Raw genomic sequence first — 67,500 nt, forward strand, 5'->3', positions numbered from 1 at the left:
TCTGTTTATTCTCATCTGTTTATTCTCATCTGTTTATTCTCATCTGTTTATTCTGATCTGTTTATTCTCATCTGTTTATTCTGATCTGTTTATTCTCATCTGTTTATTCTCATCTATTAAATTCAGTTCAGTTTTGATCAGTGATGATGAAGATTACAGCCACCCTCCTCATCCTCTCCTCTGTACTTCATGTCAAAGCGATCCCAGGAAGTAAGTACATTATATTTATGTTAATATAATATATACATGTATATCTACTTTTTATAATCTACTGTTATTATATAAAATTAAATATGAAAAATGCACAATACAAACAAATGGTGAACACACACACACACACACACACACACACACACACACACACACACACACACACACACACACACACACACACACACACACACACACACACACACACACACACACACACACACACACACACACACACACACACACACACACACCTTTTACTACCTGTATATACAGTATTGGATCTTGAATGTTGGTCCAAATACATAAACATTAAAACAGATGTTAGGAACTGTAGTTGTGACATCATGAAATAAATCATTCTGCATGAATTACTTTCATAATAAAATACAAAACAATAAAAACATTTGAATCTGTTTCAGTGAATAAAACGTTTGACAGGAAGTTACTTTTAATATCCAACCTTTCACTTCATATAAGAACCAAACATGCAGTGGTGTAAAGTAACTAATTACATTTACTCAGGTACTGTACTCAAGTAAAATTTTGAGGTACTTATTTATACTTTATCTTTACTGGAGTATTTCCAATTTCCAGTACTTTTACTTCTACTCCACTACATCTCACAGGCAAATATTGTACTTTTAGTCCACCACAATTATTTGAAAACTTTAGTTACTAGTTACTTTGCAGCTATAAATTATAACATTATAAAAAATACATTAACCACTTTAGCCCTATTTTATACCTAGGCTATTTGAGAGCTTGTAGATCTGCTACTTTCAAACATTATAGTAGCCTACTTTTACTTTTGGTACTTTAAATACATTTTTATATACTTTTGTACTTTTACTCAAGTAAATATTGAATTCCGGACTTTTACTTGTAACAGAGTACTTCTAAATTGCAGTATTGATACTTTTACTTAAGTAAAACATTTGAGTACTTTTTCCAACACTGCAAACATGGTTGTTTAACATGATGATTATGTGTTATTGTCACTGTGAAGAAGTTTGTTGTTGAATTTAATGTCATCTTTGTTTTATTTCCAGTGTTCCATGAGGACATTTATGTCCTTGGCTGTTCAGACCCAGTTAAAGACCCATATAAAGAGTACATGTTTGCACTGGATGGTGAAGTGGTGGCGTACGCAGACTTCAACAAAGGGAAGGTGGTGGATACTCAGCCTCCGTTTGTAGATCATATGCCCTTCAAAGGGTTTTATGAAACAGCTTTGAATGAGCAGGCGCTCTGCAAACTCAACCTGGACACCATTCGCACTGCCTTGAAGAAACCACCAGTGAAAGGTACATGAATACTATGAACACAATAGTTATGAACTAAAACGGTTGAATATATTTAACATTAATAAAAATGTTTAAACATGTATATTAAGCATTTAAATGAAATGAAATATTCTCTAAATAATATGTATTTCTAGTAAACATGAATATGTGCTCAAGGTGCTTTATTTTTATTTTATTTAACAAATCTATGCATTAGTATGTTCTTATATTGTACTTTTAGTATTGTACTTTTACTCCACACAATTATTTGAAAACTTTAGTTACTAGTTACTTTGTAGATTTTGATTATTATTACAAAACATACAGTAACCACTTCAGCCCTATAGGCCATTTGAAAATAGCCGATCTGCAAGCTCACAATGTGTCACTAATCACGATTTGATGCATTGTGAGCTTGTAGATCTGCTATTTTCAAAAGATTTGTATACATTTCAAGACTTGAAATGGGACATTTTGTATAATGAGTATTTTGACTTTTTGTACTCGTAGATCTGCTGTGTGGGGGGGGGGGGGGGGGGGGGGGGGGACCCCCCCCAAAATAATCCTATTTGAACTGGAGACCCCCCAAAATTGTAATATTGATTGACCTGGTATCCTATAGTTTCTTTGAGGCTCTTCATTGTTCTCTCTACTCTCTATATGTGACTATTTACCTTGTTTGCTGACTAGAGTCACTGATGGGAAAAATACTCAAATGTTTTACTTAAGTAAAATAATCAATGCTGCAATCTAGAAGTACTCTGTTACAAGTAAAAGTCCTGAATTCAAGAATGACTTGAGTAAAAGTACAAAAGTATTTGCAAAATTTACTTAAAGTACCAAAAGTACTAAAATGTTTGAAAATAGCAGCTCTACAAGCTCATAGCGCGGCACTCGGTGCCGCGCTATGAGCTTGTAGATCTGCTATTTTCAAATAGCCTATATATAGTAGTTATAAAAAAAAGGTGTTATCCTGGAAATACATGATGGGGTCTGACAGACAGACAGACAGACAGACAGACAGACAGACAGACAGACAGACAACTGGACACATAGAGAAACAAAACTTAACTGGTAGCTCAATCTCATTGTATTTAAGATGTTCAATATACATTCAAAACATTTTAATGCTATATTTCACATCCTGAACCTATTGTAGACTTTATGTAGTGACATATTTGGCCGATGGGGGGCAGTTAGCCTAGTGTTGATATTATACAGATGATAATAACACTGAACATTATTGACATTTTTAATTGTCTATTTCCAGATGGATATGTGTTCTATGCGGCTCACCGCTGTGTGTTTAACTCCAGTGAGCTGAAGGACATACAGTACATACAGTCATTGAATTTCGATGGTGATGAGTTCCTCAGGTGGGACAGAAGAGTAGATCAGTTTGTTGGATACACTGAGCTTGGTGTGAAGAACGCAGAGCGCGCCAATAAAGATCCTACACAACTGGCTTACTGGAGAGCATACCGAGAGGCATTCTGCAAACCCAACATTGAGATGGACTACTCCTCTGTTCTGAACAAGAGAGGTGAGCTGATCTCAGAGCAGCACTCAACACTCATCACCTCATAAACTATAACATGAAATCACATGCTTCTATTCAGAGATGATTAATGGTGTTAATATTGATCTGATAATGATTATAAAACATTACTTAATCTGCTGACAAACATTTCAGATCCTCTTAACCCATTAAGATCTGAAGAAGCATCTGTGTCACATTTTGATTTGAGCTAAAAAGCATTACTTTACACTTTGGCTATTAAAAAATAGCAGATCTACAAGCTCATAGCGCGGCACCGAGTGCCGCTCTATGAGCTTGTAGATCTGCTATTTTTAAATATTATTTAATTAGTTATTTTCAAGCTAACATTTTTAACTCAAATCTTTGCTTCTGGGGGTCCCTGGAACAAAGTATTTTGAGATGGGCGTCGGCATTTTGGGTGGTCCTTTACATGAAAAAGTTTGAGAACTACTGATAAAGCAACAATAGTTTTTCAGAAAACTGGATTTAGAAGACATTTGTACAATCGGCCTCAGGTCTTAATGGTTTAAACACTTAAAGGGATAGTTCACCCCAAAAATGACTTATTTTCTACACCCCATGAAGCCTTGAATTCATGGAGATTTTTTAGTTTTTGTCGCATTCCTGAGACAATAATTTGATTGATTAATTTGGAAAGATGCTAATGTCTCTGGTAGGAGACTCAAGAGAGACTCTTTGAGTCTCCTATTGGAGAGACCGCCGGTCATCAAATTATTGGCTTAGGAATGCGACAAAAACTAAAATAATCTAGTTCTAGTTCAAGGCTAGGTCAAGTGCTACAGTCTGCAGATTATGGTGGTAGATTGGGAGTGAGTCTGCAGCTCTAACTGCAATGGGGAGTTTGTTCCACCGTTTGGGAGCCAGAAGGGAGACGAGTCTAGGACGTGAGGAATGTTGTCCAGGGTGTTTTAGAGAAGGGAGAAGAGTCTAGGACGTGTGGAGCGTTGTCCAGGGTGTTCTAGAGAAGGGAGAAGAGTCTAGGATATGAGGAGCGTTGTCCAGGGTGTTTTAGAGAAGGGAGAAGAGTCTAGGATGTGTGGAGCGTTGTCCAGGGTGTTTTAGAGAAGGGAGAAGAGTCTAGGACGTGAGGAGCGTTGTCCAGGGTGTTTTAGAGAAGATTCTGACAGCTTCCCTGTGTTAGCTGATCTGAGTGAGCGGGAGGGGTTGTAAGCCTGTTGAAGCTTTGTAGATCATTTGGATCTCATTTGGATAATATACAATTATTAATGATAATGACATGTTCAAATGACTGGTATATATTAAGGGTAATAATAATAATAATAAGGGTAATAATAATAATAATAATAATAATAATAATAATAATAATAATAATCATCATCTTTTTTAGGAGTGGAGCCCAAAGTGAGACTGAAGTCAGAGACTCCCCCTCGTCGTGGTGAACACACTCACATGCTGAGGTGCAGCAGCTACGACTTCTATCCTAAAGTGATCCTGGTGACCTGGTGGATAGGTCAAGAACCTTTGACCTCTGGTCTCTCCTCTACCGATGAGCTGTCTGATGGAGACTGGTACTACCAGTACCACTCCTACCTGGAGTACACACCCAGGTACACACCTAACAGACACCTATACATAGAAATACACACCTAATAGACACCTCTACTGGTACTACCAGTACCACTCCTACCTGGAGTACACACCCAGGTACACACCTAACAGACACCTATAGAAATACACAACTAATAGACACCTCTACCTGTACTACCAGTGTGTGTGTGTGTGTGTGTGTGTGTGTGTGTGTGTGTGTGTGTGTGTGTGTGTGTGTGTGTGTGTGTGTGTGTGTGTGTGTGTGTGTGTGTGTGTGTGTGTATTACAGATCAGGAGAGAAGATCACATGCATGGTGGAACATCCCAGCCTGACCGCGCCTATCAAGATGGACTGGGGTCAGTTACTGTAATCTAGTGTAATCTACTGTCAAAATAGCAGATATAAAAGCTCATAGCGCGGCACAGAGTGCCGCACTATGAGCTTGTAGATCTGCTATTTTAGAAAAAATGTGAACATTTGTGCAAATCTTTGAATATATATATTTTGAAAGCAAACATTTGTAACTGTCAAATGTCTCTCAACATATGTCTTAATTTTTCTGAAAAAAAGTATCAGTGGTGCTCAAACTTTTTCTTGTCAAGGACCCCCAAATTGTTTTGGGCCGCTGATCCCCATCAAAATATGTTGTTCAAGAAGAAAATGTTTGAGTTAAAAATGTTGTTTAAAAAATAAAATATGTAAATTATATTCAAACATTTGCACAAATGTTCAAGATTTTTAAAAAATAGCAGATCTACAAGCTCATAGCGCGGCACTCTGTGTCGTGCTATGAGCTTATTGATTTGATGAAAACAGATTAAAGACCAGATTGATTTGATAAAAACAGATATAAGACCAGATTGATTTGATAAAAACAGATAAAAGACCAGATTGATTTGATAAAAGCAGATCAAAGAGTCATCATGGTTTTATCAATGTGAAAACAAGACAGTTTTATAAGACAGAACAAGCGCTGATGTTCTTTTTTTACAAACTGCCTCACAGTTCTGAGTCTATGACTCTGTCCCAAGATACTTTCTGCACATTCCACAGCCTGGTTTATAATCATAATAGTAAAAGGTTGATTCATGTCTTCTAAAATCTATCATCATATCCTTTGTTTTGGATGTATTTAGCTCTAAGAAGGACATGTCACATCAGGTGACAAACTCCTCAAGGACTGGACCAATAGGGTTGGACTCATTATTACTGAACAGACTCACAATGACTGTGTCGTCTGTTTATTGTTTATTGTGTTTGGTTGTTGTAGCTTATTGTCAGATGACTCCATGTCAGCGTCTGTGAAGAACAAGGTGTTTTAATATACTGTAATAATATGAAATAATTTGATATGATATAATATGAGATATAATATTTGTATTGTCAGATTTCTCCATGCCAGAGTCAGTGAAGAACAAGGTGGCCATGGGAGCATCAGGTCTGGTTCTGGGTCTGGTCTTGTTCCTGTCTGGATTCATCTACTTCCAGTGGAAGAAACGAGGTGATTAACATGTTAAATTAACATGTTTCATTAATTAATCTAGTACCAGTGGAAGAAATGAGGTCAAATCAACAGAGGATCACATGACATATGGAACCCTCAGAGAAATGCAAACACACAAACAAACATACAAGTAAAGCCACAACCTAAACTGGTTTATATTGGTTTTGAACCTTAACCGGTTTAGACCAGTTTAGACGACCTAGTTAGAGGTCAAAGTGTGTTCTATGTTGTCACATTTAGCTTTAATACATCAGTGTTACATTTAGTCCTAAATATGAGTCAAATGTTCACATTAGTTCTGATGACTGAATGTTGTGTGTACATTTATGCATTTTATGGAGAAATACACACAATACAGTACATCAAATTCATTTGTTTGTGTGTTTTAACTGTCGTCTTCTTCTTCTATCAGGTCGTATTCTGGTAACGACAACCAATGATGATCTTTAGACTCCTCCCACACACCCAGGTTCACTTCCTCTTTCTTTTTACTGAACTTTTATTATTTTTGTTTATGTTTAAAAGTGTATAAAACTACAAAAAAATACACAAAACAACGTGCTTGTGTAGAAGTGAAACAACTAGCCTGGTGAACCATGCCGGTCGTGTGAATTCACATTATCATGTGTCTTCTGCTTAATTTATTATAATAATGAATCTAATAATCACATTTAATAATCAAATGATTTGTTGTATCACTGATGACAATGTGATCAGATGGGGGGGGGGGTCCTCTTGGTTGAAATAAACATTTCAATGATCTGTACCCAATGATTCAGTTCATTTAAAACACTGATCATTCCATCACTAGCAGGATCAAAGACAGAACCTTGTGGTCCAAAGGAGAGTGTTCTACCAACTGAGCTGCCCTTCCTACTAAGATACACTATTGACAAAGTATTGGTCAAATGTTGAATTGACTGAGTTGTTTCTACTTTGATGGTTACTGTAGTTGCAGGGAGGGTGCTGGGAGGTTAGGTTTTCAAGTAGTTTATTAATAACTTGTTCATGATCTATTATCCATGTATAGTTTTAAATCATTAAATCATTAACAAAAATGTAACAAGTTATTATTGACACATTAATAATCATTTGGGAATGATTATGTGCTATTATAAGGGAAGGTTATTCTGTTAACATGTTCACACAGTTAATATATTCTGATTCTTATTGTTTTTTTGTCTTTTCACAGAACACCTGGGTGTGTTTTCAGAGAAGCAGAGAGTCATTGCTGCTCCCTAGTGGAGAGAGGAGGAAATACATGTGTGTCCATTTCAGCTTTTAAATACTCATAGCAGCAGCACAATGATGACATCATCAACCTTTTTCACTAATGTGTCCTTTAAACAATTCAAAATGCTAAATGGCTAGCGAAGGCTAACGATAATTACTGTCTTTTCCCAGTGTTACGCAAAGGTTGACGTGGTTTTGAGGTGATTTTATGGTTAGGTTTATAGACATAGTTTATGTGAGGTTAAAGGTCAGGGTTTAGGGTTAAGGTTAGGTTCATAGACATAGTTTATGTGAGGTTAAAGGTCAGGGTTTAGGCGCCACCTGGGCGACACACCAAAGGAAGAGGGAGTCCCAATTAGTGTGGGCGGTTCATCAAATTACTTTGTATAGTTTCTGTCGTCAGAAAACACAAACATAATATTTCAGTTCTACACTATATTAAAACATTAAATAAATGATCACACACACAATCAGAGTTCTTCATAACATATATAATATTAATATCCATCTGAATGGAAGTCAGTCAACCATGTTTGTGAAAAAGTTTTTTTTTTATATTTTATACTTGACCATAAGTCATTTATTATTATGTAATCATTTGTAATGTGTGATAATTAATGTGTTACGATCATCATGACATCACTATTTCCCTGTGATGGGTGGACCTGGTCCTCTAGGGTGGTTAGAGTTGATGGGTGGACCTAAACCCTCTAGGGTGGTCTGAGGTGATGGGTGGACCTGGTCCTCTAGGGTGGTCTGAGATGATGGGTGGACCTGGTCCTCTAGGGTGGTCTGAGGTGATGGGTGGACCTGGTCCTCTAGGGTGGTCTGAGGTGATTATTTATCTTTCCGTTTTTCAGCTCCACTGTTGTGTTTCTATCCGTTCCTTCCCCCCTGGGATCTGGGCCCCTGATCATGAATGGTTTGAAGTTCAGATGTTAGATTTTGGCTTTAATTTGCTTGTTTTGAATGGAATGTCACAATATCAATAAAGGAATGAGAAAACATCATTGTGCCTCATGTTCTCTTACATTTCACTGCAGGTGGGTTGCCAATTTCAGCCAATCAAGAGAGAGTGCCCATTCACAATATAGAGCTATTTAACACTGTTACTGAACAAACACTCTATAGTAATGATTACTATCACAATATAGAGCTATTTAACACTCTTACTGAATAAATACTCTATAGTAATGATTACTATCATAATATAGAGCTATTTAACACTGTTACTGAACAAACACTCTATACATGTACGGGTTGTAAATGGAGAAAGTGCCAAAACCAGAAATTCCGCCATGACGCTCGTGACAGACAAGCGTCATGTGAACCATGGCTAGCTTTTTTACATAAAGTCCCTCAGTTTGGCTGTTGCGATGTGACACTATTGTGAGTATGTACTATATAGCTATTTTATTTTTATTTATTTTTAATTGTGAAGTAGTGTTTCTTTTCCGATAATTTGTGAAACGTTTTTGGACATTTGTTGGGACATTTTAGCCTATAGTAACATGCCATACATAGGGACACCAAGTTGAAAACAGCTACAGTATGACTTTGGAAAATCCAGAAAGTTCTTCTTCACCGAATGATGACTTCCTCAAACATGGCTTTAACTATTGATGGTTTGACCTCCCCACCTCCATCACACAACCACATGCACGCACGCACGCACGCACGCACGCACGCACGCACGCACGCACGCACGCACGCACGCACGCACACACACACACACACACACACACACACACACACACACACACACACACACACACACACACACACACACACACACACACACACACACACACACACACACACACACACACACACACAGTAACAGCGGACGCCCTGTCTCTCCAGCTCTTTATCTTTAATTCATTCAAATCAGGAACTGTGTAACCACTTGATCCATATTTTATACTTTGGCTATTCAAAAATAGCAGATCTACAAGCTCAAGCTGAGCTGAGCTGAGCTGAGCTGAGCTTGTAGATCTGCTATGTTTGAAACATCTTGAACACTTGAACACAAATATTTGAATATATATATATTTTTAAAGGGAACTTTTTTTACTCAAATCTTTGCTTCTGGAAGGAAATTATAGTGCTGTTAGAATCAAAGTCTTAGAATTATAATAAATGAGTCTTTAGAAAACTGCATATTGTAGGAGATTAGAAGAGTAGACAAGGGAACCAATAAATAAATATAGAATAGAGGACCCTTTGATTTACACCTACGGCCTGGTCATCTGAGGATTTTTAGTAGCTCATTTTTGTCCTGCTATTACATAAAACTGCTTTACACTCAGCCATTCTGATCATTATAGCAATACACTAATACTTAGATGTTCATACTGTGCTCCTAGTTTAATCATTTGTATGTCTAAACGTGTTATAATATAGGTCTTGCATAGTTCATCATAATATGAGTTTGTAGTAGAACTATGTCAGTATGACCACAACTGTGCTTATCAACACGGGGCGGCAGTGGCTCAGGGGTAGAGTGGCCGGGTAGTGTGAACTGGAAAACCGCAAGGTTCCCAGTTTGATCCCGGGCTGGGGCGCTCCCCTAGAGTTAGTGTCGAAGTGTCCTTGAGCAAGACGCTGAACCCCTAATTGCTCCCGATGAGCAGGTTGGTGCCTTGCATGGTTTCCTCCGCCATCGGTGTATGAATGTGTGTGTGAATGGGTTAATGGCACAATCAATGTAAAGCGCTTCGGATAGAAGCGCTATATAAATGCACCATTTACCATTTACCATTTAACATGAGATGAGATCGTATCGTTTGTAGCTCAGAGACCATCCAGGGCCTGGTACAGACAGATCAGACAGTAGGCACAGAGTACAGCTATCTGCTCCCAAGATAATAAGTTAATATAATAAGGGAGGATATTCATTCCACAGGTGGACTCCTGAGAACCCAAATCATCCCACAGCCCGTGAGAGAGCGAGGGAGGGGGCCGTCAGCCCATCCCCTACGATGGATCAATAGCGACTCTTTCTGATAACTTTTTATTATAATGTGTGAGATATAAAGGCTCTTCGGGGAAAGCGTACAGTGTGCAGACTTCTTGACCTGTTGCTGTATATTACTTGTGCCAGGGAGAGATTTGTGCAACCAGAGCTCTGATGTACTGATGATTGGTACTGTATCATTCTGCTTGTTTGATCATTCATTCTGATTATTCATAGGTTCACTAATAATTGTAATCTTAGATTTAAGGATAGAATATAATCATTTTAAAAAGGATTATATTCCGACAATTATAAATCACCTGTGTAGGGAGTCTTATTCAAGGGTATTAACACCTCCCATTTCAACAGAATCATGAACTTGCACCGTAGTTATTTCTGATTTACTTAAACCTTATCTTTATGGTGTGAAGGTACAGGAGTTAAAATAACAGGATCCTTATTACAACATATTTTGAGATGGACAAATTCATATAGGCCTAATTTTGAGAGTCCTTGCATGAAAAAGTTCCACTGATATATAGCAACAATATTTTGTTTAAGAAAACTGCTAGGATTTAGAAGACATTTGTAGAATCGGTCTCAGGTCTTAATGGGTTAATAAATAGAAGGGGGGAAAAAATAATAATGTTATACAATCAGGAGCCAGACAATCTTTCATCTGAGAGAGAGAGAGAGAGAGAGAGAGAGAGAGAGAGAGAGAGAGAGAGAGAGAGAGAGAGAGAGAGAGAGATAGAGAGAGAGAGAGAGAGAGAGAGAGAGAGACAGACACAGACAGACAGACAGAGAATTGCGGTTAGTCAGTGTCAGACAGGCTGATATGTGCGTTCCACCTCTTGAACTTGTATTCATTAGACACTATTGTAACCATTATGACAAATGAAATTGCGGGAGTAGGACGGAGGCCCTACGTCCTCCCGGAGGGGGCTCCTAACTGGCTCAGTTGTGTCAGTAGGAAACAACAGCAGAGACAACACACAGTGTGTTTTTATTTTACCTGACTCAATTACTGTACTTAAGTACCCTTTCGAGGTATTTTTACTTTACTGGAGTATTTCCAGTTTTCAATACTTGTACTTTTACTTTTACATTATTAAACATACATTAACCTCTTCAGCCATATACGTAGGCTATTTGAAAATAGCCGATCTACAAGCTCACGTGTCAAGGTGCGACGCATTGTGAGCTTGTAGATCTGCTATTTTCAAAAGATTTTTATACAATGTGTATTGAAAGCTTGTGAAATGGGGCATTCTGCATAATGACTACATTTACTTTTGTATATAAAAGCAATTTTGATTACCAGACTTGTAACAGAGTGTTTCTACATTGCAGTATTGATACTTTTACTTAAGTAAAACATGTGAGTACTTTTTCCACCACTTATCAGTGAATATACAGCCTGGCAACAGGCAGCCTCCTCCACTCATCAGCTCTCAGGAGACATGTGTAATCCAGACAGAGCAGATAGTAATCACATCCTTTACTCTCTCTAGAGTTATAGACCTGTGAGGGTCCATCTGGACGCTGACCTCCTGAGCGTCTTAACCCTTTAAGACCAGGAAGGGAACGCTTGTGTGTCATTTTAAGATTTCTTTGGCTATTAAAAAATAGCAGATATACAAGCTCATAGCGCGGCACCGAGTGCCGCGCTATGAGCTTGTAGATCTGCTATTTTTTAGAACAATCTTGAACATTTGTGCAAATCTTTTATATACATTCTTTTTTCAAATCTTTGCTTCTGGGGGTCCCTGGGGAAAAAAAGGCTTTAGATGGGAGGGGGTCCGCGGAAAAATACATATTATTTTGGGGGTCATTGACATGAAAAAAGTTTGAAAACCATTGATAATATAGCAACATAAGTCAAAAATAAAATTAAAACAAACTTTGGGAATGAAAAACTGTTAGGATTTAGAAGACATTCCCCAGAAGCAAAGATTTTAATTAAAAACTTTAGCTTTAAAAAAGTATATATATTTATATTCAAACTAAAGATTTGCACACATTTTCACGATTTTTCAACAACAAAAAAATAGCAGATGTACAAGCTCGTAGCGCGGCACTCGGTGCCACGCTACGAGCTTGTATATCTGCTATTTTTATATAGCCAAAGAAATCTTAAAATGACACAGATGCGTTCCCGGTCTTAATGGGTTAAAGGAATTCCATGATGACTTTGGGCACAAATATCCACTTCTTGGACTAAAATGATGAACTGAAGTTAAAGCACGTGGTCAAAGCAAAGGTCAATTTCACTGTGACCTCATAAAACACGTTCATTAGATTCCTTCAAAGTCTTCACTGCATATCGTCACTGTCCAGAAGAAACCCTGATATCTCCATCATTTACACATTTTATGTTTTTTTCCCTCCGTATACTCATTCACTGCCAGAGTAAATAAATAAATCACCCACTGACAGACATTTTTCAACTTGTATCTTATGTGTGGATGCACCCTATGGGCTATTTTTTGAATAGCTAAAGTATAAAAGGTATAAAAAGAGGTTAAAAATATTGTGACGCTATATTAATTAATTTTGCTGGGGACCCCCTAGTACCCCCCCAAGGACCCCTGGGGGTCCCCGGGCCCCACTTTGAGAACCAATGAAATAGACCTATTTCATCCATGTGTTTTCCAGCTTCACCCAGCTGAGTGCTGCCAACAGAGGACACAACACATAGCTGGGTATGGGAAGCCTTCTGCTGTCACTTTACCCGGAATGACCCAAAGTAGAACAAAGTAGAACACATTAACCACTTTAGCCCTATGTTATACCTAGGCTATTTTATAACGTTGTGAGCTTGTAGATCTGCTATTTTCCACAAAAAAAAAAATACTTTTACTTTTGGTACTTTAAGTATATTTTGATGCCTATACTTTTGTACTTTTACTTAACTCAGTTTTGAATTACGGACTTGTACTTGTAACCGAGTATTTCTCCATTGCAGCATTGATACTTTTACTTAAGTAAAACAAATGGAGTACTTTTTCCACCACTTAAAAAAGCAGTTGGTTTATCAGTCTGGTGATCGATCTGTTTCTCTACAGTCCAATCAAACAGCTCCAGGCTGACCTTCCCAGTAGTCTGACCATCACAAACAACACATAACTGGCACTATATCTGTCACAAGGACAAACACACTGACAAGCTCAAATTAAATAAGTCAATTCACCACAGGGACACAACCCATCCAAGCGTTCAATTGCAAATTTCAACTGATTGCTCATTTGTGGGTGCATTTGTACTTTGACCTTGATCTAAACGCATGTTCATGAATTCTGGTGATCTCAAAAGTATCACCAAATGAAAGGGCATCCCCCAATTTAGTTGGAAATAATACGTTCAATGTTTTTTCTACAGTGTTTGGTTCCAAATGTAAGTTGGACTATCGGCCATTTTGACAGAGACAAACGTCCTACTACTAGGACAGAGGTGGAGGTGGAGAACTGCTACTCTACCTGTATAGATGAATCAAGCAGGTCAGATATCCTCTGTGGGCGGGTCCTACGGCTGGCCACACCCCTTCCACCATCGTACTATTCACACTCCCTGGGTTGTCAAAAACACAATCTGCACAAAGAGCAGAATAGTAAATTATTCTGTTCTCTTTCTTTGTTCTTATGAGACCTCATTGACTTATTTTCTTCTTCATAATATCTTACAACTTAACTAAGGATATAGTAGCCTACTTCAAATATAATGGAATAATGTATAGTCATGGTCAGTGTCATGCTCAATATCTTGGTCAGTATCACAACACAAATTAACACATTAATTATTTACAAATGAATAATTTAACTTTTAACTATACTATAAATTATTCTCAACCTTTTAATACATCATTTTAATATGTTCCCCTTTTAACCATTCATTTGTATCTCTAATCTATTTAATATATGTAAATTATAACCATCTCTAATGTATTTAATATATGTAAAGTATAACCATCCAGGTACTTGTAGCTAAAACAAACCATTAGTGTCAAATGGTTTTCACAAAATAAGCAAAATGACCCTTTAATGTCTCATTATGCTGCTGCCTCACTAACCAAGGCTAGCTAGCTAGCTTAGAGCTTAGCATCTTGGTTAGCATTAAACCTCTTCATAAACATCACTAAAACGATACAGTGTTGACACTAAAGTACGTTTAAAACATTAACACAACATTAACACAACCACTGGTTGTTTTTTATCAAGTATCTGGACTCAAACAAGCAAATAAAGTATGTTATGTTAGCATTAGCAACAGGCTAATGCCTAGTGGTTTCACAACAACACTAAACAGAATTCTCTTTGGTCTGTGGACTCTAATAAGAGCATGTCTCATTAGCTCTGATGTATTATGGAAATGTACAATAAATGATGATTATTCTGTGTTTTCATACCAGTAAATTATCTATAATAAATGATTATTGTGTGTTTTCATACCAGAAGTTATTCTTCACAGCAACCAAACAAAACCACCTGGCAGGAAGTGACGCTTACAGAACAGGAAGCAGTTCCTGAATATATAGAGTGTATTAAGTGTATAGACCAATTATTTGTTTACTAACATTGAGCCTGGACGCACAGGTGATTGTTTCACGCAATCAATTCCCAACCTGTTTCGGGGTGCACTGGTTTCAGCACACCCCAACCCCCTCTTGTGTGTGTTGGCTAGTGAGACGCGTCCTAACGAGACCTGATATAATGGGTTTCGTTGCGCGCATACTGGCTGCACGCAGCCAGTATGACGTCGTCTGTTAAGGGGTCTATTGCGCCCTCCAGTGGGAACAGCATGCAACTACACCTCTAAATCACACATCTTAACAAACCTTAATAGTCCATGAGCCAGACAAGATTTCATTATCGAAAGAGTGGGCAAAACCAAACCTATATTAAATTGTTCATAGGGTCAATACGAGTAAATAAATATATGATAACCTCTCCACAGGAGTAGCTTTTTCATGGTTATCACACATTTTGTTATTTTCCCCATACTACATGACAGGTGAAAAATTGACAACATTTAAAAAAGAGTGAAACTTCCTGAGTTGATTACTTACATGAAGACAATGATTTATCGTATTACAAGTTTTCTGAAATTGTACAATTTCAGAAAACTAATCTAACCAAACTTGACCAGCTGCTAGGCTGGTCTGTCCAGTGTCCAGCCATCTGACCAGCTAAGTCCAGCTGCTAAGCTGGTCTTTGATGGTCTGTCCAGTGTCCAGCCATCTGACCAGCTAAGTCTAGCTGGTAAGCTGGTCTTTGCTGGTCAGTCCACCCATTTGACCAGCAAAGACCAGCTACCAGCAGAATCCAGCTCAGTGCCCAGCTAACCAATTACACTGACACACCAGCCTGACCAGCCTGGCCAGCTTGTCCAGCCTGGTATACCATCTAAACCAGCTTAAGACCAGCCAAGACCAGCTAATACCAGCTAAAACCAGCTAAAACCAGCAACCATCATGAGCTGGTTTGTGCTGTTTTTTTCAGCAGGGTTAGAAGACTAGGATGAGTGGCTGCATGTAGATTCAAACAGACAGGCGGAGTGATATCTGTGAGGCTCCAGGCTCTAGTCTACACAGTGCAATGTTGTAGAAATTTAAGTGGAGTGATATGCTGTGTTCTAGAAAAAAAATCACACCCTGTGTGAAGTGAGTGGTGCCTTGCTTAGCTTGGCTAACATGTTCAATCAGCCAAGCTAACATGTCCAACGTTAGCTTGGCTGATGGCACTGATGTCACTTTGAAACATGAAAACAATGTTTCAAAGTGACACACCTATTTATAGGGCTCTATTTCGTCATGCGTCTCGCTAGCCAATCAAAGCACACCCTTTCAACATATTGTCACGTGTCACGTGATGCTTGACCAATGTTAGCTTGGTGGACACACGGACATACAGACATACATACATACATACATACGGACACACAGACAAAGCCAGATATAGGAGTGGTGCCCAAAGGTACAAATCTGCTCTTGGCCCTGAACGGACAGACCCACACTGGCCCACTATGGGCTAGCCCCAGCTCAGCCCCAAGTGTGGGCTGCCCACAGCAAGCCCACTGTGAGACCACAGCTGTGGGCATCACCTGGGCAAACCCGCGATGGGCCTGTGCAGGCTTGGTGCGGGCTTGGCATAGCCCTCACTGCCCACACATAGCCTGCATGGGCCCCAAAGGGGCTCGCTTGCAGGGGTATATTTAAATATGCAAATTAGGCATTTAGTCCATGAGCCTGAGCCCCAAAATTGAGCCAGATATTGAATATTCCATCGTTAAAAACCTTTGACTCCAACATCTTAACAAAATGAAATAAGTATGTTGACTCTGGCTTTGTCCAATGATCCAATGTTGATTCAGGAAAGGTATGCAAATTTGGGCATATTTTCCTAATGCCTAATTTGCATATTTAAATATACGATTTCAGAAAACTTGTAATACGATTAATCATTGTCTTCATGTAAGTGATCAACTCAGGAAGTTTCATTATGATAACTCTTTTTTAAATTTTGTAATTTTTTCACCTGTCATGTACGTATGGGGAAAATAACAAAATGTGTGATAACCATGAAAAAGCTACTCCTGTGGAAAGGTTATCATATATTTATTTACTCGTATTGACCCTATGAACAATTTAATATAGGTTTGGTTTTGCCCACTCTTTCGATAATCATTGCTCAATTTTGGGGCTCTGGCTCATGGACTATATAACATCTGAAGAGCATTCATACAATGTCCTAACTAAGATGTTTGCCTGAGCGTACACTTTGCAACACAGTCTATGGATGTCTCTATCATCTGTGAGATCCTCTGTGAGAGGAAATACTGCCTGTTGTGTCCTCTTTACATCATAATGCTACTTTTCTTGGTGTTATACGTTATGTTAAAATGAATACCATACTGGGAACAAATCCTAGGAAGCTGTTGTTAGCCAGCACTATAAGGGGAAAAGATAACCAAGTCATTCACATAACATGGCTAACAACAGTATTTCCAACCAGACAGACAGTTTTATACAATACAATAATGTATAATGTCATAATTCTAGCGCCAATTTTTAAAAAGATTGAGAAAAGGGGGTGAAATATTTCAAGAAAAAACTATATTGTGCACCTCTAATTTGTATGAATTTACTCATGATATATTTAGTATAATCATGATCAGACAGACACAAAAAATCTAACATTTAAATACACTTCAGCTCACTTTGATCACTCTGCTTCAGCTCACTTTGCTCACTCTGAGCTTGTAGATCTGCCTTTTTTTATTATTATAAAAACTAGTCTAGACCATACCCGTAGGGGGATATGAGCACCCAAATTGTGCAGTTTGGCTTACGCGCTGTTATCAGGGATGGAAAGTGAGTTTATAGGTACTCTGTAGTGTGCAGTGGCGGAGTTTGCTCTGGACAAACTTTTTTTTTTACACTGGTGCCATTGCTGTCTCTCTGCTGTCTCAAGAATCAAAAATGAGGAGAACGAGGCCAGGACATGTGTGTGGTGTTTATACTGTGTGCTTATGTCATGACGTCCCCTGTCGGCAGTATTAGTTTACCTTTTATTCCAGAGAGTGGTTTAAGAGAGGAGCTTCTAGTCCTAGATCATGTGAAAACAAACTGACAACAACTGTAAATACTAGATCAACAAGTCCCTGATTAGTCCTAAACTAAGCTTTATAACCCTCCACAAGGAAGTGTAATAAGTCCACTGTTATTTGTAATTATGATAAATGAAGTGTTTGCCAGAATAGGACCAGATATGGGTAAATCTTTATATGCTGATGACGGGGCTCTTTGGAAAAGGGGTAGAGACATACAACATTTAGTAAGAAGGATTCAAGTAGGAATAAATGAAGTAGAGCAATGGGGACATAAGTGGGGGTTTAAATTCTCAATAGAAAAAACAAAAGCATTATTTTTTACCAGGAAGAAAATAGCGGCAGGCCTAAGGGTGGAAATGTATGGGGAAAGTCTTGAAAGAGTGGGTGAGTTCCGTTTCTTGGGGGTAACATTTGACTCCAGAATGACATGGGCAGAACACATCAGGAAGGTTGTAGATAAATGTAAAAAGATTTTAAATGTAATGAGGTGTATAACAGGAACGAAGTGGGGTGCTGATATGTCATCATTAAGAACCCTATATGTAGGTTTGATTCGCTCTGTGTTGGATTATGGGTGTGTAGCATTTGGTTCAGCAGCCAAAACACACTTAGGAAAGCTGGATGTAATTCAAGCACAAGCACTTAGAATATGCAGTGGAGCTGTCAGGACTTCTCCCATATGTGCAATACAGGTGGAGACAGGGGAAATGCCTTTAAAAATTAGAAGGAGGCACCTTATGAGTAATTATTGGACGCACATAAAGGGACATGATAATTCACATCCAGTTAAGGAGGTCCTCCTGGGAATATGGAGGGATCCAGAATTCCAGTTTTGGATGGGTGGGGAATAAGTTAGCGGAATGCATGGGACTTAATACAACAGAATTTAGTAAAACAGTTGTAATTCCTGAGGTGGCACCTTGGTTGCTTAAGACACCAAAGATAGACTTTCATGTGCTAGAGGTTAAAAGACAAGAAAGAGGAGAAGTTGACTTGATCTATGTTTTTAATAATCGAGTAGAGGCAGAGTACAGTGATTATGTACAAATCTACACTGATGGATCAGTAGACCCAGAGATGGAAAGAGCAGGGGCAGCCTTTGTGGTGCCGGGAGTCAAGTATACAGTTTTTAAACGTGCAACAGATAAACTTGGTGTATACACTATGGAGATATATGCAGTGCTAATGGCGTTACGATGGGTAGAGGAGGTAAAACCTGATAAAGTAGTGATATGTGTAGATTCTTCTTCGGTACTCAAAAGCCTGCAGTCATTTAGATCTAAGTGCAGAGAAGATTTGATGTATCAGGTGTTACAGACACACAATAATCTAATTCAAATGGGGATTGAAATACAATTTATGTGGGTCCCAGCACATGTTGGTATAGAAGGTAATGAAGAAGTAGATGTGTTGGCCAAGAAGGCTCTGTTAAATAATGACATCCAGCTGAATATAAGTCTTAGTAAGTCAGAGGCAAAATCAATTATATGGAAGAAAGTTGTGACAGAATGGCAACAATCATGGGAAGAAGAAGAAAAGGGAAGACAATATTTTAGATTCCACAACAGAGTGAATGCAGGAAGAAAGAGGAGAAACGGAAGTAGGAGAGAGGAGGTTATTATAACAAGACTAAAAATTGGACACAGCACATTAAATAGGACCTTGCATTTGATGGGGAAACACCCCACAGGTTGATGTGATAATTGTCAAGAGGAAGAGACTGTCGAACATGCTATGATGCATTGTAGGGTATATCAAGCCGAAAGAGAGGTCATGATTGAAGAGCTGAGGGAGGTGGGAATTGAAGAAATAACGTTTGAAAGGATAGTGGGGGCAGCAGAGGACAACTCAGGCAGAGGCACAGTGGTGAAATGTATTAAAGAAACAGGACTGTGGGATAGAATTTAGTTAATTATGGATGAACAGAAGAGGGCGGTAATGCAACTATAAGGATGCCAACCGCCACAAAACACCATAAAGAAGAAGAAGAAGAAGAAGATGTTTGCCTGAGCGTACACTTTGCAACACAGTCTATGGATGTCTCTATCATCTGTGAGATCCTCTGTGAGAGGAAATACTGCCTGTTGTGTCCTCTTTACATCATAATGCTACTTTCTTGGCGTTATACTTTATGTTAAAATGAATACCATACTGGGAACAAATCCTCAGAAGCTGTTGTAAGCCAGCACTATAGAGCACTGAAGTCTGATGCCACTGCCACTAGAGGGCACTAGTTTCACAGGTTTGTGGCTTTATTTTTTGTGTTGAAATCTTAGATTTGTGAATCTTAGATCACGTCATATAAGCACTGTGTTCCAAACATAAACACACCACCCTGGCGTTTTTGTCAGGGAGGTGGCTCTGCATTGTTTATGATATTCATTCATATTTGATACAGCCTGTTTCTGGCGAAAATGGAATGAATTATGCCTTAAAAATCTTAAGAACTACTACTTCCGGGTCTGATATCACTGTCCCTACAGCAGCCGCGTTCATGGGAAATGTAGTCTTTGGGTTGTTTGACTCGTTTCTAGTGTTTATATTGTGTTACTCTTTGGGTAAATGTGTACATTTACACCTTCAGTCGATGCTTCATATCCATATGAGTAAAATCGCCAGGGTGGCATGTTTATTTTTGGGACAAAGTTCTTTTATGAAGCGATATAAGATTCCCCAATGAGGATATCAACACAAAAAGTAAAGCCACGAACTTGCGAAAAGCGCCCTCTACTGGTAGTGACGTCAGGGCTTTGGTGCTCTATAAGGGGAAAAGATAACCAAGTCATCCTACTATCCTACTATTCTACTATCCTACTATCCTACTATATCCTACTATAATTCTAGTAACCTCTGTGCGTTTGTAGTGGAGGTGAAGCTACCCGGTTCTCCTCACTGGCTGGACCAATTGCTCTGATTTTGCACACAGCCATTGACCATTACCATCTGAACTTAACTGTGAAGCCCGTTTTTCAATTTCACCAAATCTCAGCTTCTTATTAGCGTTTTTGTGTCAAACACTGTCGCCATGGTTATGGGGCTGCCCAGCTATGGGACGAACTGCCTCCCGGGTTGCCAGATCATGTGCACATATCCCCCCACGGATGCGTCGACCGGGTATGGTCTAGTTCACATAACATGGCTAACAACAGTATTTCCAACCAGACAGACAGTTTTATACAATACAAGAATGTATAATGTCATAATTCTAGCGCCAATTTTCATAAAGATTGAGAAAAGGGGTTCTCGACCTTTTCAGGCCCAAAATAATCATATATGAACTGCATGGGGACCCCCCAAAAAAATTATATTTGAACTGGGGACCCCACACCCTGAAAAAGACTTAGAATTGTAGGAGTTGGGGTGTTACATTTAGTTTGCCTCAGTTCCCACAGATAAATAGATCTACATGCTCTAAAAGAGCTTGTAGATCGGCTATTTAAAAAAAAAAAATGTTGCCTCTTTGTCTTCTGTTTTTTTTTTGTATTAAAAAGGTCTTAAAAGTCCTTAACATGTTCTCTTCACTGTCATCTTCACAAACTCATGTGGGGGCCCCCCTGGGGGACCCGACCCACAGGTTGAGAACCACTGGCCTACACCACAGGTCAAAGGTGATGAGCATCAATGCATTCACATGAACACATTTCTCTCCGTCAGTATATATTACACTGACACCATGATATGAACACAAAGTATCATCAATCATGGAACACCTAACAAGGATATACAGAAATATCTAAATACATCCATACAGTCAGTCATTTGATTACAATCAGCAACACCTGCAATCATAGAACAGTGATTGGCTGGACAGTGACTCACTCTCATGATACGGCCCAACCATCTGTGAATGTGGAGAAGAGGACCATACGATGCAGCACTGCCTTGTCTGCCCTCTACTACCCAACCAGTGCAGCTTAAAAGATCTCGCAGAGTTCAATAACAATGCAAAGGACTGTGTAAAGAAATGGGAAACTGTCATATAACCACATGCTTCAAAGACACGAAAAGAAGAGGATGATACACCCTGTATGTATGATTGTTGATAATATATTTAGATAGAATATATAATATATTTATAGAATATATAAATACTTGTAATTTTATATATATATATATATATATATATATATATATATATATATATATATATATATATATATATATATATATATATATATATATATGAATTACATTTTTACATTATCTAATTATTTACTTAATGTGTCTGTGGTGAAAGATTAGTTTTATTTATTTATTTTTTATTTAAAGTAATACTAGGTAACGTTTTCAGTAAAACTAAAGTTAAATTGTATATCTTTTGTAAGTGGCAAATGTTTCACAACACCCACTCCATGAATTTCACCTCCGAAAGCCTTTTATTTATATATTTTCTATTGAACGCTGTCGAGCATGACTTTCCCTCAGAAATTACGTCAGCTGGCCGGAAAAAGGAAGCGGAAATCCACCGGGTTCCTGTTTGGCCAGGAACTACCGCGCCGGTTTCCTGTTTGGCCAGGAACTACCGCGCTAATAACAAAAGGAAACTCACGCTGATTTTAAGAGATTGTATGATTTGAAGAACGAAAAAAAACAGAAAAAGAAAACACAGCTCACGGTAACTAAAGCTCCACTGGCTAAGAGAAACGATCCACAGATCGTACAAAAACAATTAAAAGAACGCTTTTTGAAACACTTCCGTCTTCCGGTGAAAACGAATGGAATTCTGGGTAACAGAGGATAAACGAACGGCCTGCAGTGACGGTAATGACCAGCAGAGGCTGCTAAAAGTCGTTTTTTGGAAATTTGCACAGAACAACTTTAAATTTATACCATGTTGGTATTATGTAAAAACATAGACGTCAAGCGATGACGCTGAAGTAAGAGGAACAAAGGGGTAGATTAAATACGTTTTATACTTATTCTACTCCTTTTTGAACATGTAGAATTATAGTATTTTGTTGTTGCCTGTGAGGCTTGCTTTTGACATGTTCAAAAGAAATATTTCATTCATCATCATTAATATGGAAGATAAAGGGAGAAGGGAGAGGGAGTCCCACACTGTCTTCACTTATAAAGAAATGTATTTAGAATGCAACGTTTTGGCCGCTTGGACCTTCATCAGGCATCCTGAACTGTTTCAGGTGAGAGGTACATGATTGGTCAGAAGTAGGCTAATTAGATGTTGCTGTGCTTACTTACATACACAAGCACATGCACGCACACACACAAACACACGCACGCACGCACGCACGCACGCACGCACGCACGCACGCACGCACGCACGCACGCACGCACGCGCGCGCACACACACACACACACACACACACACACACACACACACACACACACACACACACAGGGGTGGGGGGGGAGACAAAAGCTATGGAACTCTGACTGGTATTATTTTAAACTATGGAATTATAAATATTAGACCATATTCACATGGCGGCCATGTTTGCATTTTGCATTGAAGAAACAGGGTGGCATTTCATTAATTTCATTTTCATTCTTTCTTTCTTTCTTTCATTCTTGTGTTTCTCTTCAACAGAATCATCTTTATTGTCACATCACAGGTTAAAGGTGTAAAGAAGTGGGTGAAATTATTTTTAGTGCAGCTCCATCGTTTTAGTTATTTTCAGAAAGAGAAAGAAAAGAAGACGAGGAGGGGCAAGGAGAGAATAAAAGATGAATTAAACAAAGATATTTACATACAGTATGTACATGAGGTTAGACATGAGGTGCATAAGGTACAGTATGTACATGAGGAGACATAAGGTGCATCAGCAGCAGCTATACTGTTCATTATATGTGCAATAATCCAGACTGTCCTCTTTCCAGAAACAGATGATGTCACATCATATCTTTAATCTGATTGGCTGATTCTTCTGAACTAAAGAACGAGTCCTCCTTCATTCTCTTTCAGACTCCAGAACTTCTCTTTCAGTAAACATCTGTTTATTCTGATCTGTTTATTCTAATCTGTTTATTCTGATCTGTTTATTCTCATATGTTTATTCTCATCTGTTTATTCTGATCTGTTTATTCTGATCTGTTTATTCTCATCTATTTATTCTGATCTGTTTATTCTGATCTGTTTATTCTCATCTGTTTATTCTCATCTGTTTATTCTCATCTATTAAATTCAGTTCAGTTTTGATCAGTGATGATAAAGATTCCAGCCACCCTCCTCATCCTCTCCTCTGTACTTCATGTCAAAGCGATCCAAGGAAGTAAGTACATTATATTTATGTTATTATATAATATATACATTTATATCTACTGTTTTTATATAAAACCAAATAAGAACGATGCACAATACAAACAAATGACACGCACGCACGCACGCACGCACGCACGCACACGCACACTCACACTCACACACACACACACACACACACACACACACACACACACACACACACACACACACACACACACACACACACACACACACACATTGATCACATGACCAGTGTGTTTTTAAAGACATTTGATGGTTTCAGCAGTGAGATGTAATGAGGCTTGGATTGATGTTTAATGAACCTGAACAGCATTTTACCAATGACGCTGAACACACACATACACATAGCCTCTGTCAGTAGGGGGGTCAAGATTTTGTTGGGGTGGGGGGGGGGGGAAATGGAACTCTGACTGGTATTATTTTACACTATGGAATTGTAAATAATAAACCATATTCACATGGTGGCCATTTTTTCATTTTGCATTGAAGAAACGGGGTGTCATTTCATTAACTTAATAGCAAAATGGCCGCCATGTGAATATGGTCTTCAGAGACCACACCCCCTCTTCACCCTGCATAATAATACATATGTGCAGAGTAGACCAGTGGAGTGCTCCAGCATTTTATTTGGGTTTTCTCTTCTGAAGTGACCAGATATTTTACTTTCCGATTCAAGTTGTCCCCCTTTCTTTCTTTCTTTCTTTCTTTCTTTCTTTCTTTCTTGTGTTTCTCTTCAACATAATCAGAATCATCTTTATTGTCACATCACAGGTTAAAGGTGTAAAGAAGTGTGTGAAATTATTTCTAGTGCAGCTCCATCGTTTTAGTTATTTTCAGAAAGAGAAAGAAAAGAGGACAGGGGGAGGGGCAAGGAGAGAATAAAAGATGAATTAAACAAAGATATGTATATACAGTATGTATGAGGAGACATAAGGTGCATCAGCAGCTATACTGTTCATGATATGTGCAATAATCCAGACTGTCGTCTTCTTGGAAACAGATGATGTAACATCATATCTTAAATCTGATTGGCTGATTCTTCTGAACTAAAGAACGAGTCCTCCTTCATTCTCTTTCAGACTTCAAAACTTCTCTTTCAGTAAACATCTGTTTATTCTGATCTGTTTATTCTGATCTGTTTATTCTGATCTGTTTATTCTGATCTGTTTATTCTCATCTATTAAATTCAGTTCAGTTTTGATCAGTGATGATGAAGATTACAGCCACCCTCCTCATCCTCTCCTCTGTACTTCATGTCAAAGCGATCCCAGGAAGTAAGTACATTATATTTATGTTATTATATAATATATACATTTATATCTACTGTTATTATATAAAAACAAATATGAACAATGCACAATACAAACAAATGACACACACACACACACACACACACACACACACACACACACACACACACACACACACACACACACACACACACACACACACACACACACACACACTCCTTTTACTAACTGTATATATAGTATTGGATCTTGATTGTTGGTCCAAATACATAAAAATATAAACAGATGTTAGGAACTGTTGTTGTGACATCATGAAATAAATCATTCTGTATGAATTACTTTCATAATAAAATACAAAACAAAAAAAACATTTGAATATGTTTCAGTGAATAAAACGTTTGACAGGAAGTTACTTTTAATATCCAACCTTTCACTTCATATAAGAACCAAACATGCAGTGGTGTAAAGTAACTGATTACATTTACTCAAGTACTGTACTCAAGTACAATTTTGAGGTACTTATACTTTATCTTTACTGGAGTATTTCCAATGTCCAGTACTTTTACTTCTTCTCCACTACATTTCCGAGGCAAATATTGTACTTTTACTCCACTACAGTTATTTGAAAACTTTAGTCACTAGTTACTTTGCAGATATAAATTATAGCATTATAAAAAAGACATTAACCCTTTAGCCCTATTTTATACCTAGGCTATTTGAAAATAGCCGATCTACAAGCTCACTACGCTTCGCGATGCGACGCGTTGTGAGCTTGTAGATCTGCTATTTTCAAACATTTTAGTACTTTTACTTTTGGTTCTTTAAATAATTATTAGCAATACCTTTGTACTTTTGCTCAAGTAAATTTTGAATTCCGGACTTGGAACAGAGTAAATCTAAATTGCAGTATTGATACTTTTGCTTAAGTAAAATATTTGAGTACTTTTTCCACCACTGCAAACATGATTGTTTAACATGATGATTATGTGTTATTGTCACTGTGAAGAAGTTTGTTGTTGAATTTAATGACATCTATGTTTTTTCCAGTGTTCCATGAGCAGATTACTGTCATTGGCTGTTCAGACACAGTTAAAGACCCATATAAAGAGTACATGTATGCACTGGATGGTGAAGTGATGGTGTACGCAGACTTCAACAAAGGGAAGGTGGTGGAGCCTCAGCCTCCGTTTGTAGATCATATGACCTTCACAGGGTTTTATGAATATGCTTTGAATAATCAGGCGCTCTGCAAACACAACCTGGACACCATTCGCACTGCCTTGAAGAAACCACCAGTGAAAGGTACATGAATACTATGAACACAATAGTTATTAACTAAAACGGTTGAATATATTTAACATTAATGAAAATGTTTAAACATGTATATTAAGCATTTATGGTGAAATATCTTCTAAATAATATGTATTTCTAGTAAACATGAATATGTGCTCAAGGTGCTTTATTTTTATTTTATTTAACATATCTATGCATTAGTATGTACTTGTATTGTACTTTTAGTATTGTACTTTTACTCCACACAATTATTTGAAAACTTTAGTTACTAGTTACTTTGTAGATTTTGATTATTATTACAAAACATGCAGTAACCACTTCAGCCCTATAGGCCATTTGAAAATAGCCGATCTACAAGCTCACAATGCGTCACTAATCACGATTTGATGCATTGTGAGCTTGTAGATCTACTATTTTCAAAAGATTTGTATACATTTCAAGACTTGAAATGGGACATTTTGTATAATGAGTACTTTTACTTTTTGTACTTTAAGTACATTTTGTGTAATACAATAATAATCCTATTTCAACTGGATGGGACCCCCCAAAATAATCCTATTTGAACTGGAGACCCCCCAAAATTGTAATATTGATTGACCTGGTATCCTATAGTTTCTTTGAGGCTCTTCATTGTTCTCTCTACTCTCTATATGTGACTATTTACCTTGTTTGCTGACTAGAGTCACTGATGGGAAAAGTACTCAAATGTTTTACTTAAGTAAAAGTATCAATGCTGCAATCTAGAAGTACTCTGTTACAAGTAAAAGTCCGGAATTCAAAATTGACTTGAGTAAAAGTACAAAAGTATTGGCATAAAAATTTACTTAAAGTACCAAAAGTAAAAACTACTAAAATGTTTGAAAATAGCAGATCTACAAGCTCATAGCGCGGCACTCGGTGCTGCGCTATGAACTTGTAGATCTGCTTTTTTCAAAAAGCCTAGGAATAAAAAAAGGGTTATCCTGGAAATACATGATGGGGTCTGACAGACAGACAGACAGACAGACAGACAGACAGACAGACAGACAGACAGACAGACAGACAGACAGACAGACAGACAGACAACTGGACACATAGAGAAACAAAACTTAACTGGTAACTCAATCTCATTGTATTTAAGATATTTAATATACATTCAAAACATAATGTCAGATTTCACATCCTGAACCTATTTTAGACTTTATGTAGTGACATATTGGGCCGATGGGGGGCAGTTAGCCTAGTGTTGATATTATACAGATGATAATAAAAGTGAACATTAATGACATTTTTCATTGTCTATTTCCAGATGGATATGTGTTCTATCAGGCTCTCCGCTGTGTGTTTAACTCCAGTGAGCTGAAGGACATACAGTACATAATGTCATTGAATTTCGATGGTGATGAGTTCCTCAAGTGGGACAGTAGAGTAGATCAGTTTGTTGGATACACTGAGCTTGGTGTGAAGAACGCAGAGCGCAGCAATAAAGATCCTGGACAACTGGCTCACTGGAGAGCACAACGAGAGGCATTTTGCAAACACAACACTGAGATCTGGTACTCCTCTGTTCTGAACAAGAGAGGTGAGCTGATCTCAGAGCAGCACTCAACACTCATCACCTCATAAACTATAACATGAAATCACATGATTCTATTCAGAGATGATTAATGGTGTTAATATTGATCTGATAATGATTATAAAGCATTACTTAATCTGCTGACAAACATTTCAGATCCTCTTAACCCATTAAGATCTGAAGAAGCATCTGTGTCACATTCTGATTTGAGCTAAAAAGCATTACTTTACACTTTGGCTATTAAAAAATAGCTGATACATTCAATTTGGAAAGATGCTAATGTCTCTGGTAGGAGACTCAAAGGAGACTCTTTGAGTGTCCTATCGGCAGTGCCGGATTTATAGGAGTTGAGGCCCATGGGCTAGAATCATTTTTGAGGCCCCCATTCGCGGGACACATGCGCTCGCGAAAAATGATCGCGGATTTGGGCGGATTGGGTTAGGTTTTTTTTTCTGTTCTTGGTTTCTTTATTTCGGTTTTAGGGTCAATTTGATCGTACAAAAAAAAAACTTTTTTTTTCACCAAAAAATCAGAGCCCCCCCCAGTTGGAGGCCCGCGGGCTGCAGTCCACCCTAACCCAACGGTAAGTCCGGCCCTGCACATCGGAGAGATGATGATAATAATCATCATCATCATCTTTTTTAGGAGTGGAGCCCAAAGTGAGACTGAAGTCAGAGACTCCCCCTCGTCGTGGTGAACACACTCACATGCTGAGGTGCAGCAGCTACGACTTCTATCCTAAAGTGATCCTGGTGACCTGGTGGATAGGTCAAGAACCTTTGACCTCTGGTCTCTCCTCTACCGATGAGCTGTCTGATGGAGACTGGTACTACCAGTACCACTCCTACCTGGAGTACACACCCAGGTACACACCTAACAGACACCTATACATAGAAATACACACCTAATAGACACGTATACAGTACATACATTCTTTAAGAATAAAAAAAATGGCCCATTAATTGGTAGGCTAATATTAAGTCGCACGCACGCACGCACGCACGCACGCACGCACGCACACACACACACACACACACACACACACACACACACACACACACACACACACACACACACACACACACACACACACACACACACACACACACACACACACACACACAGAATAACAAGGGTAACAAAGGTCAACGGATCAATGTGTCAAATCCCGGCACGTTTCAGCGTGTAGATCGACTACTGCTACTACTGTGTGTGTGTGTGTGTGTGTGTGTGTGTGTGTGTGTGTGTGTGTGTGTGTGTGTGTGTGTGTGTGTGTGTGTGTGTGTGTGTGTGTGTGTGTGTGTGTGTGTCTGTGTGTGTCTGTGCGTGTGTGTGTGTGTGTGTGTGTGTTACAGATCAGGAGAGAAGATCACATGCATGGTGGAACATCCCAGCCTGACCGCGCCTATCAAGATGGACTGGGGTCAGTTACTCTAAACTAGTGTAATCTACTGTCTAAATAGCAGATAAACAAGCTCATAGCGTGGCACCGAGTGCCGCACTATGAGCTTGTAGATCTGCTACTTTTTTTAAATCGTGTACATTTGTGCAAATCTTTGAATATATATATTTTTAAAGCGAACATTTGTAACTGTCAAATGTCTCAACATATGTCTTAATTTATCTGAAAAAAAAACTATTTGTTGCTATATCAGTCGTGTTCAAACTTTTTCTTGTCAAATAAAATATATTCAAATATTTGCACAAATATTCAAGTGTCGCGCTATGAGCTTATTGATTTGATAAAAGCAGATTAAAGACCAGCTAGATTTGATAAAAGCAGATCAAAGAGTCATCATGGTTTCATCAATGTGAAAACAAGACCGTTTTATAAGACAGAACAAGCGCTGATGTTCTTTTTTACAAACTGCCTCACAGTTCTGAGTCTATGACTCTGTCCCAAGGTACTTTCTGCACATTCCACAGCCTGGTTTATAATCATCATAGTAAAAGGTTGATTCATGTCTTCTAAAATCTATCATCATATCCTTTGTTTTGGATGTATTTAGCTCTAAGAAGGACATGTCACATCAGGTGACAAACTCCTCAAGGACTGGACCAATAGGGTTGGACTCATTATTACTGAACAGACTCACAATGACTGTGTCGTCTGTTTATTGTTTATTGTGTTTGGTTGTTGTAGCTTATTGTCAGATGACTCCATGTCAGCGTCTGTGAAGAACAAGTTGTTTTAATCTACTGTAATAATATGATATGATATGATATGATATGATATGAGATATAATATTTGTATTGTCAGATTTCTCCATGCCAGAGTCAGTGAAGAACAAGGTGGCCATGGGAGCATCAGGTCTGGTTCTGGGTCTGGTCTTGTTCCTGTCTGGATTCATCTACTTCCAGTGGAAGAAACGAGGTGATTAGCATGTTTAATTAACATGTTTAATTAACATGTTTCATTAATTAATCTACTACCAGTGGAAGAAATGAGGTCAGATCAACAGAGGATCACATGACATATGGAACCCTCAGAGAAATGCAAACAAACAAACATGTAAAGCCACAACCTAAACTGGTTTATATTGGTATTGAACCTTAACCGGTTTAGACCAGTTTAGACGACCTAGTTAGAGGTCAAAGTGTGTTCTATGTTGTCACATTTAGCTTTAATACATCAGTGTTACATTTAGTCCTAAATATGAGTCAAATGTTCACATTAGTTCTGATGACTGAATGTTGTGTGTACATTTATGCATTTTATGGAGAAATACACACAATACAGTACATCAAATGCATTTGTTTGTGTGTTTTAACTGTCTCTCTTCTTCTTCTATCAGGTCGTATTCTGGTGCCGACAACCAATGATGATCTTTAGACTCCTCCCACACACCCAGGTTCACTTCCTCTTTCTTTTTACTGAACTTTTATTATTTTTGTTTATGTATAAAAGTGTATAAAACTACAAAGAAATACACAAAACAACATGCTTGTGTATAAGTGAAACAACTAGCCTGGTGAACCATGCCGGTCGTGTGAATTCACATTATCATGTGTCTTCTGCTTAATTTATTATAATAATGAATCTAATAATCACATTTAATAATCAAATGATTTGTTGTATCACTGATGACAATGTGATCAGATGGGGGGGGGGGGTCCTCTTGGTTGAAATAAACATTTCAATGATCTGTACCCAATGATTCAGTTCAGTTAAAACACTGATCATTCCATCACTAGCAGGATCAAAGACAGAACCTTGTGGTCCAAAGGAGAGTGTTCTACCAACTGAGCTGCCTTTCCTACTAAGATACACTATTGACAAAGTATTGGTCAAATGTTGAATGGACTGAGTTGTTTCTACTTTGATGGTTACTGTAGTTGCAGGGAGGGTGCTGGGAGGTTAGGTTTTCAAGTAGTTTATTAATAACTTGTTCATGATCTATTATCCTTTCATAGTTTTAAATAATTAAATCATTAACCATGGAATGATTATGTACTATTATAAGGGAAGGTTATTCTGTTAACATGTTCACACAGTTAATACATTCTGATTCTTATTGTTTTTTTTGTCTTTTCACAGAACACTTGGGTGTGTTTTCAGAGAAGCAGAGAGTCATCGCTGCTCCCTAGTGGAGAAAGGAGGAAATACATGTGTGTCCATTCAGCTTTTAAATACTCATAGCAGCAGCACAATGATGACATCATCAACCTTTTTCACTAATGTGTCCTTTAAACAATTCAAAATGCTAAATGGCTAGCGAAGGCTAACGATAATTACTGTCTTTTCCCAGTGTTACGCAAAGGTTGACGTGGTTTTGAGGTGATTTTATGGTTAGGTTTATAGACATAGTTTATGTGAGGTTAAAGGTCAGGGTTTAGGGTTAAGGTTAGGTTCATAGACATAGTTTATGTGAGGTTAAAGGTCAGGGTTTAGGCGCCACCTGGGCGACACACCAAAGGAAGAGGGAGTCCCAATTAGTGTGGGCGGTTCATCAAATTACTTTGTATAGTTTCTGTCGTCAGAAAACACAAACATAATATTTCAGTTCTACACTATATTGAAACATTAAATAAATTATCACACACACACAATCAGAGTTCTTCATAACATATATAATATTAATATCCATCTGAATGGAAGTCAGTCAACTATGTTTGTGAAAAAGGTTTTATTGTTTTATAATTGACCATAAGTCATTTATTATTATGTAATCATTTATAATGTGTGATAATTAATGTGTTACGATAATCATGACATCACTATTTCCTTGTGATGGGTGGACCTGATCCTCTAGGGTGGTCTGAGGTGATGGGTGGACCTGGTCCTCTAGGGTGGTCTGAGGTGATCGGTGGACCTGGTCCTCTAGGGTGGTCTGAGGTGATTATTTATCTTTCCGTTTTTCAGCTCCACTGTTGTGTTTCTATCCGTTCCTTCCCCCCTGGGATCTGGGCCCCTGATCATGAATGGTTTGAAGTTCAGATGTTAGATTTTTGGCTTTAATTTGCTTGGTTTGAATGGAATGTCACAATATCAATAAAGGAATGAGAAAACATAATTGTGCCATCATGTTCTCTTACATTTCACTGCAGGTGGGATGCCAATTTCAGCCAATCAAGAGAGAGTGCCCATTCACAATATAGAGCTATTTAACACTGTTACTGAACAAACACTCTATAACAATGATTACTATCACAATATAGAGCTATTTAACACGGTTACTGAACAAACACTCTATACATGTACGGGTTGTAAATGGAGAAAGTGCCAAAACCAGAAATTCCTCCATGACGCTCGTGACAGACAAGCATCATGTGAACCATGGCTAGCTTTTTTACATAAAGTCCCTCAGTTTGGCTGTTGCGATGTGACACTATTGTGAGCATGTACTGTACAGCTATTTTTTTTTTTACATTTTAGCCTATAGTAACATGTCATAAATAGGGACACCAAGTTGAAAACAGCTACAGTATGACGTAAAAATCCAGAAAGTTCTTCTTCACCCACTGATGACTTCCTCAAACATGGCTTTAACTATTGATGGTTTGACCTCCTCACCTTCCATCACACAACCACATACACTAACACGCACGCACGCACGCACGCACGCACGCACGCACACACACACACACACACACACACACACACACACACACACACACACACACACACACACACACACACTTACTTTACTTACAAGTGTTACTAGGACAGCAACAAACAGCTACCCAAAACAATATAGAACAATCAAAGAGAGAGAGTGTGAGTGAGTGCCCGAGTGAGTGATTGAACGAGCGAACGAGCGAGCGAACGAACGAGTGATTGAGTGATCGAGCGAGCGAGCGAGCGAGCGAGCGAGCGATTGAGTGATCGAGTGAGTTTGTATGTGTGTGTGATACTTCTTCTTCTTGCGTATGTCATCAGATCCTCAGCTCCGTTGCAGCAAGCCAATCCAGCGTTTCGTCATCCAGGTTCATACGGCCTTGGTCGCCATGTGGCGGGCGGTGTTTCGGGCAGCTGGTCATGATGTGTTCCACAGTCTGTAGGGGGTCTCCACATTCACAGTGGGCACTGTCCGAGAGGCCCCACCGTTGCATTGCTTCACCGAAGCGTCCCCACGCCTGTCATCAGGCGGTTGAGGGTTGTCCACTGCTTACGGGGCAGGTGCTGGCCAGGGACATCTGTGGGATCCTCTATGTAGTTGTGTGATACTTCACCAGGAACTACTCTGCAGCGGTCTGCAGGTAGCGTAGTCCACAGGGGTTGAAGCTAGCAAGGGGTAAAAGGATATATACATTTATATACACAAAAGCAAACATGAAAGTACTGGGTTAAATATTGATTAAGTTTGATTCCTTTTTCAATGAATCAAATAATCGAGAAGTGTTTTTAATACATCAGCAATATCAATACTTTACTAATGGAACCAAATTTACCCCTAACAGGTCTGTAACTCTGAATGAGAGGGTAACAAACAAACCAACCAACACTTGTACGTATATCAGTGGTTCTCTAAACATGTCAAGATCCCCCTAATTACAAATGTACAATGTAGGCATTAGCCCTTTATCCAGAGTGACTTACAGCAAACGAGGTCAAAACATTCATAGAATGCAGAGAGACAGTGTAGTGTCTCAGTAAACTATAGGATCAAGTAAACTAATATGATAACAGAGTCTCGTCACAAAGCAGTGACTCCTTACCTCGGCAATCAGCGGTACTTGCAACTCACGAGTTGTTGTACATAGTATTATATGTATGTATATATGTATGTATATATGTATGTATATATATATATATATATATATATATATGTGTGTATAGATATATATATAGATATATATATATTCTTGCTGTTTTTTTAATTTTCATTGTGTAATGATATTCGAACTGTGATGCCACTATATATGTCTAGGAATTGAATACCAAGGCCCTCATTGGAAACAAGTCCGCAAGGACTTTTATGAACGGACCTGTTAGACAAAGTATTTTAAATGTAAATGTGTTGTTTTACATTTTTTGCCTAATAAAATATTCAATCAATCAATCAATCACAACCACTGGTGTAGAGACACTCCTAACAGGGGCTGGAGTGGCTGCTACAGACTTGCGGGGTGGTGTCCTAGGACTGACCTGTGCATAAAAACAGAGAGCACCGTTTGCAGGCCGGAAAATGGCAACCCTGTCATCTTAGCTTTTAATCATTTTCATTTAAGAGGCTCGGACGAACCTGTGCTCTTGCACAGAAATGTTGTATTCATATGATATACAAACAAATTATACTTACGCCGTCTGTACACCACAGATCAAGCTGTGTCAGTGGAAATCCGTCTGGCTGACTGACGTATGTGACTTCTAAAACACATAAAAATAGAACAAATAAACATTTCATTTCCTACCGTTTCTAAATGAGGTAACAGTCACTACAGCTTAAAAACGAACCGCTTAAACCTTCTAGACATAGTCAACTGGACATGATTTGGCTCTGCACATGGACTGATTTATTTTCCAGTCAGCTGAGATGGAGCGACTCTGTAACTTCTTAACTTCAACTTCATAATGAAATTGTCCGGTACGGTAAATTAATATAATATATACAACAATTCTTCTTTTTGTTTTCTTCACACATTATGTAACAATCAGTTAAATTTCGTAAGCTCCATAGTGTTCATACGTAAATCTTTAAACTGAAGAGCTGTTGACCTCTGGAGCACAAAGACCTTCAACTGATATAAAGTGTATAAAAAGAGTTTAAATGACCATCAATGATCTAACACAGCGGTTACCAAACCTTTTTAGCTCAAGACCCAAAGGAGAGAAATGTAGACGTTTTCCCGGGAGTCCGGGATCCAAACAGTGAAAATAGCAGATCTACAAGCTCACCAACGCGTAGCTTCACGCCGCATTGCGAGCATGTGGATCTGCTTTTTTCACCACTTCTTATATGTTATTTTTTAAATTCATTAATGGATATTTTTTATTTTTTTATTGAATTGTTAACCGTCCAGCCCGTGCTGGAGCGGTGTACTTCCAGATAGGAGGTCCCTGGCTCTCAGGGACCCTTTGAACAAGTTACACACAGAAGCGTTCAAGCGTCTATTTTAAAAATGCATAAAAACTGCATGTTACTCGTGGAGACGGAAGAACAACCTGTTCCACGCCATGGTGATTTCAGAGTAAGGGTCCTTTCACACGGCAAGCGGCCAACGCGCCTACGTATTTCATTTTCAATGAGAGGCGGGCGATTATTTGGGACACGCGGAGAAGTTGAGGGGCGGTGAGGCAAGTGGGCACACCGTGAAGCACTCGCGCGCCGGCGGCAAGAGCTGGATTGTGATGAGCTTTTGTTTTCCCCACACCGCGCAGGAGGACAACACAACAATGATCGCGGGAGAGAGAGAGAGAGACAGACAGACAGAATAGCAGTTAGTCTGTGTCAGACAGGCTGATATTTGCGTTCCACTGAGTGCAGCTCTCTCTATAATTCAATAATCTTGAACATTTCAAGGACATTTCCAACATTTCCAGGAGCATTTCCTGTCTTTGACAAAGGACCACGTTGTGATTACTGTATGTTACAGCTCGGACAATTTGTGTTGCATCAACATTTACAATATTCACTTATTATTATTATTATTATTCAAAGTGACATTTACACCACATCACAGTCACTAAGAGAGAGAGAGAGAGAGAGAGAGAGAGAGAGAGAGAGAGAGAGAGAGAGAGAGAGAGAGAGAGAGAGAGAGAGAGAGAGAGAGAACCAGAACCATTATGACAAATGTAATTCCGGGAGTAGGACGGAGGCCCTACGTCCTCCCGGAGGGGGCTCCTAACTGGCTCAGTTGTGTCAGTAGGAAACAACAGCAGAGACAACACACAGTGTGTTTTTATTTTACCTGACAGTAGTATCCTAACTAAATGTACACTACATGACCCCAAAACACCAATCAAATGGTTACAGGTGTCTATAGTGACACAGTTTCATGTCACCTTTTCTTAGGCCAACATAATTGTGCTTAACGATATTATAGCGATAATCTAAATATGCTTAAAACTCTTAAAATGGCACTTTTGTCAGACACTCAAATCCCATGTTTACTTAATGTTACTGTTACAAGTAGAAGTCTGGAATTCAAAATGAACTAGAGTAAAAGTACTTGAGTCAAAATGTAGGTAAAGTACCACATTTAGAACAAATATGAGACATTTGTCATTCTACTACTCTGCCTCCACAATGTGGAATAACCTGACATCATCCATTAAACCAGGGGTCTTCAACGTTTTCAGGCCAAGGACCCCCTAAGCTGAGAGAGAGATAAAGCAGGCACCCCTATACTCTATATTGTATAAAATTGTGCTTCAGATAAACGTTTTCTTTTTACTTGGTCTGCTCCGTTTTCCCTCTACACCTATATCTCTTTGCCAAAAATAGCAGATCTACAAGCTCACAAATCCTCGCAGCGCGAGGCGTTGTGAGCTTGTAGATCAGCTATTTTTGGCTAAAGTCCTCCTCAGGAAAGGGATGCTAGGGTTCAAGTGGTTAATGTACAATAAAAAAAATCATATCACACAAAGATTTTGCGGACCCCCATGTAGTAGCTCTAAGGACCCCCTAGGGGTCCCGGACCCCCTGTTGAAGACCCCTGCATTAGATTAAGGATGTGAATCACAGGCTTCTTTCAAAAAGTGTCCTGAAAAAAAACATCTATCAGGAGGAGGAGACCACAAGGGGAGATGAATGCATCCTCCGTTATTATTTCACACTTTTGTTCCAGGGACACAAATACCCTAAATCTTCATTATTTAGAAATAACTGTTAATAATACTCAGTAGAAACACAACATAATTGCCTCCTAACGCCTGCAACTTTAACTTTTTTTTTTGCCGATACCGATGTTGACCGATAGTGGCAAATATCGTCCAATACCGATATGTGGCCGATATATCGGTGCATCCCTATTTCTGACTAATAAATCATGAATGGATCAAATCAATGTGACCTGATGACGAGGACAAAGTGTGTGTTCCTCACAAGGCCAGAAACAGACCAGAAAGAAACCAATTAACAATTATTTTAGACATGGGTTATAATTTAATTAAGATTGGGACAGCCCCACTTAATCCAAGACACAGCTTGGAACACATTCATTACAAAGATAAAGATCAGGACTTCTGTTTTTAACAGTGAGGTAAATAATATAGTTTATGGGTCTGAGTCTGTGGAATAATTATTAGTCTGACAGAAAAGTCACTGATATGTCTAGTGTGATTATGAGCCTCCATGTTGACCTTACCTGGGACTGCCAGCAGAGGGCATCAGAATCATGCTCTGCTCTGCTGAACCAGTAATCAGTGACATTGGTGGAAAGTAAACAATTACATGTACTCAATTACTGTACTTAAGCACCCTTTCGAGGTATTTTTACTTTACTGGAGTATTTCTGTTTTTTAATACTTTTACTTTTACTCCACATAAACAAAATTATTCATACTAGACCATACCCGGTCGACGCATCCGTGGGGGGATATGCGCACATGATCTGGCAACCCGGGAGGCAGTTCGTCCCATAGCTGGGCAGGCCCGTAACCATGGCAACAGTGTTTTACACAAAAACGCTAATAAGAAGCTGAGATTTCATGAAATCGAAAAACGGGCTTCACAGTTAAGTTCAGATGGTAATGGTCAATGGCTGTGTGCAAAATCAGAGCAATTGGTCCAGCTACTGAGGAGAACCGGGTAGCTTCACCTACCACTACAGACACTCACCACTACAAACAGACAGACAGAGGTTACTAGAATTATAGTATGATAAACATACATTAACCTCTTCAGCCATATACATAGGCTATTTGAAAATAGCCGATTTACAAGCTCAGGTGTCATGGTGCAACGCATTGTGAGCTTGTAGATCTGCTATTTTCAAAAGATTTTTTATACAATGTGTATTGAAAGCTTGTGAAATGGGACATTCTGCATAATGAGTACATTTACTTTTGTATATAAAAGCATTTTGATTACCAGACTGTTACCTGTAACAGAGTGTTTCTACATTGCAGCATTGATACTTTTACTTGAGTAAAAAATGTGAGTACTTTTTCCACCACTTATCAGTGAATATACAGCCTGGCAACAGGCAGCCTCCTCCACTCATCAGCTCTCAGTGTCACGGTGAGAGGCAGGGAGGTGTAGGACCCAAGAGCAAGATGAGAGGAAGAGGCAGCGTAGCTCAAATTAAAGTGTTTATTAACACCAACCAAGAGGAGTAGGAAGTAATCAATGTCCAGGTACAAGCAAGGTCAATACACAGGTAGGCAGTCAGAAATAAGGAGGGAGTAGGGGGAGAACTAAACTGGGAAAGCTAAGTGAACTAAATACAAGGCAACAATGAGGCATAAACAAACAAGAACTCACACGACCATATACAACGAACCAACAGGGAACTGAAGCAAACACAGGACTTAGATAGACAGGGATTAACAGGACGCAGGTGAACACAACAGACAATCAACACAGGATAGGCTAACAGGCAACGAGCACAGGTGACTAGGTTTACAATAATTCCAGGGAGGTGAGACAAGACAGGAAACAGTAAACAAGGCAGACAGGAAACACTACTACAAAACAAGAGTACGGAAAACCAAGACAAAAGGCAACAGAGTTACAATACAAGACAAATGCAGTACATAACAAGACTGCAATCTGTCAATTGCTAACTTGCGCCTTGAGAAAAAAAACGGAAATAAAGATAGTAAACAAACAAATGTTATTTTTAAAATATAGTCAAAACTTAAATAAATAAAAAAATGCAGTGCTAGTACAAAAAAAAAATATTGAAATAAAAATAAAAAAACAGCCCTTCTTTGTCCCTCTTATTGCCTGGGAATCCCCTGAAAATGTACTGTCTTGGCGATGGCAGGACATGTGAATTTGACATGGACATGCCAAGGACATGGACATGCCAAGGACCATGGCATGTTGAGTGCTTTGAGGGCATGTTGTTGAGGGCATGTTGAGTACTTGGGTATGATTCTACTGTGGGATGTGGACGGTGGTCTGACACAAATAGACACACAGGCGCAAGTAAATACCTTTACTCATCGGAGGACTACATCAAGTCTGGTGGTCTCCTGGCCTGTGGTATTGTGAACTCTTGTGAACTCTTGGCCGTGTGCCCATTCATCTTGTGTGACATATGTCCATGTGTCGATTCATCTCGTGTGCCCACATGTTCGTATGCCCACTTATCCGGTGTGCTCTGATGTCTAGAAACTCGTGTGCCCAGATGTCCAGTGTGACCATCTGTAGTAGTTACTGAACTGTAGTAGTTACTGAACTGTTGTTTCCCTGAAAGTGCCCTGAAAAGGCATTTTTTCCTCCCTGTTCTGCCCTTAAAAATGCACTGTTTTGCCCCTGAAAAGAAGTTGTTGTCACTACACACTCATTATGAGGCGAAAGGTGATTTGAAGAGGTCCTTGACCAGTTACTCAGATTAATTAGCATCATAAAAGCAGTGATCATCAAAATAATTCAGCATTTTAAATGCCCTTCTTTGTCCCTCTTATTGCCTGGGAATCCCCTGAAAATGTATTGTCTTGGCGATGGCAGGACATCTGAAGTTTCAAGTCTGGTGGTCTCCTGGCCTGTGGTATTGTGAACTCTTGTGAACTCTTGGCCGTGTGCCCAGTCATCTTGTGTGACATATGTCCATGTGCCGATTCATCTCGTGTGCCCACATGTTCGTATGCCCACTTATCCGGTGTGCCCTGATGTCTAGAAACTCGTGTGCCCAGATGTCCATTGTGAGCATCTGACCTTATCTGCATTAAACGTTGGTCATCAATGTGAATTAATATATTTTACAATGTATATATATCATCTTTCTTTGTATTCATGACATAATAGTGATGTCATCAATCCTATGCCTATTTGTTCATGCCAGTGCCGAAGCTTAATTTGATTGGTTGGACTTCACGTGACATATGTGCATAGTGCCTATAAAATACTAGGACGACGGCGGATGAGACTATATATATATATAATAATTATATCTTTGTATATATATATATACATATAACTAATATACTACTATATAACTAATATACTACTATATAACTAATATACTACTATATAACTAATATACTAGTATATAACTAATATACTAATATATAACTAATATACTAATATATAACTAATATACTACTATATAACTAATATACTACTATATAACTAATACACTACTATATAACTAATATACTACTATATAACTAATACACTACTATATAACTAATATACTACTATATAACTAATATACTACTATATAACTAATATACTACTATATAACTAATATACTAATATATAACTAATACACTACTATATAACTAATATACTACTATATAACTAATATACTACTATATAACTAATACACTACTATTATATAACTAATATACTACTATATAACTAATATACTTATACTACTATATAACTAATATACTACTATATAACTAATATACTACTATATAACTAATATACTAGTATATAACTAATATACTACTATATAACTAATATACTACTATATAACTAATATACTACTATATAACTAATACACTACTACTATATAACTAATATACTACTATATATATACTACTATATAACTAATATACTACTATATAACTAATATACTACTATATAACTAATATACTACTATATAACTAATACACTACTATATAACTAATATACTAGTATATAACTAATATACTACTATATAACTAATATACTACTATATAACTAATACACTACTATATAACTAATACACTACTATATAACTAATATACTACTATATAACTAATATATTACTATATAAATAATATACTACTATATAACTAATATACTTACTACTACTATATAACTAATATACTACTATATAACTAATATACTACTATATAACTAATATACTACTATATAACTAATATACTACTATATAACTAATATACTACTATATAACTAATATACGTTGTGTATATGTTGTGTACTCCTTTCGACATGACGACCCTGAATACAGTACTTGCGCTGCTTCACAGGCGCAAGTAATGAACAACGGCCTAAACAGGCCTAAAGAACAGCCCTTAGGAGTCCAACACCATATAAGGGCATTCAAGGTCCAAATAATAAGGGCACAGTCCACGGCCAGAGGAGCGGACCGCAACAGTCAGGAGACATGTGTAATCCAGACAGAGCAGATAGTAATCAAATCCTTTACTCTCTCTATAGACCTGTGAGGGTCCATCTGGACACTGACCTCCTGAGTGTCTTAATCCATCAAGACCGGGAACACATCCGTGTCCTTTTAAGATTTCTTGGGCTGTTCAAAAATAGTAGATCTACAAGCTCATAGCGCGGCACAGAGTGCCGCGCTATGAGCTTGTAGATCTGCTTTTTTGTTTTGTTTTTAATTGCGGAAGATTTGTGCAAATCTTTGAATATAAATATGTATTAACGCCGATCTGTGCTTCTGGGGGTCCCTGGAACAACATATATTGAGATGGGGGTCCGCGGCCAAATACATATCATTTTGGGTGGTCGTTGACATGTAAAAGTTGGAGCACCACTGATATAGCAACATACTGTTAGGATTTAGAAAACCGTGGACGTGGAAGTGATAGGCACCAACCAATAGGACAGATACGTCCTGTGTTCTCTCCACTGGGCGGGTTTGTCTCTTGTAGTTTTCTTACAGGGGAAATGCAAGGCAGACGTTCCAGCACAAACACAAACACAGCACAGCACAGCACAGCACAGCACAGCACAGCACAGCAATTATGACGAACTTGATCCAGAACACGGTCCCTGTGCAACCTCGACAGCCTCTGCATGTTCTCCTTGTAGGAGGGCTCATGAAGGACCTCCTTCAACGCTTCCACGAAGTTGTCTTTGTTTATTGTGCCGATATCGACTACCTTGGCTACGCCCTTTGCTTCCATCCTGTTCATGTTGTCTTCCTGGTCGCCCAGGATAGGCAGACCGACCAAAGGAACGCCATGGTAAATGGCCTCCTGGATTCCGTTGGTGCCACAAACACTCTGGTCCTGCTGGGGCAACCAGTCGACAACCAAGGTGTTGTTTCCCAGCGTTGATGGTCTCCCGCCGGTGTGCCTCCAGATCACCTTCTGCGGCAATCGGGCAAAGGCCGCCGCGATGGCCTCCGTAACGTCCTCGGGGACCTTTTCGATGAAGGAGCCCAGAGTCATCACGACGACACCGTGTTCTCCGGAACTCTGGACAAAGTCCTCCAGATGTGGAGGGAGAGGCTCGGAGGGCTTGCACTGCCAACCTGTGGTGGAAAAAGTACTCACATTTATTACTTAGGTAAAAGTATCAATACCTCAATGGAGAAGTACTCTGCAACAAGTAAAAGGCCTGTGTTCAAAATTGTCGCCTTGCTAAACTAATGGCCTTAATCATTTTTTTAGGTTTTTCAGGAAAAAGAAAAACTGATCCAAAACAATGATATTTCTTAATCATTTCACCCAAAATGTTTATAACAAATTATGACTATTTAAATAGAAATAACACTGTCTGTCAGTTATGTAACATAAGATATTTAAATGGGTTTAAATAGGATTAAATCTGACTTAGGCCAAAAAAAAAAGCAAAACAAATTACAAAATGGCCTAAATCAGTAAATAAGTTGGCTTAAGTCACAAAATCATGTGACTTAGGCCAAAATCAAGTGACTTGGGCCTATTTTATCCTAAGTCACACTAGGGAGTTAGGCCATTATACTAAAAGGGGAGGGAACAGCATGATCCTTTTCAATTAGGAGATAGGCGATTTTACCAGAGGTGGCCAGTGTCATGAGCAGCTGACTTAGGCAAAAATAACATTTCCTCAAAAAATGACTTAGACCATTAGTTTAGCAAGGTGACAAAATGTTACTTGAGTAAAAGTGCAAAAGTATTGGCATCAAAATATACTTAAAGTACCAAAAGTAAAGTTCTAAAATGTTTGAAAATAGCAGATCTACAAGCTCACAACGCATCGCATGAGCTTGTAGATCGGCTATTTTCAAATAGCCTAGGTAGGGCTAAAGTGGTTAATGTATGTTTTATAATGTAATAATTTATATCTGCAAAGTAACTAAAGTTTTCAAATAATTGTAGTGGAGTAAAAGTACAATATTTGCCTATATAGTGGAGTAAAAGTAAAAGTATTGGAAATTGGAAATATTCAAGTAAAGTACAAACACCTCAAAGTAGACGACGTTAGGCATTGTGGGGCGAGGGTATTCAAAGGTAAAGTCGCTTCTCATCAGCCAGATATCCGCCGCCTGGAAGAGCTCGATATAATTGACGTCGGGGCCGAAGTAACGGTGAACGAACGCCGTGTACAGGCTGTCTGACATATATGCATATTGAATGCGCGTTAAAAGGTAGAAAAGTGCGTTTTTGATTCGTTGGGGAAATGTCATCTTGTCCGTCAGCATGGAATCGGGGACTGGGACATAGGAGAGGGGACAGGGGGCGATGAGATCGTGCGCCTCCCCTTGGACGGTCCACCTGGCGCTGAGGACCAGAGGAAGACCGAGACGGCGGGCCAACATCGGCCCCGGCCCCAACGGATCCGTCAAAACCATGTCATACTTAGCGTCCTGGAGACGCTTCATCATTTCACCGTCCTCAAAAACAATCTCCATCGTCTGAACTGAGGCTTTCAACATCTCATAGAAGTTGTTCACTAATTCCCATTCGCTTACCATGCGAGCCCAAACCGAGGAACCGTCCCGCCTCAGTTTCACCATCCTCGCCACGATCGTTCCGAAGAACTCCTCGTCGCCGGCGCCGTGGAAGTCGACCGTGACGGTGTCGTAGTGAGGGGAGTCCGGCTTGATGTACCAGCTGTTTGAGGGCCTTATCACCGTGACCTCGTGGCCTCTGGAGTGCAGCTCTTCAACGATGACTTTCATGTTGATCCAAAGGCTTCCCTCGCCAGAGTACACCAGGACTTTCCCGCCGTCCACGAGCGGCGTGGAACAACACAGGAGTGTAGCGAACGCTATGAGCGTTAGCTGGCCCATCTCTGAGGAGAGAGATCACAATGATGAGCGAGAAGGCACAGAAGTTAACGTTTTGTAATGGATCACTGATTAACTAACACTGCACTTTACTCTCACTTCACACTAGATAACAGTGTGAGTGGGATAAAACCAATATATCGCCACTGTCCAACAGAAACCTCTTATATCCATATTTTAACGTTTCGTTTTTTTCCCTGTATATTAACGCCCTATACTTGATCATACCACAGCGTCACACAAAAGCATCAAAAGTAGCAGTGTTTCGAGCTTGTAGATCTGCTACCGTTGTTATTATTATTTTTTTTTAATCCTGAAAAGTGAAATTTTTTGGACATATGAGGTTTTGACGAGGTTTTCACCCGACAGAGACAATATCATTAGTTAAGGACGTTATTCCACAGCTCCACTGCTATGCCCAGGATGAGTGCTCATAGGATGAGTGCTCATAGGAGGGTAGGAGTAAGCACTGAACTCCCCAACTGCTCCTGTGGAGCTGCTCAGTGGCCAACAACACTTATATAAGACTATATGGTATGTGTGTCTGTCTGTCTGTCTGTCTGTCTGTCTGTCTGTCTGTCTGTCTGTCTGTCTGTCTGTCTGTCTGTCTGTCTGTCTGTCTGTCTGTCTGTCTGTCTGTCTGTCTGTCTGTGTGTGTGTGTGTGTGTGTATGTGTGTGTGTGCGCGTGCGTCTACCAGGCGCGCTGGAAGTCATTTATTCCAAGGGGCTGGACGGGGGACTTGCGACATTGCAACATATGACTTCATTTTGTGGATGTAATCTTGCTGCACCTATAATACTGTATTTGTGTCCTTGTATGCAATTTCCCTTTTTTGGACATAAATATATTGTTAAAATGTCTGTCTGTCTGTTTCAACTTTTAAATTACATCAGATTTAAAGTGTCCAGGGCAAAAGCTATGGAACTCTGACTGGTATTATTTGACACTATGGAATTGGAAATAATAGACCATATTCACATAGTGACCATTTTTGAAGACACGGGTGGCATTTCATTAACTTAATAGCAAAATGGCCGCCGTGTGAATATGGTCTTCAGAGACCAAACCCTTGTCACCCTGCATAATAATACATATGTGCAGAATAGCTCCAGGATTTTATTTGGGTTTTAATTACATCAGATTTAAAGTGTCCATATTGACATGAGCAACACGTTGACATTACCAACAACAGTCAAATAAAACAAACAAACAATACATGAATACATAATAATGTACAGTCTGTCAGGTTGTTGACATCAACATGTCTCTCTAGTAACTGGTGATGTTTAATAAAAGAATAATTCTGATTGGCTGCTGGGTGAATCAGGAAGTGAAATTCAAGTTTGAGTTTCCAGTCAGAAGCCTCAATGGTGAGTTCAACCATAGATATATATAAAGGCTAGATGACTCACCCGCGCTGCTGGCCAATGGAGTACGACGTCGCCACATGGCGGCCATCTTGGGACGGTCATTCATAACATTATGTCTATGGTGCATATACTTTGAAATAACCATAGCGTGCTCAATTTTCATCCGATTTTCAAACGGTTTGGTGTTTTGTAAACACCAATGATGTAGTTATGATATTATTGTATTAAAAAAAAAAACCTGATTATAATTATAAGTATGCAGTATCATAACTACATCTTTGGTGTTTACAAAACACCAAACCGTTTGAAAATCGGATGAAAATTGAGCACGCTATGGTTATTTCAAAGTATATGCACCATAGACATAATGTTATGAGTGACCGTCGCAAGATGGCCGCGGTTGAGCTACGCTTGCGCCGGCCCTTTGAGCCATCTAGCCTTTATATTTATCTATGAGTTCAACCACCCACGCACGCACTCTCTCTCTCTCTCTCTCTCTCTCTCACACACACACACACACACACACACACACACACACACACACACACACACACACACACACACACACACACACACACACACACACACACACACACAGCCTCTGTCAGTCGGGGGGCGGGGCAAGATTTGGCGGAGGGGGGGGGGACGGGCAAAAGCTATGGAACTCTGACTGGTATTATTTGACACTATGGAATTGGAAATAATAAACCATATTCACATGGTGCCCATTTTTTAAGACACGGGTGGCATTTCATTAACTTAATAGCAAAATGGCCACCGTGTGTATATGGTCTTCAGAGACCACACCCCCTTGTCACCCTGCATAATAATACATATGTGCAGAGTAGACCAGTGGAGTGCTCCAGCATTTTATTTGGGTTTTCTCTTCTGAAGTGACCAGATATTTTACTTTCTGATTCAAGTTGTCCCCCTTTCTTTCTTTCTTTCTTTCTTTCTTTCTTTCTTGCTTTCTTTCTTTCTTGTGTTTCTCTTCAACAGAATCAGAATCATCTTTATTGTCACATCACAGGTTAAAGGTGTAAAGAAGTGGGTGAATTATTTTTAGTGCAGCTCCATCGTTTTAGTTATTTTCAGAAAGAGAAAGAAAAGAAGACGGGGGAGGGGAAACGAGAGAATAAAAGATTAATTAAACAAAGATATTTACATACAGTATGTACATGAGGTTAGATATAAGGTGCATAAGGTACAGTATGTACATGAGGAGACATAAGGTGCATCAGCAGCAGCTATACTGTTCATGATATGTGCAATAATCCAGACTGTCCTCTTTCCAGAAACAGATGATGTAACATCATATCTTTAATCTGATTGGCTGATTCTTCTGAACTAAAGAACGAGTCCTCCTTCATCCTCTTTCAGACTCCAGAACTTCTCTTTCAGTAAACATCTGTTTATTCTCATCTGTTTATTCTGATCTGTTTATTCTGATCTGTTTATTCCCATCTATTAAATTCAGTTCAGTTTTGATCAGTGATGATAAAGATTACAGCCACCCTCCTCATCCTCTCCTCTGTACTTCATGTCAAAGAATCCCAGGAAGTAAGTACATTATATTTATGTTATTATATAATACATACATGTATATCTACTGTTATTATATAAAACCAAATATGAACGATGCACAATACAAACAAAAATGACCCCCCACACGCACGCACGCACGCACGCACGCACGCACGCACGCACGCACGCACGCACGCACGCACGCACACACACACACACACACACACACACACACACACACACACACACACACACACACACACACACACACACACACACACACACATTGATCACATGACCAGTGTGTTTTAAACACATTTGATGGTTTCAGCAGTGAGATGTAATGAGGCTTGGACTGAGGCTTATTGAACATGATCAGCATTTTACCAGTGAAGCTGAACACACACGCACGCGCGCGTGCACACACACACACACACACACACACACACACACACACACACACACACACACACACACACACACACACACACACACACACACACACACACACACACACACACACACACACACAGACACACACACACACACACACACACACACAGCAAATTTAGCCTCTGTCAGTAGGCTACAGTAGGGGGGGGGCAAGATTTTGTCGGAGGGGGGTGGGGAGGGAGGAGACAAAATGGAACTCTGACTGGTATTATTTTACACTATGGAATTGGAAATAATAAACCATATTCACATGGCGGACATTTTTATATTTTGCATTGAAGAAATGGGGTGGCATTTCATAAACTTAAAGGGATATTTGACTTTCAAAAAAACTTTGGGTCATTTTATCATCTATTCAGGCTTTTGTCAGCCCTCCAGACCGTTTTTAAGTTGCTTGATTCACTATTTGATATTTTATCAGACACACACCCTTCCTATACAAACCCATTATAACTTCAAACAAAAGAATTAACATGTTAAATTCATCAAAAACACCCGTCCTTGGTTCTGGCGACTCACCCTGCCCTCCTAATACGCGAGGGGGCCGTGTTTTTTCGATTACTTTTTTCATTTATTTTATTTAATATTTGTATTGTATTTAATTTTTTTTCATTTTCTAGAAAAAATATTTAAAATAAATGAAAAAAACGTATCGAAAAAACAGTAGACCAGTGGAGTGCTCCAACATTTTATTTGGGTTTTCTCTTCTGAAGTGACCAGATATTTTACTTTCTGATTCAAGTTGTCCCCCTTTCTTTCTTTCTTTCTTTCTTTCTTTCTTTCTTTCTTTCTGTCTTTCTTTCTTTCTTTCTTTCCCAGGAAAGAATCCCAGGAAGTAAGTACAATATATTTATGTTATCATATAATACATACATGTATATCTACTGTTATTATATAAAACCAAATATGAACGATGCACAATACAAACAAAAATTACCCCCACACACACACACACACACAAACACACACACACACACACACACACACACACACACACACACACACACACACACACACACACACACACACAAGCAAATTTAGCCTCTGTCAGTAGGGGGGGGGGCAAGATTTTGTCGGAGGAGGGTGGGGAGGGGGGAGAAAAAAGCTATGGAACTCTGACTGGTATTATTTTACACTATGGAATTGGAAATAATAGACCATATTCACATGGCTGACATTTTCATATTTTGCATTGAAGAAACGGCGTGGCATTTCATTAACTTAAAGGGATATTTGACTTTCAAAAAAACTTTGGGTCATTTTATCATCTACTCAGGCTTTTGTCAGCCCCCCAGACCGTTTTTAAGTTGCTTGATTCACTATTTGATATTAATTTTATCAGACACACCCCCTTCCTCTACAAACCCATTATAACTTCAAACACAAATTTTACATGTTAAATTCATCAAAAACACCCGTCCTTGGTTCTGGCGACTCACCCTGCCCTCCTAATACGCGAGGGGGCCGTGTTTTTTCGATTACTTTTTTCATTTATTTTATTTGATATTTTTTATTGTATTTAATTTTTTTCATTTTCTAGAAAAAATATTTAAAATAAATGAAAAAAACGTATCGAAAAAACACGGCCCCCTCACGTATTAGGAGGGCAGGATGAGTCACCAGAACCAAGGACGGGTGTTTTTGATGAAACTAACATGTTAAAAATGGTTAAAGGTGTAAAGAAGTGGGTGAAATTATTTTTAGTGCAGCTCCATCGTTTTAGTAATTTTCAGAAAGAGAAAGAAAAGAAGACGGGGGAGGGGCAAGGAGAGAATAAAAGATGAATTAAACAAAGATATTTACATAGAGTATGTACATGAGGTTAGACATAAGGTGCATAAGGTAAAGTATGTACAAGAGGATACATAAAGTGCATCAGCAACAGCTATACTGTTCATGATATGTGCAATAATCCAGACTGTCCTCTTTCCAGAAACAGATGATGTAACATCATATCTTTAATCTGATTGGCTGATTCTTCTGAACTAAAGAACGAGTCCTCCTTCATTCTCTTTCAGACTCCAGAACTTCTCTTTCAGTAAACATCTGTTTATTCTGATCTGTTTATTCTCATCTGTTTATTCTCATCTGTTTATTCTATCTATTAAATTCAGTTCAGTTTTGATCAGTGATGATAAAGATTACAGCCACCCTCCTCATCCTCTCCTCTGTACTTCATGTCAAAGAATCCCAGGAAGTAAGTAAATTATATTTATGTTATTATATAATACATACATGTATATCTACTGTTATTATATAAAACCAAATATGAACGATGCACAACAAACAAAAATGACACACACACACACACACACACACACACACACACACACACACACACACACACACACACACACACACACACACACACACACACACACACACAGAGACAAGCGATTTTAGCCTCTGTCAATAGGGGGGGGGGCAAGATTTTGTCGGGGGGGGGGCAAGGAGAGAATAAAAGATGAATTAAACAAAGATATGTGTATACTCTATGTACATGAGGTTAGACATAAGGTGCATAAGGTACATCATGTACATGAGGAGACATAAGCAGCAGCTATATACTGTTCATATGTGCAATAATCCAGACTGTCGTCTTCTTGGAAACAGATGATGTAACATCATATCTATAATCTGATTGGCTGATTCTTCTAAACTACAGAACAGATCCTCCTTCATTCTCTTTCAGACTCCAGAACTTCTCTTTCAGTAAACATCTGTTTATTCTGATCTGTTTATTCTGATCTGTTTATTCTCATCTGTTTATTCTCATCTGTTTATTCTCATCTGTTTATTCTGATCTGTTTACTCTGATCTGTTTATTCTCATCTGTTTATTCTCATCTATGAAATTCAGTTCAGTTTTGATCAGTGATGATGAAGATTACAGCCACCCTCCTCATCCTCTCCTCTGTACTTCATGTCAAAGCGATCCCAGGAAGTAAGTACATTATTTTTATGTTATTATATAATATATACATTTATATCTACTGTTATTATTTAAAAACAAATAAGAACAATGCACAATATAAACAAATGACACACACACACACACACACACACACACACACACACACACACACACACACACACACACACACACACACACACACACACACACACACACACACACACACACACACACACACACACACACACACACACACAAACCCACACACCTTTTACTACCTGTATATACAATATTGAATCTTGAATATTGGTCCAAATACATAAACATTAAAACAGATGTTAGGAACTGTTGTTGTGACATCATGAAATAAATCATTCTGTATGAATTACTTTCATAATAAAATACAAAACAAAAAAAAACATTTGAATCTGTTTCAGTGAATAAAACGTTTGACAGGAAGTTACTTTTAATATCCAACCTTTCACTTCATATAAGAACCAAACATGCAGTGGTGTAAAGTAACTAATTACATTTACTCAAGTACTGTACTCAAGTACAATTTTGAGGTACTTATACTTTATCTTTACTGGAGTATTTCCAATTTCCAGTACTTTTGCTTCTACTCCACTACATCTCACAGGCAAATATTGTACTTTTACTCCACTGCAATTATTTGAAAACTTTAGTTACTAGTTACTTTGCAGATATAAATTATAAAATTATAAAAAATGCATTACCCACTTTAGCCCTATTTTATACCTAGGCTGTTTGAAAATAGCCGATCTACAAGCTCGATGCGACGCGTTGTGAGCTTGTAGATCGGCTATTTTCAAACATTTTAGTACTTTTACTTTTGGTTCTTTAAATATTTTTTTTTATAACAATACTTTTTACTTTTACTCAAGTACATTTTGAATTCTGGACTTGTAACAGACTACTTCTAAATTGCAGTATTGATACTTTTACTTAAGTGATATATTTGAGTACTTTTTCCACCACTGCAAACATGATTGTTTAACATGATGATTATGTGTTATTGTCACTGTGAAGAAGTTTGTTGTTGAGTTTAATGTCATCTTTGTTTTATTTCCAGTGTTCCATGAGGACATGTATATCGTTGGCTGTTCAGACACAGTTAAAGACCCATATAAAGAGTGGATGTATGCACTGGATGGTGAAGTGATGGTGTACGCAGACTACAACAAAGGGAAGGTGGTGGATGCTCAGCCTCTGTTTGTAGATCATATGTCCTTCACAGGAGCTTATGAAGCAGCTTTGAATGAGCAGGCTCTCTGCAAAGCCAACCTGGACACCATTCGCACTGCCTTGAAGAAACCACCAGTGAAAGGTACATGAATACTATGAACACAATAGTTATGAACTAAAACGGTTGAATATATTTAACATTAATGAAAATGTTTAAACATGTATATTAAGCATTTATGGTGAAATATTTTCTAAATAATATGTATTTCTAGTAAACATGAATATGTGCTCAAGGTGTTTTATTATTTATTTATTTTTTACAAATCTATGTATTAGTATCTGCTCTGTACAGCCTGAGCTGTAGGTGAGGTGTAGATGGTACAACTATGTAGATGCAGTGTGTTCTACAGTGTTACACTATATATGTAGTATACTGTAAAGATTTATTTTTTAAAGCGTATAACATCCAAAAAGCGTCAGAGGAAGTGTATCCAGTGTTGATTTGGTGACTATTTTATGTCAAATCCAAGATAATACGATTATACAACATTTACCATCAAAATGGTCCTGTGATTCATGAATTAAATGACAGAGGTGAGGTGTACTCAAGTACTGTACTTAAGTACAATTTTGAGGCATTTTTACTTTACTCGAGTATTTCCAATTTTCAATACTTTTACTTCTACTCCACTACATCTCAGAGGCAAATATTGTACTTTTACTCCACTACAATTATTTGAAAACTTTAGTTACTAGTTACTTTGTAGATTTAGATTATTATTACAAAACATACAGTAACCACTTCAGCCCTATAGGCCATTTGAAAATAGCCGATCTACAAGCTCACAATGCGTCACTAATCATGATTTGATGCATTGTGAGCTTGTGGGGGGGGGGGGGGGGGGGGGGGTTCAAATAATAATCCTATTTCAACTGGATGGGACCCCCCAAAATAATCCTATTTGAACTGGAGACCCCCCACAATTGTAATATTGATTGACCTGGTATCCTATAGTTTCTTTGAGGCTCTTCATTGTTCTCTCTACTCTCTATATGTGACTATTTACCTTGTTTGCTGACTAGAGTCACTGATGGGAAAAGTACTCAAATGCTTTACATTTGAGTAAAAAAAAAAGTCCTGAATTCAAGAATGACTTGAGTAAAAGTACAAAAGCATTTGCATCAACATTTACTTAAACTACCAAAAGTACTAAAATGTTTGAAAATAGCAGATCTACAAGCTCGTAGCGCGGCACTCGGTGCCGCGCTACGAGCTTGTAGATCTGCTATTTTCAAATAGCCTATATATAGTAGTTAAAAAGGGGTTATCCTGGAAATACATGATGGGGTCTGACAGACAGACAGACAGACAGACAGACAGACAGACAGACAGACAGACAGACAGACAGACAACTGGACACATAGAGAAACAAAACTTAACTGGTAGCTCAATCTCATTGTATTTAAGATATTCAATATACATTCAAAACATTTTAATGCTATATTTCACATCCTGAACCTATTTTAGACTTTATGTAGTGACATATTTGGCCGATGGGGGGCAGTTAGCCTAGTGTTGATATTATACAGATGATAATAACACTGAACATTAATGACATTTTTCATTGTCTATTTCCAGATGGATATGTGTTCTATATGGCTCACCGCTGTGTGTTTAACTCCAGTGAGCTGAAGGACATACAGTACATACAGTCAATGAATTTCGATGGTGATGAGTTCCTCAGGTGGGACAGTAGAGTAGATCAGTGGGTTGGATACACTGAGATTGGTGTGAAGAACGCAGAGCGCATGAATAAAGATCCTGGAGAACTGGCTTATAGGAGAGCACAACCAGAGGCACGCTGCAAACCCAACATTGAGAATGACTACTCCTCTGTTCTGAACAAGAGAGGTGAGCTGATCTCAGAGCAGCACTCAACACTCATCACCTCATAAACTATAACATGAAATCACATGCTTCTATTCAGAGATGATTAATGGTGTTAATATTGATCTGATAATGATTATAAAACATGACTTAATCTGCTGACAAACATTTCAGATCCTCTTAACCCATTAAGATCTGAAGAAGCATCTGTGTCACATTTTGATTTGAGCTAAAAAGCATAATTTTTTACACTTTGGCTATTGAAAAATAGCAGATCTACAAGCTCATAGCGCGGCACCGAGGGCCACGCTATGAGCTTGTAGATCTGCTATTTTTTTTTAATCAAGAAAATGTGTGTAAATTCATATATTTATATTATTTTCAAGCTAACATTTTTAACTCAAATCTTTGCTTCTGGGGGTCCCTGGAACAAAGTATTTTGAGATGGGCGTCAGCATTTTGGGTGGTCCTTTACATGAAAAGGTTTGAGAGCTACTGATAAAGCAACAATAGTTTTTCAGAAAACTGGATTTAGAAGACATTTGTAAAATCGGCCTCAGGTCTTAATGGTTTAAACACTTAAAGGGATAGTTCACCCCAAAAATGACTTATTTTCTACACCCCATGAAGCCTTGAATTCATGGAGATTTTTTAGTTTTTGTCGCATTCCTGAGACAATATTTTGATTGATTAATTTGGAAAGATGCTAATGTCTCTGGTAGGAGACTCAAAGGAGACTCTTTGAGTCTCCTATTGGAGAGACCGCCGGTCATCAAATTATTGGCTTAGGAATGCGACAAAAACTAAAAAAATATAGTTCTAGTTCAAGGCCAGGTCTAGTGCTACAGTCTTCAGATTATGGTGGTAGATTGGGAGTGAGTCTGCAGCTCTAACTGCAATGGGGAGTTTGTTACACCGTTTGGGAGCCAGAAGGGAGAAGAGTCTAGGACGTGAGGAGCGTTGTCCAGGGTGTTTTAGAGAAGATTCTGACAGCTTCCCTGTGTTAGCTGATCTGAGTGAGCGGAGGGGTTGTAAGCCTGTTGAAGGTTTCTAGATCATTTGGATCTCATTTGGATAATATAAAATTATTAATGATAATGACATGTTCAAATGACTGGTATATATTAATAAGTGTAATAATAATGATACTAATAATAATAATAATAATAATAATAATAATAATAATCTTATTTATCCAGTGGAGCCCAAAGTGAGACTGAAGTCAGAGACTCCCCCTCGTCGTGGTGAACACACTCACATGCTGAGGTGCAGCAGCTACGACTTCTATCCTAAAGTGATCCTGGTGACCTGGTGGATAGGTCAAGAACCTTTGACCTCTGGTCTCTCCTCTACCGCTGCGCTGTCTGATGGAGACTGGTACTACCAGTACCACTCCTACCTGGAGTACACACCCAGGTACACACCTAACAGACACCTATACATAGAAATACACACCTAATAGACACGTATACAGTACATACATTCTTTAAGAATAAAAAAAATGGCCCATTAATTGGTAGGCTAATATTAAGTCGCATGCGCACGCACGCACGCACGCACGCACGCACGCACACACACACACACACACACACACACACACACACACACACACACACACACACACACACACACACACACACACACACACACACACACACATACAGAATAACAAGGGTAACAAAGGTCAACGGATCAATGTGTCGAATCCCGGCAAGTTTCAGCGTGTAGATCGACTACTACTACTACTGTGTGTGTGTGTGTGTGTGTGTGTGTGTGTGTGTGTGTGTGTGTGTGTGTGTGTGTGTGTGTGTGTGTGTGTGTGTGTGTCTGTGTGTGTCTGTGCGTGTGTGTGTGTGTGTTACAGATCAGGAGAGAAGATCACATGCATGGTGGAACATCCCAGCCTGACCGCGCCTATCAAGATGGACTGGGGTCAGTTACTCTAAACTAGTGTAATAAACTGTCTAAATAGCAGATAAACAAGCTCATAGCGTGGCACCGAGTGCCGCACTATGAGCTTGTAGATCTGCTATTTTTTTTAAATCGTGTACATTTGTGCAAATCTTTGAATATATATATTTTTAAAGCGAACATTTGTAACTGTCAAATGTCTCAACATATGTCTTAATTTATCTGAAAAAAAAACTATTTGTTGCTATATCAGTCGTGTTCAAACTTTTTCTTGTCAAGGACCCCCCCCAAAAAAATATATATATATAAAATATATTCAAATATTTGCACAAATATTCAAGTGTCGCGCTATGAGCTTATTGATTTGATAAAAGCAGATTAAAGACCAGCTAGATTTGATAAAAGCAGATCAAAGAGTCATCATGGTTTCATCAATGTGAAAACAAGACCGTTTTATAAGACAGAACAAGCGCTGATGTTCTTTTTTACAAACTGCCTCAAAGTTCTGAGTCTATGACTCTGTCCCAAGATACTTTCTGCACATTCCACAGCCTGGTTTATAATCATCATAGTAAAAGGTTGATTCATGTCTTCTAAAATCTATCATCATATCCTTTGTTTTGGATGTATTTAGCTCTAAGAAGGACATGTCACATCAGGTGAAAAACTCCTCAAGGACTGGACCAATAGGGTTGGACTCATTATTACTGAACAGACTCACAATGACTGTGTCGTCTGTATATTGTTTATTGTGTTTGGTTGTTGTAGCTTATTGTCATATGACTCCATGTCTGAGTCAGTGAAGAACAAGTTGTTTTAATCTACTGTAATAATATGATATGATATGATATGATATGATATGATATGATATGATATGATATGATATGATATGATATGAGATATAATATTTGTATTGTCAGATTTCTCCATGCCAGAGTCAGTGAAGAACAAGATGGCCATGGGAGCATCAGGTCTGGTTCTGGGTCTGGTCTTGTTCCTGTCTGGATTCATCTACTTCCAGTGGAAGAAACGAGGTGATTAGCATGTTTAATTAACATGTTTAATTAACATGTTTCATTAATTAATCTACTACCAGTGGAAGAAATGAGGTCAGATCAACAGAAGATCACATGACATATGGAACCCTCAGAGAAATGCAAACAAACAAACAAACATACAAGTAAAGCCACAACCTAAACTGGTTTATTACGGGGCCAGAGCTCTGCTCTGGAACCGTATTGTTATTGGCAGTATTCTGTCACTTCTTCTTCTTCTTCTTCTGCCACTTTTCGCAGTTCTGGCTGAACCGTGCAGTCGCTTTTTACGAAACTCGGCCATATGGTAGATGGTCATGAAAAACGATCAAAAAATAATTCTCACAATCTTTCGTCAAAAGGTGGCGCTATAGCACTCAATTGAAAATGCCAACTTCGAACAGGTACAACTCATGCCCTGTTTGACCTACAGCCATTAAACTTGGATACACATATGCGTCTCCTCATGCTGAACAACTTTCACCCTCTGACTTTTGACCTCTGACCTTTAGATCTCCCACCATTTTGAATTATATGAAAAACAGTCATTGGCACCTAACTTCTGCATTTTTTCACTTATGGAAAATCCGTTGGAAATTTTTGTAGGCAGAGGTCCAAAGTGTGAAACGTTTCGTGCAGATTGCTCAAAAATCCCAGGAGGAGATAGATTTTAACTATTACAGTTTTATGAAAATTATTCATCTGTGCCTAAAACATACATGCAGACTCACATTTCTTTGAAACTTTGCAGAAATGTACAGGGTCATTCCAAATATCACTGAAACCAATCTTACTCCAATTGGCCAAAAGGGGGCGCTATAGCAATTTTTTGAAAAGGCAGACTTTAAACAGGCATAAGTCATGCCTCGTTTGGCCGAAAGTCGTGAAACTTGCTTACACATGTGCCTTGACTCATGAGGAACACACGTATCGATTTGACCATTGAGCTCCGCCCTTAGATTTTCAGCAATTTTGAGCAGTTTGAAAAATACTTGTTTTTGCCAGTTCTGGCTTAACCGTGCATACGCTTTTTACGAAACCCGGCCATATGGTAGATGCTCATGAAAAACTACCAAGAAATAATTCTCACACTCATTCGTCAAAGGGTGGCGCTATAGCACTCAATTGAAAGTGCCAACTTTGAACAGGTACAACTCATGCCCTGTTTGACCTACAACCATGAAACTTCGATACACACATGCGTCTCTTCATGCCCGACAACTTTCGTGGTCTGACTTTTGACCTCTGACCTTTAGATCGCCCACCATTTTGAATTATATGAAAAACAGCCATTGGCTCATAACATCTATCGCTTTGACCAGTAAGCTCCGCCCGTAGATTGTCCGCAATTTTGAGCAGTTTGAAAAACACTTAAACCCAGGATTTTCCAGCTATTTGCGTGAAACTGTATCATCTGTGTAATCTCCTTTTTCATAGTTCCTTGTCTGTTGGTCCAATGGCGTCTCCCTTAAATGAGTGCCTCACAATCTCAAGGTCGCCAGTTCAAGCCTCACTTGATGCAGACTTAATTTAAGTTGAATTGCAGACAACATGACTGTATCAATGAATGCATGTGCAAATGGTAAAGATAACCTGAAATGCTTATTTGAGAGTACGATTTCTCAATGTATGACATACTTCATTCTGAAAATAGCCGATCTACAATCTCAAAACTTTTCAGATAGCAACGTGTTTCTGAGCTTGTAGATCGGCTGCTTTCACTGTTTTCGGTAGCGAGGAGACATACAATTTCTCTATTGGTAAATGGTTTGTGAACGAGTGATCTTAGTGTTGGCTTGGTTCATGACAGAAGGCAAGAGTTTATGATCTTCAACTGACAATATCAGCCTGGACAAAGCTATAGCACTATAGGTAGTGTTGCAGCCTATTAGCCTATCATGGGGCGGCCATAGCTGGGTGGTTAGTGAGCACGCCTAGGGAACCAGAGGCCCTGGTTGCCCCAGGTTCGATTCCAGGCCATCCCAGCATATGCGTCGATGAAATGAAATTTGTCCCTGAGCAAGACTCTTAACCCCTAATTGCTCACAGGTTCTCATTGGAAACAAGACCACAAGGACTTTCATGAACGACCTGTTAAAAGGAATTATCCTTATCCTAGTCCGAAGGTTCAGAGTTCGATTCCTGTTAATGGCAATAGGTTGAGATGTCCAATCTATCCATTCTGTTTCCATCTCTCTCTCTCTCATCAATCTATTCCGTTTCCATGTCTCTCTTCAATCTATTCCGTTTCCATGGCTCTCTCTCTCTCTCTCTCTCTCTCTCTCTCTCTCTCCAGTTTCCATGTCTGTCTGTCTCTCTCTCACTGGCCCCGTATTATCGCTGCTTGCAGCTATATTATTGGTTTTGAACCTTAACCGGTTTAGACCAGTTTAGACGACCTAGTTAGAGGTCAAAGTGTGTTCTATGTTGTCAAATTTAGCTTTAATACATCAGTGTTACATTTAGTCCTAAATATGAGTCAAATGTTCACATTAGTTCTGATGACTGAATGTTGTGTGTACATTTATGCATTTTATGGAGATATACACACAATACAGTACATCAAATTCATTTGTTTGTGTGTTTTAACTGTCTCTCTTCTTCTTCTATCAGGTCGTATTCTGGTGCCGACAACCAATGATGATCTTTAGACTCCTCCCACACACCCAGGTTCACTTCCTCTTTCTTTTTACTGAACTTTTATTATTTTTGTTTATGTATAAAAGTGTATAAAACTACAAAAAAAATACACCAAACAACATGCTTGTGTAGAAGTGAAACAACTAGCCTGGTGAACCATGCCGGTCGTGTGAATTCACATTATCATGGGTCTTCTGCTTAATTTATTATAATAATGAATCTAATAATCACATTTAATAATCAAATGATTTGTTGTATCACTGATGACAATGTGATCAGATGGGGGGGGGGGGGGGGGGGGTCTTCTTGGTTGAAATAAACATTTCAATGATCTGTACCCAATGATTCAGTTAATTTAAAACACTAATCATTCCATCACTAACAGGATCAAAGACAGAACCTTGTGGTCCAAAGGAGAGTGTTCTACCAACTGAGCTGTCCTTCCTACTAAGATACACTATTGACAAAGTATTGGTCAAATGTTGAATTGACTGAGTTGTTTCTACTTTGATGGTTACTGTAGTTGCAGGGAGGGTGCTGGGAGGTTAGGTTTTCAAGTAGTTTATTAATAACTTGTTCATGATCTATTATCCTTTCATAGTTTTAAATAATTAAATCATTAACCATTAACAAACATTTAACAAGTTATTAATGACACATTAATAATCATTTGGGAATGATTATGTACTATTATAAGAGAAGGTTATTCTGTTAACATGTTCACACAGTTAATACATTCTGATTCTTATTGTTTTTTTTGTCTTTTCACAGAACACCTGGGTGTGTTTTCAGAGAAGCAGAGAGTCATTGCTGCTCCCTAGTGGAGAAAGGAGGAAATACATGTGTGTCCATTCAGCTTTTAAATACTCATAGCAGCAGCACAATGATGACATCATCAACCTTTTTCACTAATGTGTCCTTTAAACAATTCAAAATGCTAAATGGCTAGCGAAGGCTAACGATAATTACTGTCTTTTCCCAGTGTTACGCAAAGGTTGACGTTGTTTTGAGGTGATTTTATGGTTAGGTTTATAGACATAGTTTATGTGAGGTTAAAGGTCAGGGTTTAGGGTTAAGGTTAGGTTCATAGACATAGTTTATGTGAGGTTAAAGGTCAGGGTTTAGGGTTAAGGTTAGGTTTATAGACATAGTTTATGTGAGGTTAAAGGTCAGGGTTTAGGCGCCACCTGGGCGACACACCAAAGGAAGAGGGAGTCCCAATTAGTGTGGGCGGTTCATCAAATTACTTTGTATAGTTTCTGTCGTCAGAAAACACAAACATAATATTTCAGTTCTACACTATATTGAAACATTAATATTAATATCCATCTGAATGGAAGTCAGTCAACCATGTTTTTGAAAAAGGTTTTATTATTTTATAATTGACCATAAGTCATTCATTATTATGTAATCATTTATAATGTGTGATAATTAATGTGTTACGATCATCATGACATCACTATTTCCCTGTGATGGGTGGACCTGGTCCTCTAGGGTGGTCTGAGGTGATGAGTGGACCTAAACCCTCTAGGGTGGTCTGAGGTGATGAGTGGACCTAAACCCTCTAGGGTGGTCTGAGGTGATGGGTGGACCTGGTCCTCTAGGGTGGTCTGAGGTGATTATTTATCTTTCCGTTTTTCAGCTCCACTGTTGTGTTTCTATCCGTTCCTTCCCCCCTGGGATCTGGGCCCCTGATCATGAATGATTTGAAGTTCAGATGTTAGATTTTGGCTTTAATTTGCTTGGTTTGAATGGAATGTCTTAATATCAATAAAGGAATGAGAAAATATAATTGTGCCTCATGTTCTCATACATTTCACTGCAGGTGGGTTGCCAATTTCAGCCAATCAAGAGAGAGTGCCCATTCACAATATAGAGCTATTTAACACTGTTACTGAACAAATACTCTATAGTAATGATTACTATCACAATATAGAGCTATTTAACACTCTTACTGAATAAATACTCTATAGTAATGATTACTATCACAATATAGAGCTATTTAACACTGTTACTGAACAAACACTCTATAGTAATGATTACTATCACAATATAGAGCTATTTAACACTGTTACTGAATAAATACTCTATTACAATGATTACTATCACAATATAGAGCTGTTTAACACTGTTACTGAACAAACATTCTATAGTAATGATTATTATCACAATATAGGGCTATTTAACACTGTTACTGAACAAACACTCTATACATGTACGGGTTGTAAATGGAGAAAGTGCCAAAACCAGAAATTCCTCCATGACGCTCGTGACAGACAAGCGTCATGTGAACCATGGCTAGCTTTTTTACATAAAGTCCCTCAGTTTGGCTGTTGCGATGTGACACTATTGTGAGCTTGTACTGTATAGCTATTTTTGGTACTTTTTTTAAAAAATTGTGAAGTAGTGTTTCTTTTCCGATAATTTGTGAAACGTTTTTGGACATTTTTTTGGGACATTTTAGCCTATAGTAACATGCCATAAATAGGGACACCAAGTTGAAAACAGCTACAGTATGACTTTGGAAAATCCAGAAAGTTCTTCTTCACCGAATGATGACTTCCTCAAACATGGCTTTAACTATTGATGGTTTGACCTCCTCACCCTCCATCACACAACCACATGCACGCGCGCGCACACACACACACACACACACACACACACACACACACACACACACACACACACACACACACACACACACACACACACACACACACACACACACACACACACACACACACACACACACACACACACACAGAGGCTGGTCCTTTGCTTCAGAACATCAAAGGAAGAGTTTGAGGGTCATTTCTCTTTGAAGCAGAAGCTCCATAGTGTTCATACGTAAATCTTTAAACTGAAGAGCTGTTGACCTCTGGAGCACAAAGACCTTCAACTGATATAAAGTGTATAAAAAGAGTTTAAATGACCATCAATGATCTAACACAGCGGTTACCAAACCTTTTTAGCTCAAGACCCAAAGGAGAGAAATGTAGACGTTTTCCCGGGAGTCCGGGACCCAAACATAGTGAAAATAGCAGATCTACAAGCTCACCAACTAGTAGCTTCGCACTGCGTTGAGAGCTTGTGGATCGGCTTTTTTCACTACTCCTTAAACATTTTTTTTTAATTCATATATGGATATTATTATATATTTTTTATTTTATTTATGAAATACTTTTGAAAAATGTTGTAATTGTTTGATGAAAAGTTGTGACTTTTTTTATTTATTTATTTTTAGATCTTTTGAAATAATAACAAATATTGTTTAATCCCCTTTATAGGAAAGGAAAAAAGGGGATATTTTACTCTTAGAAATTGGACCCAAACACGGGTCCCGACCCACTGTTTGGGAACCAGTGATCTCTAACACAGTGATTCTCAACCTGTGGGCCTCACGGCCCCACTAGTGAGCATAGCCCGCGCTATGAGCTTGTAGATCTGCTACTTTTTGAATAGCCAAAGAAATCTGAAAATGACACAGATGCGTTCCTGGTCTTAATGGGTTAATTTAGACCAGTGGTTCACAAACTTTTTCGTGCCCCCACATTGATATATATGTGGCCGCGGACCCCCACCTGAAAAGATGTTGTGCCAGGGACCCCCAGAAGCAAAGATTTGAATTACGAATGTTCGCTTTATGAAATGTATGTTCAAAGATTTGCACAAATATTCACGATTTTAAAAAAAAATAGCATATCTGAAACCCCCCCCCAAGGACCCCTGGAGAAGCAATGATCTAGAGCTATTTCATGCAGAGGGGGACATGTGTTTTCCAGCTCCACCCAGCTGAGTGCTGCCAACAGAGGACACAACACATAGCTGGGTATGGGAAGCCTTCTGCTGTCACTTTACCCGGAATGACCCAAAGTAGAAACTTAAAGATCTCTGTGCTGCTTACCTTAACCCATTCAATCCGGGAACACATCCAAGTCATTTTACATTTCTTGGGCTATTCAAAAATAGCAGCTCTACAAGCTCATAGCGCGGCACCGAGTGCCGCGCTATGAGCTTGTAGATCTGCTATTTTTTGTAAAATTTAGATTTATTTTGCAGATCTTTGAATATGTATGTTGTTTTTTAAAGCGAATATTTTTAACTCTAATATTTGCTTCTGGGGGATTCTACAAAATGTCTAAGTTTTTTGAAAAACGTATGTTACAGTGGTTCTCAAACTTTTTCATGTCCAGGACCTCCAAAATGATATGTATATGGCCGCGGACCCCCATCTCACAATATGTTGTTCCAGGGACCCCCCAGAAGCAAAGATTTGAGTTACAAATGTTCCCTTTAAAATATATATATACTTAAATATGTTCACAACATGTTCAAGATCTTTCTAAAATCTACAAGCTTGCAACGCTTGTAGATCTGCTATTTTCAAACATTTTAGTACTTTTACTTTTGGTACTTTAAGTATATTTTGATGCCATTACTTTTGTACTTTTACTCAAGTAACATTTTGAACACAGGCCTTTTACTTGTGTAACCTGGACACTGAGGCCCGGAAACAGGATAGCAGACTATATACACCACCCTGGAGTTTAACCCAGAGAATACCATATGATGTACAATACACATTATATACCAGACCACAGGTTGATAATAAGAAGAGGAGCAGAGAATACCATATGATGTACAATACACATTATATACCAGACCACAGGTTGATAAGAAGAAGAGGAGCAGAGAATACCATATGATGTACAATACACATTATATACCAGACCACAGGTTGATAATAAGAAGAGGAGCAGAGAATACCATATGATGTACAATACACATTATATACCAGACCACAGGTTGATAATAACAAGAGGAGCAGAGAATACTATATGATGTACAATACACATTATATACCAGACCACAGGTTGATAATAAGAAGAGGAGCAGAGAATACTATATGATGTACAATACACATTATATACCAGACCACAGGTTGATAATAAGAAGAGGAACAGAGAATACTATATGATGTACAATACACATTATATACCAGACCACAGGTTGATAATAAGAAGAGGAGCAGAGAATTCCATCAATAAAATAATGATAAATAAATCACCAACATATATTTCATCACTGTTAAAACCAAATACTTCCACCAATCAAACACGCTCTCAGGAATACATCCCATTATTGCTCCCCACGGCCAACACAGAGCTAGGCTAAACAGCCTTCAGTTTTAGAGCTCCCTTCACTTGGAACGAATTACAACGCATTTAAAAATGGATTCCATGTTCTCACAGGGTCAATTTAAACACTTGCTAGCTAATCTTGTTGTTTTAAATTGTCTCTGTTTTAATTAAGCCGTCTTTATTACTGTTTTATTCCGTTTTTTTATTGCTGTTTTCACACATATAACTTGTTTATCCTGTTGTTTTTATTCATCATTAGTATGTACACTGCTGTATTATGCTTCTGTAATCTCTGCATCAATCTCTCAATGTATCCCAGAGAAAATAAATAAAGGTTGAATGGAATATGATGCACAATACACATTATATACCAGACCACAGGTTGATAATAACAAGAGGAGCAGAGAATACCATATGATGAACAATACACATTATATACCAGACCACAGGTTGATAATAAGAAGAGGAGCAGAGAATACCATATGATGTACAATACACATTATATACCAGACCACAGGTTGATAATAAGAAGAGGAGCAGAGAATACCATATGATGTACAATACACATTATATACCAGACCACAGGTTGATAATAAGAAGAGGAGCAGAGAATACCATATGATGTACAATACACATTATATACCAGACCACAGGTTGATAATAACAAGAGGAACAGAGAATACCATATGATGTACAACACACATTATATACCAGACCACAGGTTGATAATAACAAGAGGAGCAGAGAGGTGTGTTTACAGTTGAACACATTAAGACCTGAAGCCCATTCTACAAATGTCTTCTAAATCCCAACAGTTTTCTAAAAAAACACATGTTGCTATATCAGTGGTTCTCACACTTTTTCACAATTGTTAAGGACCCCCAAAATTATATGTATTTGGCTGCGGACCCACCCCGCCCCCCCATCTCAAAATATTTGGTTCCAGGGACCCCCAGAAGCAAAGATTTGAGTCAAAAACGATCGCTTTAAAAGAATATTATATTTACAATTCACACACATTTTCACTATTTTTCAAAAATAGCAGATCTACAAGCTCATAGCGCGGCACTCGGTGCCATCGCCGCTGTGTCGCTGTGCAGAGCGGCAGCCGCTTCACACCACAGTTATGAACGCCGTTCTGTGGGTTCCTCTATTCCAGTAGCATCACAGGTGTCCTTTTACATTACATTACGGTCATTTAATATACCAGTAACACAGGTGTCCTTGCAGACAGGAGGGAGGCAGGGAGTGAGGAGAGAGGAGAGAGGTTTCACCGCCACCAAGAGCTCACACAAGTCAATCATTCACTGCCAGACACAACACATAATGTTAAAACACACACAACACTGGGTTCTTCACAATAATGAGCATGCAAGCAGGATATCATGCTATGAAGCTAAAACAAACCCCCATACAGCCTTAATCACCCCGTGACCAATCACCTGTCAGGACTACAACGATAGACACCCCTACTACATGGCACGGCCCGGAGCCAAACATACCTCAGATATACCTTCTTTTAACTCACTATTATTACTATTACTATTATTAGTGAGAACAGCTGGTTTGCACAACACAATAGGGCTTTCACCAACTAGTCGACCAGTATAACCACTAGTAGACCTTGTTGGTACTATAGTCCAATAGTTGATTTTGTATAGTTTTAATGCCATTACTATTATTGTTGCCAGACCTGAAAGGTATGGCCTACAGGAGCCTTTGTCACCAATTTGTATATACATGGTATGTCTGGTTGTGGTTAAGTTTCTTATGCATGAATAAATAGGCACAGACTAGTCGTGACATCACTATTATGTCACAAGTATAAATACGGTTGGTATATAACGTAAGACACAAAGATTTCAGAATTAGACTTCACACGACTTCACACAACACCGGCTTAGGTCTGGCACAACCAGGTCTCCTGGTCTTGTTATTATCCTTCTGCCTTTATTTTTATCAAAAGGGGGTCAAAAGTATGCCCAATAATAGCCTATTATTGGACAATAACAACCTTTTGAGGATCCTTGGAGACGCTGCTGTGCTGCTGTGCCAGAAGAGCTTCCCTTAAAACGGCATCAAAATAAAGGCAAGAGGATAATAATAATAATGGCATTAAAACAATGGCAAAAATAGGTTAACATGGACTAATGGACTACCACTGGGTCAAATGAGTCGACCAGTAAAAGTCTCTAGTCGTGAAAGCCCTACAACACAATAGATCAAAATAAACCTAAATGAAATAACCAAATAACCAAAACAACAACAAGGACACAAACAGCAGGGCCTCAGAGCTCCTCCTCACATCAAGAGAGACACACTATAGGAACTGAGAGACCATGACGTCATCAGTGGTCCCTGGCTGGTCCATGAACAACAACACACCACTGAAGCGTCATCAGTGGTCCCTGGCTGGTCCATGAACAACAACACACCACTGAAGCGTCATCAGGAGAACACACAGCAGCAGCTCCTCATGCAGACTGGCATACGAGCAGTGGTGGCAAAAGTACTCACGTGTTTTACTTAAGTTAAAAGTATCAATACTGCAATGTAAGAAGTACTCCGTTACAAGTTAAAAGTCCGGAATGAAAAATGTACTTGAGTAAAAGTACCAAAAGCATTGGTATCCAAATGTACCTAAAGTA

The 67,500-nt window shown here is 38.6% G+C and overlaps 4 protein-coding genes across 4 annotated transcripts in view; 3 read left to right on the forward strand and 1 right to left on the reverse strand.

The window, feature by feature from the left end:
* The window catches only part of LOC311044130 (HLA class II histocompatibility antigen, DP beta 1 chain-like), a gene marked incomplete at its 3' end in the record, with an annotated part of 30,355 nt that extends 25,687 nt beyond the window's left edge, over positions 1–4,668 (forward strand). Inside the window, exons 3-5 of the mRNA XM_084055550.1 lie at positions 1,263–1,517; positions 2,767–3,039; positions 4,406–4,668. Of these exons, the coding sequence (XP_083911676.1) occupies positions 1,263–1,517; positions 2,767–3,039; positions 4,406–4,668 (791 nt within the window). The remainder of the gene's footprint in view (positions 1–1,262; positions 1,518–2,766; positions 3,040–4,405) is intronic.
* A 19,198-nt stretch (positions 4,669–23,866) lies between these two features.
* Positions 23,867–29,154, forward strand: LOC311044131 (HLA class II histocompatibility antigen, DQ beta 1 chain-like; the record flags this gene model as incomplete). Its single annotated transcript, XM_084055551.1, has 5 exons — positions 23,867–24,137; positions 25,339–25,422; positions 26,446–26,700; positions 27,980–28,252; positions 28,892–29,154. The coding sequence occupies exons 2-5, from the start codon at positions 25,356–25,358 to the stop codon at positions 29,152–29,154; spliced, it is 858 nt and encodes a 285-aa protein (XP_083911677.1). The 5' UTR covers positions 23,867–24,137; positions 25,339–25,355.
* Positions 29,155–39,732: 10,578 nt separating this feature from the next.
* Positions 39,733–44,773, reverse strand: LOC311044132 (UDP-glucuronosyltransferase 2A2-like; the record flags this gene model as incomplete). Its single annotated transcript, XM_084055552.1, has 3 exons — positions 39,733–39,756; positions 42,435–43,022; positions 43,946–44,773. The coding sequence occupies 3 exons, from the start codon at positions 44,771–44,773 to the stop codon at positions 39,733–39,735; spliced, it is 1,440 nt and encodes a 479-aa protein (XP_083911678.1).
* A 5,384-nt stretch (positions 44,774–50,157) lies between these two features.
* Positions 50,158–56,072, forward strand: LOC311044133 (H-2 class II histocompatibility antigen, E-S beta chain-like; the record flags this gene model as incomplete). The annotated part of the gene is made up of 6 exons (XM_084055553.1): positions 50,158–50,316; positions 50,979–51,062; positions 52,126–52,380; positions 53,878–54,150; positions 55,326–55,542; positions 55,991–56,072. The coding sequence occupies exons 2-6, from the start codon at positions 50,996–50,998 to the stop codon at positions 56,070–56,072; spliced, it is 894 nt and encodes a 297-aa protein (XP_083911679.1). The 5' UTR covers positions 50,158–50,316; positions 50,979–50,995.
* Between the last annotated feature and the right edge of the window lie 11,428 nt (positions 56,073–67,500).

Source organism: Gymnoscopelus microlampas, assembly GCF_963454915.1.
Source record: "Gymnoscopelus microlampas genome assembly, chromosome: 4".
NCBI classification, from domain to species: domain Eukaryota; kingdom Metazoa; phylum Chordata; class Actinopteri; order Myctophiformes; family Myctophidae; genus Gymnoscopelus; species Gymnoscopelus microlampas.